At 39.5% G+C, this 72,089-nt stretch overlaps 1 protein-coding gene and 2 pseudogenes across 2 annotated transcripts; all 3 read right to left on the bottom strand.

Annotated features, from left to right (window-relative positions):
• Positions 1-2,226: 2,226 nt before the first annotated feature.
• LOC101013093 lies at positions 2,227-5,131 on the bottom strand (annotated as a pseudogene).
• Positions 5,132-9,153: 4,022 nt separating this feature from the next.
• LOC108586855 lies at positions 9,154-10,028 on the bottom strand (annotated as a pseudogene). Its single transcript, XR_001904753.2, has one exon. The product of XR_001904753.2 is annotated as a 60S ribosomal protein L21 pseudogene (transcript).
• Positions 10,029-15,580: 5,552 nt separating this feature from the next.
• On the bottom strand, positions 15,581-48,688 carry FBXO33 (F-box protein 33). The gene is made up of 4 exons (XM_003901739.5): positions 47,758-48,688; positions 20,639-20,749; positions 19,412-20,097; positions 15,581-17,994 (listed from the first exon to the last, which is right to left on the bottom strand). The coding sequence occupies exons 1-4, from the start codon at positions 48,354-48,356 to the stop codon at positions 17,723-17,725; spliced, it is 1,668 nt and encodes a 555-aa protein (XP_003901788.1). The 5' UTR covers positions 48,357-48,688; the 3' UTR covers positions 15,581-17,722.
• Between the last annotated feature and the right edge of the window lie 23,401 nt (positions 48,689-72,089).

Raw genomic sequence — 72,089 nt, 5'->3', positions numbered from 1 at the left:
ACCACATCTATAGAAAATAGCTAACTGAATTGATAGATGTATGTGTTCTGACTACTCTACTTTCCCCATCTCTCTCCCTCTCCTTGAGCCTCCCTATTTCCTGAGATACAATCATTAAAATTAGGCCTATGGGTAACCCTACAACGACCTCTAAGTGTTCAGGTGATAGGAAAAGTCCCATGTCTCTCACTTCAAATCAAAAGCTAGAAATGATTAAGTTTCATGAGGAAGGCATGTTGAAACTAGGCCTCTTGTGCCAGACAGCCAAGTTGTGAATGCAAAGGAAAAGTCCTTGAAGGAGAGTATAGGTGCTACTTGATTGAACACATGAATGATAAGAAAGTGAAATGGCCTTAATGTTGATATGGAGAAAATTTTAGTGGTCTGGATAGAAGATGAAACCAGCTACAGCATTCTCTTAAGCCAAAGCCCTCACTCCAAGTCTATGAAGGATGAGAGAGGTGAGGAAGCTGCAGGAGAAAAGTTTGAAGCTAGCAGAGAATGGTTCATGAGGTTTAGATAAAGAAGTCATCTCCCTAAAAATGCAAGATGAATAAGCAGGTGCTGATGTAGAAGTTGCAGCAAGTTATCCAGAACGTCTAGCTAAGCTCATTGATGAAGGTGGCCACACTAAACAGCAGATTTTCAGTGTAGACAAAAACAGCCTTCTGTTGTAAGAAGAAGCCATCTAGGACTTTGATAGCTAGAGAGAAGTCAATGCCTGACTTCAAAGCTTCAAAGGACAGACTGACTCTCTTGTTAGAACTGGTCACTTTAAGCTGAAGCCATTTGCAATTCCAAAAATCCTAGAGTCCTTAAGAATTATGTTAAATCGGCCGGGCGCGGTGGCTCAAGCCTGTAATCCCAGCACTTTGGGAGGCCAAGACGGGTGGATCACGAGGGCAGGAGATCGAGACCATCCTGGCTAACACGGTGAAACCCCATCTCTACTAAAAAATACAAAAAACTAGCTGGGCGAGGTGGCGGGCGCCTGTAGTCCCAGCTACTCGGGAGGCTGAGACAGGAGAATGGCGTGAACCCGGGAGGCGGAGCTTGCAGTGAGCCGAGATCTGGCCACTGCACTCCAGCCTGGGTGACAGAGCAAGACTCTGTCTCAAATTAAAAAAAAAAAAAAAAAAAAAAAAAAATGATGTTAAATCTACCCTGCCTGTGCTCCATAAATGGAACAACAAAGTGTAGATGTCAGCAGATCTGTAGACAGCATAGTTTACTGAATATTTTAAGCCCACGACCTACGGCTCAGAAAAAGTTTCCTTTTAAAATTACTTCTGATTGACAATGCACCTGGTTATTAAAGAGCTCTGATGGAGCTGTGCAAGGAAATTCGTGTTTTCATGCCTGTGAACACAACACCCATTCTGCAGCCCATGGATCAAAGGGTAATTTTGACTTTCAAGTCTTGTATTTTAAATTTATTTTTTAGTTCAATATGGTTTTATTTAAACATGTGTACAGCTGAAGGGGGGATGTGATCTTTGGTTAGGTGAAACCAATTTTCACAGTTCATATTTGGCCATTTTAGCTTTGTAGTGAATAATAACAGAAGAGGAAGTTTCTGTTCAAGATCCTCACTCCAGCACACTCAGCCAGGTGCCTGGCAAGATGACACATTTCCTGGTCTAAAGTTCACAGCCAATCCTCTCACCCAAATGGAACACCAATTCTCCTCCCAGCATACACACACACATACACATCTTATTTTCACTGCTCTACACAGGGCCCTGAGAATCCTTAATTTTAAAGTTGGGAAAAACGTGAAAGGATTCCTTAACTCATTGTCTGTGACAAATTCAACTACCTTTTAACTCTTAACAATTGCAAGTATAAAATATTTGAAATTTATGAGATGCTCCACTTTATGGAACAACTCAAATGCTAAAAAATTAGGTCAAGTGACATGCTTTAATATTTTAAAATGTTACTTAAAACTTATTGAGACAAGATAGCAGCACATTCTTGGTATTATAAACTCCTACTGACGACTGCTACTTGATAGCCAAAAACATTGAAAAAAGAGAAGAAACCATACTGGTATACAACAATGTCTGCAGGGAATGTCATGTTTTACGTTTTGTTAACTGAAATTAAACCTGACAAACCCAAAGATCTACAAAACTGACACTCATGTTATTTTAAATGATGAGGTAGGTTGTTTCCTATGCAGTAAAGTGAAGATAACAAAAAAATCCACACAACTTCCAAATTCTCTTAAAAAAAAAAATTTCGGATTATAGTCACTTTCACAAACAAGACATTCATTCTTAAAGTAGAGAGGTTATACTCAGGCAGGTTCTGTACTTGATGTGTTACTTGGAGATTCAATAATCAGTCTTGGGTCAATCAACTCTCTCCAAAATACAGTGATTTTGCTCTCCTATGTCACAGCATACTCCACTACCTCGGTTCTATTTTCATTGTGATAAACCAAATCAAATTTCCCAGGTTCTCTCAAGGCAGGTAAGGATGGAAGAATTTGTGTATCTACTTGCTGGGTCTCTGGATTAGGGCTTAATATTCTTCTGGATGTTAGTTCTAAAAGCTTAAATGCAGTCTTTTCTCCAACTTGAGGGGCAGTTGCTTACAGTGGTAACAGACTATAGTCCTTGTGTGTCTTTACTGGATTCTGGATAATAGATGAATTTGTTACCATGTCACTTAATTGCTGTTGCCTCTGGTTGTCAGTGCTTCTATTTACAATACAGGAAACAGGATGCCATCATCCTCCACCTCTCCCCCGCATGCCCCGTCCCCTAGCTCCCTTCCAAGAAAAAAGGTTCTCTCCTCTACCCCATCCTCTTCCTAAACTAGTGGGGAGAGACACACTAGGAGAAGGACCAGGAGCCTGTCTGCCACCATTTGAGCCAGAATACCTCCATCCAGCAGCACCTGCAGTATGTGATGACAACTCTGGTCCTGGACAACCTCTTCCTGCAAAAAGGCCTACTGTCTTTAAGAAACCAGCAGCACACTCCAGGGTGCTTGATGACATCAAGCATTGGTCATCTGACTCTGAACGACAGTCTGAAATAGAAGATGTTGTTCCAGAAGTCTTGTCCTTGCTGGGGGTAAGGCTAAAGCCAGATTTTATACCCAGTTTGTCCGCAGTTGTATTTTTGGTAGAGGGTCCTTCCTTTGATAGCTCAGTTGATAATTTCTCTGAGGAATTTCTGGCCTCCAAAGTGACTTTGCTGGGACCATCACTAATAGATTCATCACAAGACTCAGGAGACTCCGAGAAGGAACTGGGACTCTCTTTTGAGCAAATGCTTACACTACCTTTCCTTTTGGCTTTAACAGGCTGTTTCTAGCAGAACCTTTTGGAGAACTACATCTCTGATTGGCCCAGTCTTTTACTGCCTGTACTTCTAGAGACTTGGGATTCTTGGCCTTTTTTTTAATATTCACTTTTCTCTTTTTTCTTTGCTGATTTTCTTTTGGTCTCTTTGTTATCACCCGCTGTGCCACAGGTTGCTTTATTTTTTTCTCTTTTTTTTTTTTTTTTTGGCTGACAGTCTGATTCGTAACAGCTTTTGGTTCCAGATCCAAGACCTTCTCATTATTGTTATTGTTCTCTTGCCTCTTCCGATGCTCCTTTGAATATTTGTAATCTGGTTCGGTTTCTTCATCCTCTAACTGAAATGCCTGCTTCTTGCTTTTCTAAGTGATAAATTAGTGTCACCATTACTGATGATTACAGAATTCTCAGCAACTCCTCTCTCTTCTAATTTAACTCTGAGGCAGCAGTTGTCTCTCACCAGGCGCACGCTCTCCCCCCGGGGCAGGAGCCCCCGCTCCAGGTAGGAGGTCCCCAGAACTGCAGCTGAAGCGCTGGTGGATGAGACTAGTGAGATCTGTGACGACTCGTCAGCTGTTCAAATCGACCAGAAGCCAGAAGGCCGTACAGTGCGGGGTAGCTGGCGGTGGGTAATCAAATTGAAGCCTTAGCCTGTTTCCGAGGCTGCCATCTTGCTCCGTGCTCAACGGAAGCTGACTTTCAAGTCTTATTGTTTAAGGAATACATTTTATAAGACCATACCTACCATAGATAGCGTTTCATCTGATGGATTTGGGAAAAGTAAAGTGGAAACCTGAAAAGGATTCACCATTCTAGATGCCATTCAGAGTATTTGTGATTCACAGGAGATCAAGGTCTCAGCTTTGTAAGTACTTTGTAAGGAGTGGATTCCATGGATGGAATCCATGGAATGATTTTGAGGGGTCTAAGACATCAGGGGAAGAGGTCACTGCATATGTGGTAGAAATAGCAGGAAAACTAGAATTAGAAGTGGAGCCTGACAATGTTGACTAAAGTGCTGCTGCAATCTCATGATAAAACTTGAACAAATGAGGAACTGCTTCTATGGATCGGTAGAAAAGTGCGTTTTTGAGGTGGAATTTACTCCTGGTGAAGATGCTGTGAACACTGTTGAAATAACAAAATACTTCAAATATTCCATACACTTAAGTCAATAAAGCTGCCGCAGAGTACAAGAGGATTGAGTCCAATTTTGAAAGAAGTTCTGTGGGTAAAAAGCTATAAAACATCATGGCATACTACAGGGAAAATGTCCACAAAAAGAAGGAATGGATGCGGCAAATTTCATTGTTGTCTCATTTAAGAAATTGCCAGATCCACTCCAGCCTTCATCAACCCGTACCTCCATCAGTCAGCAGCTATCAACATGGAGGTGATATCCTCCACCAGGAAAAAGACTGGCTGAAGGCTCAGATTGTTAGCATTTTTTAGCAATATTTTAAAAGTTAAGGTCTGTACATGTTTTAGACATAATGCTATTGCACACCTAATACATTTCAGTATAAACATAACTTCTATATGAATTGTGAAAAAAATGTGTGTGTGACCTGCTATATTGTATTATTCTCTTCATTGCAGTGGTCTGGAACTGAACCTGCAGTATCTCTAAGGTACAGCTGTACCCTAATGCCAAGTTCCCCCATCTGCTAATCATTTAGTGCCTTATGGAGAAACAACTGTTTTTATCACAAATTAGAATTTAACTTTGGTCAATATACAAAGCTGTTGATAAAGTAAGGCATACCCATGTATTTATTGACAGCTATGCAAACAATCTTACCTTTTTTTCTTCATGTTTCTTTTTAGAGAGGCAGTTTGTTTTATTTTGCTGCATTGTTACTGTAATTTCGAACTTTATAATTTAAACCTTTTTTTCACATCTTTCCACATCCCTTTAAATCTATAAATTTTATGTCCTTACCCAATTTCTCTCTGAAAAATGTTTTCCAGATGTAGCGATACTGTAATATTAATGCCAACCTAAATGTTAATATGCCATTCATTTGAGAAACATATTTGAGAGTCTTCTGTGTGCTAGTGTGTCCAGAATCGGTGGGTTCTTGGTCTCACTGACTTCAAGAATGAAGCCGCGGACCCTTGCAGTGAGTGTTACAGTTCTTAAAGACTGTCTGGAGTTTTTTCCTTCTGATGTTCGGACGTGTCCAGAGTTTCTTCCTTCTGGTGGGTTCATGGTCTCCGTGGCTTCAGGAGTAAAACTGCAGACCTTTGCGGTGAGTATTACAGCTCTTAAAGGCGGAGCGTCTGCAAGTTATTCCTTCCTTAAATCCGGAGTTGTTCCTTCCTCCCGTTGAGCTCACAGTCTGGCTGGCTTCAGGAGTGAAGCTGCAGGCCTTCGCAGGGAGTGTTACAGCTCATAAAGACCACGCAGACCCAACGTCTGAGCAGCAATAAGATTTATTGCAAACAGGAAAAGAACAATGCTTCCCCACCATGGAAGGTGAGGCTAGAGGGTTTCCGCTGCTGGCTCTCCCATCCTGCTTTTATTCCCTTATCTGACCCCACCCACAGCCTGCTCCTTTTACAGAGAGCTGATTGGTCCGTTTTACAGAAAGCTGATTGGTCCGTTTTGACATGCTGCTGATTGGTGCGTTTACAAAACTTTAGCTAGACCCAGAGTGCTGATTGGTGCGTTTACAATCCTTTAGCTAGACAGAAGATTTCTCCATGTCCCCACTAGATTAGCTAGACACAGAGCGCTGATTGGTGCTTTTACAAACCTTTAGTTAGACCCAGAGTGCTGATTGGTGCGTTTACAACCCTTTAACTAGACACAAAAGTTCTCCAAGTCCCCCCACCCATCCCAGAAACCCAGCCATCTTCATCTCTCACCCTCTGGGGCACCCAGCCCAGGCACGGTCCCCTCATCAAGCTCTGCAGGCGCCCGCTGGCCGCGGGGCCCACTGAGCCTGCGCCCACCCGGAACCGGGGCCGGTCCGAGAGCACCGCGCGCAGCCCTGGCTCCCGCCCGTGCTTCTCCCTCCACACCTCCCTGGGAGCGGAGGGAGCCAGCTCCGGCCTCGGCCAGCTCCAGAGAGGGGCCCCACAGCGCAGCGTCAGGCTTAAGGGCTCCTCAAACGCAGCCAGAGCCGGGAGAGATCGAGGGCTGCTGGCACGTTGTCACCTCTCACTAGGCATGTTCTAAGTGCACAGGAGACAATCAAGAACAAGACGGACAAGGTCTGCTCTTGTGGGACCTTACATTCTGTTAATAGCGGGAAGACAGATTTTAACAATGGATATGTTAAAAAGGCACTTGCAAATAGTGCATGCCAAAGAAAATGAAAACACTAATAATAGAATGTGCTCCAAAAAGCTGCTTTGAGGTGGTGAATTTTTTTAGCTGAGTTGTGAATAATAAAAAAGAATGTGAATATGGATAGGATAGCATTCCACAAATAGAAAACAAGTATAAATATGGCGCTGTGCAGAAAGAAATGGGCTTTCATTTTCAGGGAAAGAAAGATGGCTGGTATGATATGGAGTGGAGTGAGCACAGGAGAGCCTGAGAGATCAGGTCAAGAAGTAGACAGGGCCAGGTCGTGCCTATCTTTTTTTTTTTCTTTTTTCCAGTATCTGTATGAGAGATAGGTTATGCCTGTCTTGAAGACCATGTTAGGAAGTTAGTATTTTATTTTAAGAACAAGATGCCAGTGGAATATTTTTATATGACCTAACAACATGTAAAATGAAAAGCACTTTTATTTGTGTGTGGAGAATGAACTTTAAGGGGAGAAAGATGGAAAGTAAAGAAATAAACTAAAAGACTATTGAAATAGTACAGCTGAGAGACAATGGCGGCAAGAAGAGATGGAGAAGGAAGAGAAGTGGATGACCTTAGGATGTATTTTAAAGTTATAGCCAAGGAGTTGCTGGTGGATTAGATGTAGAGAGTGAGAGAAAAAAGGGATCAGGAGTTACTCTTGGGTTTTGATTTGGGCAATTGGGTGAACAATAATGCCATTTATGGAAATGGGAAAAACGGGGGAGAAAAGTTCTGGAGGGGGTGAAAATCAAGAATAGAGAATTCTTTTGAAGAATACAGACTAGAGATTGCCCTATTAAGTTGGAGAGGCCCATTTAGACATCCAAGTGGAGATTACTAAGAAGGAAGTAAACTCTGTGAGTCTGGAGCTTGTGGAGGAAGGCACTTTAGGGCTGGGGAAAATAATCTGGGAGTCATCAGCTTACAGGTAACCATGCCAGTGGATGAAATTATGTGGAGAGTGAATGTAGACAGAGTTGTGGAAATTTTCACAGTTTACATCAAGTATGTATGGAAGTCGCTTAACACTTTCAATTTAGAAACCTTTGCGATACATTTGGAAAGGCTAAAAAAAAAAAAAAAGTGTCCATGAAATGCCGAAAACCATGTCATCCCTTTCTGATAAATTTAAGCCTTGCAGTGCTTCTTCGAAGCCAAACATCCTCTGGCATGGTTTCCTCCTCCATGGGTCTAAAAGTTTTATGACAAAATAGAGAAATATATTTTTATTTAAGGGGATTAACCTCAGAGTGAGTGAGAACCTTCCTGCTTAGATTTGATGAATCTTTCTGGCATTGTTCTAGTAAGAGAAATTTTATCAAAAGGGAATGAGTATCAGTCTGTCTCAGACTATGTTTTACTTTTTTTCCTGTCACTTAGCTTTCTTGACTGATATGCTGCCGCTAAGTTTTAGGAGACCTTTGCATTAATCTGTTTCTCAGTAGGCTGTGCTGTGGGTATGTCTTACAAACAAGCAGCATAATTTGGCTACATACAAAGAGAATCCTTCTCTCAGGTTACTTTTCTGGATTTGAGTGTGACTTAGGAATCCTTGCATGAAATGCTATTTATCTTCCTTCAAAGGTGAGGATTTACTGGGAATGGGATTTTTCTTGTGCTAGAAAACACCCATCCTAGATTATCTTCAGTTCAAACTATTTAAAACAGCATTTCAGAAGATTTAAAATATTTTAATATTTGAAAATATTTAAAATTCTGTCTAGAATGCTCTAGTAAGCCAGAAAAATTCTAGTGACAATGTTGAAAAATTCTAGTGACAATGTTAACATTTATCCTATGAGGCTAAATGTGACCTGTATGTTCCAGAATATTCAGGCGCAGCAGAGCTTGGAAATACGTAAATTAAGATGATTTCTTCCTGTATGTTTCAACTCCAAAGCTAGTTTTGATGCTTTAATTTCATGTATATTCTAACAGATTACATGGTATTTAGTCATGTGTTGAATTTGTACAATGCATTATGCATTAGCTTTTAAAAAGTTTTCATACCTATTTGTAGTGGCTTTGTATCCAGTGATTAGGTAGGACAGCTGTTAAAATTCCTGCCACAGACAAAACTAGTAATGTGACTGGGCTGGAATCCAGAGTATATTTCTATAAGATAAGGACCCTTAAGCAAACAGCAAACATAAGTACAATACCAGTGTCCACCCTTTAAAATCCCAATAATTTCCTAATATCATCAAATACCATCTAACATCCAGGAACTTAATATCATAAAGATCCATTCATATTTTTGCAATTGTGCAATTGTCTTTAAATTTTTTTTTTGTTTGTTTGAATCAGTATCTAAATAAGGTCCAAATAGTATCCTCAGAGTGTCTGTTTTACTTTTGTCTTTAAATCCATGCAAAAAAAATCTTAAAGTCTAGCTTACATAGTGTTTTAGTAAGATTATAGTATACCTATATTATCAAAGAATCTACTATGTCAAAAGAGTATTTTGGAGGAAAAAAATAAGGTAATTATGTAGATCTGAAAAAGTTTGATCAGTCAACTTTTTTTTTTCCCCCCAGCCCAGAGGTCTTTTATTTATTTATTTATTTTTAACACCTATTATGCCATGAATTCATAAGGAATAGGTTCCAGCAGCTCAGGCTCCTTCCCATTGGTTCTCACAAAGCGTGCTTCTCTGGGTGGAACAGGCTGGCGCTTCAGTTGAACCCAGGTACCTTTCTCTTTGGCTTCTTTCTTTTTCTGATCATTTTCCTTCACGCGTTTCAGGAAGCTATCCTTGGCTCTTAGAGTGCTTAATGTGCTCAATACATACATTAATTCTCTTGGCAAGAATCTTGCCCTTAACTTGTTTGTTTACAACAATGCCAACAGCATGCTGGGTAACATTGTAGACTCTTCCAGTTTTGCCATGGTAACACTTGTGAGGCATTCCTTTTTGAACAGTACCCATTCCCTTGATGTCTACGATATCACCTTTCTTATAGATTCGCATATACGTGACCAAAGGAACAACTCCATGTTTTCTAAAAGGCCTAGAGAACATATATCGGGTGCCTCTCCTCTTTCCCTTTGTGTTAGTCATTTTGGCGAATTACTGGAAGATGGCGGTTCCGGCGGAAAGGCGATCTGTGAACTTTATGATACGATGCCAAAATAGTCTGTTGATTTTATTAATTTAGTGGAAAACATGATCAATTCAGTCAGCTCAGGTATTAACAAAACTGCAAATTAATTAGCCTTTAAAAAGTATCTTCTATTTGTTGGGTCCACATATACAGCCAAGATAATATTTATATAGGATCACAATTATATATTGACCACAATTATGTATAAGACCACTTCAGGTCAGGTGTGGTGGCTCACGCCTGTAACCTCAGCACTTTGGGAGGCCGAAGTGGGTGGATCATGAGGTTAGGAGATCGATACCATCCTGCCAACATGTTGAAACCCCGTCTCTACTAAAAATACAAAAATTAGCTGAGTGTGGTGGTGTGTGCCTGTAGTCCCAGCTACTCTGGAGGCTGAGGAATGAGAATCGCTTGAACCTGGGAGGCCCAGGTTGCAGTGAGCTGAGATCGCGCCACTGTAGTCCAGCCTGGTGACAGAGTGAGACTCCGTCTCAAAAACAAAACAAAACAAAACAAAACAAAAAACGCTTGAAAATCTTTAATAATGTCACCTCAGTTGAGTAGTTCTTAGCTTTCAGAAATAATTACAACTATAGTGCAGTGCCTATTCTAATTTTAGAGCTGTCTTGTCTAACAGTTGGCTAATCACATACCAACTATGTATTCTTTTTTTTTTTTTTTTGAGACGGAGTCTCACTGTCACCAGGCTGAAGTGCAGTGCTGTGATCTTGGCTCACTGCAACTTCTGCCTCCAGGGTTCAAGCGATTCTCCTGCCTCAGCCTCCAGAGTAGTTGGGACTATAGGCTTGCGCCACCATGCCCAGCTAATTTTTGTAGTTTTAGTAGAGATGGGGGTTTCACCATGTTGACCAGGATGGTCTCGATCTCTTGACCTTGTGATCTGCCTGCCTCAGCCTCCCAAAGTGCTGAGATTACAGGCGTGAGCCACTGCACCTGGCCAATTATGTATTTCTTATTAAAAATTAGAATAAAATTATAGGCATAGATTAGGTTATATAGTACACACACACTCTTTGTATGTGTTAGATGTGTTAGGCATAAATTCATACACTTATATGATGATCATTCTGTTGCTTTGTTATTCCATAGATTTGGTGATACTGATAAATATACCAAGGGCAGTTTCATATAATGAAGGCGTTCTATCATCTGGGTTTAAATTCTACCCAAACTCTTACTGGCTTTATGACCTTAGACACAATTGTTAATTTTTCTATGCCTGTTACCTTATACGTGAAATGAAATGATATCTACTCCAAGGTTGCTGTGAGAATTAAATGACAAAATACTTGTTTGTGAAATGCTCAAAATGGTGCTTTGCACATAGTAAATATTTAATACATATAAGTTATGGCATTTCTTAGCCAATTTATTAACATTGTTTCTTAGAGAATTAAGTGATTTTTTTTTTTTTTTTTTTTTGAGATGGAGTCTGGCTTTTGTCACCCAGGCTGGAGTGTAGTGGCGCGATCTCGGCTCACTGCAACCTCCGCCTCCCGGGTTCAAGCTTCTCCTGCCTCAGCCTCCTGAGTAGCTTGGATTACAGTTGTCTGCCACCATGCCCAACTAATTTTTGTACTTTTAGTAGCAGTGGGGTTTCGCCATGTTGGCCAGGCTGGTCTCCAACTCCTGACCTCAGGTGATCCGCCTGCCTCGGCCTCCCAAAGTGCTGGGATTACAGGCATGAGCCACCATGCCCGGCCTTAAGTGTGTATTTTGTAGCTAAAAGCTAGTCTTTTAAATACATACTTTTTATTTTAGCCATCTTCAGTAGAAGTATTTCTAAAATGTATTAAATGCTCCATTAATTTATCCCAATATTCTGAACACAGTGTAATATTTTTATATGGATTCAAGTTCATTACAAATACTTGCCATTGCCCTGTATTTTAGGCTTGTTATAGGGGTGTTGACGTCTGTTTCAAACACCAAAATGGCCTAAGACTGATTATGTTCTCGCTTTCATGAATGTGTAAGCTTCCATACCTTTCACAGTCACCTCCTTCTCTTCCCTTTCTAATCCACTGTAGACTGAGAAACCTGATGAACAGGTTTATTAGAATTATGCTGAAAAGAAGACAAAGTGAGCTAGAAGGAATTGGAAATGGCTCTTCTGAGTGTGACACCTTTACCCATTAGTCAGGGACTAATCCAGCGCCACGAGTCTTTTATACTTATTTCTGGATCCTTGGCTACACTTCAAATAGCTGAGGTTGTTGGATATAATGTCCGTATTAAATAAGTATTAATCTAATGACAATAGTGCTTTAAACTGAAATATGGTAGAGTCAGTTACAGTGCCATTTTGCAGCTTTATTGAGGTGTAATTGGCAAAACTTGCATATATTTAAGGTACACAATGTGTTTTGATATATGTATATACTGTGAAATGATTACAATACTCAAGCTAATTAAAATATCTATCACCTCATATAGTTACCATTTTTGGTGTGGTGATAACACCTGAAATCTACTCTTAGCAAATTTCAAATATACATTATTAACATGTCACCCTACTGTAAATTAAATCTCCAGAATTTATTTTTATAATTGAAAGTTTGTACCCTTTGACCAGTATCTCCCCTTTTCCCCCCCACAGTGACATATTTTGAAAAATCTATTTAGAACTTTCCTACAAACAACTAGGCCTTAAACTCTCAGTAGATCTTTGAGTCTCTTTCAAGTTACCGTGATTCAGTAATGCATGAAAGGATAGAAAGCAATACTCTGTCCTCCTGCCTTGGTCTCTGCTATGGTTTGAATGTGTCCCTCTCCAAAATTCATAATTTAATCCCCAATACAAGACTTGGAAAGTGGGGTCTTATAGGACAAGTTTAGGTCATGAGGGCTTCACCCTCAATAATGGATTATTGATTGCCCCTATAAAAAGTGCTTACAAAAGTAGATTAGCGCTCTCTCCTCTGCCATGTCATACAATGCTGCTTTGGAGGATGTTGCATTCAAGGTGCCATCTTGGAGGTGGAGATAGGGCCCTCACCTGACACCAAACATGCTGGTGTCTTGATCTTGGGCCTCCCAGCCTCCAGAACTGTGAGAAATCAATTAGTATTCTTTATAAATTACCCAGTTTCAGATCTTCTGTAATAGCACAAAATGGACTAAAACAGTTGACTTTAGACTCAGGATTATGAAACAAGTCAGTCCATGAACATTCATTTGTTGGCAACTTGGATCAGTAAATTACAAATTATTTTTAAAAATAGGAAATAACAAAATATAACGAATGCCCATGCCCAGTTACAGATAAAATGACCTTCATGCCCATCCATACTGATCCTTGTCCTCATGCCTGCCTCATAGGTAAGCACTCTTGTGAAGAGGGTGTGAATGTTTTTTGTTTTTCATTATGAGAGAGTATATATTGAAGGATGCATTCAGAGCTAAAAGGCAAATAAACTGATAACTGACAGAATATATAAGCTTAAGGAAGAAAATGAATGACAAAATTTCTAGTGATCAAGAGTGAATTGCTTTTTAAAAACAGATGGTAAGTAGGCTGGGTGCAGTAGCTCATGCCTGTAATTCCAACACTTTGGGAGGCAAAGGTGGGAGGATCGCTTGAGGTCAGGAGTTCAAGACCAGCCTGGCCAACATGATAAAACTCCAACTCTACTAAATACAAAAATTAGCTAGGCTTGGTGGCATATGCCTGTAGTCCCAGCTACTTGGTAGGCCCAGGAGGTGGAGGATGCAGTGAGCTGAGATTGCACCACTGCACTCCAGCCTGGGTGACAGAGTGACACTCTGTCCCAAAAAAAAAAAAAAAAAGATTGTAAACACTAAATTCCTATAGCATTTAGATTCCATTATACATATTTTAAGAAGTCATGTATATAATTTAAACTGCTAATGTTTATAGCTGCTAAGATTATGACTGTTATGTTTAACTTAAAAATATGCAAAGGGGTACATTTTTAGGGGCTAGGAAAACAAGTTAGAAAACATGGGATTACAGAATACATCTAAAAGTGAAAATTCTGGGTTACAGGGCACAGGCAACTTCAACTTTACAAGATACTGCAAGTTTGCTTTCCAAAATGGATATATCAAGTTCCAGCTGTGTTTCCTCTTCCTTGCCAACACATGGTGTATCTTGCCCTTTTAAAAAATCTTTCAGAAAGGATGATTCAAGTATCCTGAAAACTTACTTATGATACATCATCCATTTCTTTCCACAACCAGCAAACCAAATTTATTAGTATACTGTAATACCCCGCAAAGACACCTAATGAGTCCAGGGGTGGCTGGAGCCTGGGTTGGTTGCCTTCTGATGCTTTTAGGCTCTTCTGAGCAGCGGGAGTGGAGCTGAGTCTGAAAGTAGGCCCCAGACAGAGAGAAAACTCACTTACTCACTACTGCTGGCCAGATGAGAATCACTGTCCATCACAGAAAAGGAGGGGCGGTCTACAAAGCTGTGAAAGCAATACATTCCAGGTGTTCAAAGAGCAGGAAGGAACCCTAAGTGTGAGGCCCCCAGGTGTGGCTAGTTGGATTTGAAAGGGCTGGGAGGTGGAGGTGGAAGGAGGGCTCCCTGCAGCCTCTAATCGCCTTCACATATATATAAAGTTGGTGGCTGTTAACTCTTCAGTGGTGTCTCACCTAACAGTAGGATTATGTAAGGGAGATCACAAATTAGAGCATCATGATTTTAAAATAATTCTAACAAACATCAATTTGAATTTAAAATTAACTCACAACATTATTTCCCAAAGAAAGAAAAAGAAGCGCTAAATTTCTTAGTTTCAACTGCATAAATTATGGGTTATTTTTAAAAAAGACCTAAAAATTACCTGTTTGTGGGGTGTTTCTCATTGGTGACAGTATTAAAACATTTTAATCAAATGTTAATTAAATCAATTAAAACATCTGGCAAGATTTTACTTGAAAGTTCCAAATTCAGTATTTTTTCCTCAAATCTTCTACATTTTTCATCATTTAATTTAAAAAAAGTAATTTTTTTCTAATTCTTTCTGGTTTATACCAGTATGCTGTACAATATTTTCTATGTGTGCTACAACATGACAAGGTTGGGAAACATTGATACAATGTGGTATGTTCCCTGGGTATCATTCACATGTGCTATGTTACTCCATTAGCACTGTGTTATGTTACTGGCTTCATAAGAATCCAATCTGATTCATGCTCTAAGTCCCAAGCAAGTTCCTGCATCTTTGTGTTCAATTTCTGCATCTTTGTGGTGGGGAAATGGAAAGTAATTTTAGATAGATATGTATATTTCATATAGTTTAATAAGCTATGTCTTGAAAATATTTAATACCTTTGTTTAAAGATGATCTCGTGTATCTGTGAGCTACTGAGCTAACAGCAATGGAAAATTTCAATGAAGAATTGGAATTTTAGCTAGACAAGTCCAATCCTTCATTTTAGAGATAAGGAAACCAAAACTGAAAGAGGTGTTTGTGCTCAAGTAGAGCCAGAGCTTAGACTGGAAAACAGATGTCAAGCCTCCAAAATTTAGAGCTTCACTACAATGACCTTAACTTGCATGCTATTCACATTAGATTTTCCTTTTTCATACATTTTGGGTATGTCTTAAATATATACTTAAACATGTTGATTCATTCAAAGGAGTTAGATGTGGCCAGGAAGTAATGAAGTGGTAAGTATAAGGACAATTATTTGTGAACACCAGATTATTCCAAGATAAAGCAGTACCTGGAAGAGTCAATGTCTGGAATGATAAGGAAGGGAAGATGGAAGGAAGAAAAGAAGTCCTTTTGTTTCCTATAAATAAGAGCTGTGAGTCCCAACAACCAAGAACAGAGATTAGAATACCAAAATAAAGGAATATAGGGGTTTATGAAGAATTTAATATTACCATATCTAAGTATTTCTGCATTTGGTATCTTTTAAAAAACAGCCCCTCTAGTCTATAAATTTTTACCATATTGATAATGTATTCTAGGTGCATAATATATTGAGATTTTGGGCTAAGAAATCCAGTGTTTGCTTTTAAGCTTGTATTTTGTCAAAGTGAATTTTTGTAAAAAAATTCTCCAAACTATTCAGCTAAGACTTTTTATAATGTATTCTCAAATTTAAGCTTTGCTGCACCAGAATACAACCAGAATACTAACACATTATTATACACAATGTAAGGATTATTGCAGTTTATTTAACACTAAAAGTAGTCATGCTTCATATACAATAAAATATATTACAATGATCATTTTTAATGCTTTATTCATTGATTAAAAGAATATACATTTAACATAAACCATACAACATCAGTCATCAGGTCAAACATTCAGCTGGTTTCCTTACAGTTTCTGTCAGGAGTTATTTTATCTGATCACATTTATAAGATAAAATCTCACCACATCTGGCATTTACACACACTGTGCCAGTGGATTCACACTACTGATGTACATATAAAATCCGCATGGTATGTGCTCACTGGAGACAAAACAGTGCACACCTGTCAAAAGGTCATTTTAATATAAGATGGTAAAACCATTTGTAAAACACATATAAACTTTTTTCCATAAATAGAATCATATCTGGACATCTGTTGCATAAATTGTGTTTCCAAAGCTTACAATAGAGCAGCCAGGTCTCAGCACTGCTGGGCACCCAGGTTGGCTACTTACTTTATTATTGCAGACTGTCCTTTAACATTAAATGCACAACATTCGTACCACTTAAAACTGGGGTCAGGTGGAAGTCTCACAGAGACCACGTCTGTACCGCGGTTGCCCTGAAACAGTTAATAGGCTTTTAAAGCCTCTCAGATATAACAAGGTTTTAAAACATACTTCATGGAATGTTCTTCATGTATCATAGCAGCTCATACCTGTGATAGAACAAGCTTTCAGTTTTTCCTTTCTTTCCTTTACATTCACTATTCACAGTGAAACAGGTGCATGTTTTTTTTTTTTTTCTTTTTTTTTTGTTTTGTTTTTTCAGAGTTCTGAGGTTGCTGACTGAGCCACAGCACAGCTGTGTACCACAGGTCGAAATTCGACCTTAAATATTACAATCTAGCAGTATCTGGCTGGCCAGAGTGGGCCGGCCCCTGCCAGCATGTGGGCACTTCTTCATTAAGTCTATTCTTTGGCAGCTGACACGCGTGCTGACAGAGAAAAATCCAGTGACTTGTTGTTAGGGATTTCACGACTAATGTTTTTGCAAGCATGTGTATTTACAACTCTGTATTTTTATTTCCTTTAGGAGGTTTTACTCTGAAATACAGTTTCTTTCTTCCCCCACTATTTGAAATCTGGGCTAAATGAATGTGTAATGTAATTGATGAATAAAATTATGTCAGATATAGTTAAAAAAAATCCAACGATTTCAGTATTCATGTTTATGTAAATGCATTTTTTTTTTTTAAAAAACAATTAAGCAATGTTCTAGTACTATACAAAATTCAAAATGGTAACTGGTGATACCGACTATTAGATATGTAATGAAAGTTAAAGTCTTGGCTTTTGTGTTACAGATAATTCATTTGGGATATTATTTATCTTCCATTTGAAATCAAAATTAATGAAATGCTATCAGAATGCATGGATGCAGTGCATTGCATATAAATCTACCAGGCTATGGATATATATCTATGTATGTATAAAAATATTTTGGCTCCTGAGCTCTGAACTCTGACACACAAAGAATAAAAACGTCGAAAAGGCAGAGTAACTCAGTGAAAAATAAAGTTAGCCAGCAACCTCAGACAATCTTCGGCTGTATATCCTTAAGGTTTGGTAACAAGTCCATTAACCGTGAAAGCCCTATACATTGTCACTTTGAACTTCTAAACCAATACCCGACTACGTTCTTTGATCAAGAAGTAGAATATACATATATAATTCTATAAAGCTAATACTGATTAAACACAGCACAAAAGGATTAATTCACACTACTGAAAAAAAAAAAACATAATAGGACCCTACTTGCATATGTAACCACAGGAATTCTACATTTAAAAAAAAGCTAAATGTCTTCACTGAAGCTTTGCATCTCTCTGTAAAAATGACGATTTGGTTCAGTGAAGACACTGAGTGATTCGATGTCCATGACTGCGTGCCAAGGTTGACCCAGGCCCAGGGATACCTGCTCAATAAGGTTATGCACTGGATCTACATCCTGGTCGGCCAGTTCACCTTGGTCAAAATCAATGCTTTCTTCGGTGACTTCAAGCACTTTCAGATCAGAGCCCCGAAGACGAGCAATGGCAATGAGGTTATGTGCCCACACCGTGTAACCTGAAAAATAAACAAAAGACAACACTGTCATTTCCTTTTCTCTTTGATAAGTTTGTCTTTTCCTCATTCAAAGCTTCTAGGGAAGCTTCAAATTTGTATCTCACTTACCATTTTGGTCTTTTTCCTTTAGAAATACATTGAAATTGGAATAGGAAACATGGTTGTATAGCCCAGAAAAAAAAAAGGCTACAAGTTGTGTTCAAGAGTACCAATCTATGATTAGATCCTTTATGATACTACTTCATTCAGTAAAATAGACATTTAAAGTATATACAAATAAATTTTACAGCTTTGGGTAACAATGTACCATAAGGATGAAATTTTTAGTTCATATATACACGTATCTGTTAACCACATATGGTAAATGTATTTTTCATTTGTGAAAATACACATATCTGTTAACCACATGTGGTAAATGTATTTTTCATTTGCGAAAAATCATCTCTTATAATGCTTCACAAAGTTACAAAGTGACACTTTAAAGGTAAACTGTTAATTGTCAGTAGCAAATATGTAAATTATAAAACAATCATGGGAATGATATACACCAACTTCAGAATAATAACTACTACTGGGAAGGAATAAAGGGAGATGAATGTGGGGAGCTTTAGCTTAAAGAAGAAAAAGGCTTTAAAAAGACTGGCTTAAATTAACTTTTAAATAACCTGATATGTCTTTACCCCACTGTGTTTACCACTTTCAGTATTGATCTAGTCTTTTCTACCACCTCTGACGACTGGCATAAAGCAAGACTTGAAAAGCAAGACATACATTCCCAAATACAAAGGGACGCTAAAAAAAAATAATGAAACAGTGCTGGTAAGATAGCTAATAAGAGAGTTTAAGACATTCTTATATACTACTTTGTAATTATATTACAAGTATCCAAAAAGGAAGTAAATTTATTTGTCAGAATACCAACTCTCCATCCAAATGAGAACAGGTCACATTAAAATGAAAGAAGCATATCAATGGAACCATCGTTAAAAAAAATTACACACATTAATACTTTGATACCAAGAACCTAAAAGATGAGGTAGTGAGCATGAAAGAAATAATACGTTCTCTTCCCCCGTGCTATGTTTTAAGGGGTTGGGTGATTAGAGGAAATGTATCTACCACAGGTATGTGTGCTTTCTCAGACAGTTAATTTCACTGATTTTTTTTTTTTTTTAAATACCGCCATTCAAATGATGGACAAAAAAGTAACAGGGAAGCTGGAGCAGAACACTTAGGGTTAAATATGATTTTCCTTTTGTAAGTGATATATCTTGCAAGCTTTAGAAAGCATAAAAATCTGCATATCAAGTTGATACAAGATTTCTTGATACTATAAAGGTCAGTGCTATCTCTTTACTGGCATAAAATGTTTTCGGTGTAATTCCAGTATTAGATTATAATGAACAAAATCACCTACCATGAATTGCCAGAAGAGAGAGCTTTGTGCACCTCCATGCTAATAAAACCAACGGATCTTCATTTCGGTTGTCACTAAGATCTGGAAAACCAGACGTGTCAATCACATCATTCATTAAAATAAAATGAGTGAGGAACTTGTCATATTGCCTGGATATAAGATCAACAATAGCCCCTGAAACACAAGTGATATAGCTATCAAAATGAATCCTCTCTAGTGGTATACTGGGTTTCAGAATCTTTAACATATCTTCACTCTTGATATCAAAAGCCATTATATAGACCCGAAGGTTGGTGCTCTTTCGTGACAGGGCTTTCCAATGCTCATCATTTGGCATGTTGTCCAGAGACTTGTGCATTATGGAAACACTGTGAACCAGAAGAGACAGTCGCTGCAAAGGCACATGGTTGCTATCAGTTAAGACTCTTGCCATCTCAGCTGTAAAGTCACAAAAATCCAAGGCAAGTGAGTGCAGATTCACGAATCGCTCCAGTTCAACTGCAGTAATAAGAGTGCTGTTACCAGGAATATTATTGTCAAGTAAACTCAGGTGCTCCATGGTGCTGGCAACAGCATTAGAGAGAGATGACAGTGATGTTGGCGTTACTATTTCCAGCATAAACCCACAGGACAGCCATTTCAGTTGCCTACTATTACTCAGGATTTCTTCAAACAGTTGCTGAATTCTATAAGGAAAACACATGCCACGGTGATCCCATTAACATTCAGTTCTAATCTTTTAACACTGACTTTTGAAAATAGGCAATGAAAAGCATGCAATTTTGAGATCTATTTTTCCTCATTAGGTAATTTCTATTCAACCCACAGTAAATACCATTAAAATTCACATTAAAATGTAATGAAAAGGTATATTAAACACACAGATCTATTAAACACACAGAAATATGCTCCTCATCCACGAAAAGCACCACTTATACCCGTTTAGTAGAAAAGTATGATGACATACAATTTATGTTATAGCAAAGGCAAGTAGGGAAATAATTTTAAATAGCAATAATTATTCACTAAGTTATTTGATTTGTCTTAAAGATTTACGAGATGGAATGGCAGATGCTGATCACTGTATTTCATCATTAAAACATTTCCAGGACTTATGTTCCTTTCAGGAAAAAAATCATTACTCTTCTGTTGGTATCTCATAATTTATTAGAAAAACACATTATTAATAAATAGTACAACCTCCTTTCTATTAACCATGTAACTTACTGTTTAATTTTTTTGCCATCAGGGTCCACCTTGCTGAGGTATGTATTTGACAAACTTCCTTGCTGTTGTAGAACACTTATGTCTCCAAAAAGACTAAACTTCTGAAGGTTCCTACAAGAAAAATCATTTGAAATGATTTTCTACATAATTTATACTTAAAAAAATGTAAATATAAAAAATAAGAATATGCAAAGGGGATATTCTAGCAAGGTTTCTACTTTATAACTCACTTAGAATCCAGTTAAGTACTTTCAGATATCTTTATACATACATTCAGATTTCTTTATACATACAAAGCAACATGATACAGGAGAAGTGACAAAAGCTTTAAAGAACAAGGACTACGGTATAAAGATTAGTTCAGGAACTGAATATTATAATGACCATGGAAAAGTCTCTTAATGTGCCTGAGACTCAATTCTTCATCAGTAGTAACAATACCTACCTTATAGGGTTTAGGGATAAATAACACAATGACATACGACAAACTATATAAACTCTAAATTTTATAGAGATGATAATTACAATATAAACATTTCCTCAAACCAGTTAATTTAGTTAACATGTTAAATGCTCCAGGGTAAATCACTGCCCTGAAGATACCTACTCAGTAAGAAATATTCCTTAACTAAAATCTAAAGAGAACCTTCTCCAGTTTTATGATCAAACCATACAGCTTATGAACAGGGAAGTAGAAAACTCTGTAAGGCTAGATGCGGTGGCTCACACCTGTAGTCCTGGCTGGCACTTTGGGAGACCAACGCCAGGGAATCGCTTGAGGCCAGGAGTTCAAGACCAGCCTGGCGAACATGGCGAGACCTTGTCTCTACTGAAAATACAAAAATTGGCTGGGCATGGTGGCATACGCCTGTAATCCCAGCTGAACCGGGAGGCAGAGGTTGCAGTGAGCCGAGATCGTGCCACTGCACTCCAGCCTGGGGGGGACAGACTCTACCTAAAAAAGAAAATGATGTAAAAATCTTTTGGTTTTAGATAATTTTAGTTACAAAACATATAGTTTTCTAATAGTAAAATTGTAAATAAAATAGGAGAAAAACAAATAGGTAAAGATAAAACTCCTGAGTCCAATAATAACCAACTAGAGATTCCGTTTATAACATAAAATGGGATAATTTTAATTAAAAAAATATATCATCTACAACAGTGATACAAGATTTAAATAAATGAAAAATACCTTTTTTTTTTTTTTTTTTTTTTTGGAGACAGTGTCTTGCTCTGTTGTTCAGGTTGGAGTGTAGTGGTATGATCATGGCTCACTGCAGCCTCAACCTCTTGGGCTTAAGTGATCCTTCCAGTTCAGCCTCCTGAGTAGCTGGGACCACAGGCATGTGCCACAATATGTGGATAATTTGTAATATTTTGTAGAGATAAGGTCTTGCTATGTTCCTCAGGCTGGTCTTGAACTTGTGGGCTCAAGTAATCCTCCCATAATGGACTCTCAAAGGGCTGAGATTATAGGTATGAGATACCATGTCTGGCCCGAAAAATACCATTTCTTGACGGTATGTCACATTTTCTCAAGTAAATCACCTTAATTGCACTGAAAAGCCCAATGATTCTAAAATTTAGCTTGAGGAATTATCATTAATTCGTTTATTCATTTAACCAACAATTCCCTGAGGGCCTACGAAGTACCAGGAACTGTGCTATATATTAGAGACACAATAGTGATTCAGTGCTGTGAAGGACAAGTATCCATAAAAGTGGGTATTTGGCTTTGGAGAATATAAGGTTTTATATAAAGTAGAAAAAACATATCACACTCAATTCCTAATATAATACTCAGGCGAGTCATACAATCTCAGTTCTTTCCTCCTTTCAACTCAACTTTCATTTATTTGGTGGTATTAAAATACATATGGAAGAGACTTTTGTTTCTTTTACAAAGAATTAAACAAGGACAACTGCCTTCCCTCTGTAAACCACTATAAAACTAGACAAAACATAAAATAATTGTTTTCAGACACTGGACAATAAGCAATATAGGACTCTGATCCTGGAAGATGGGGAAAAAATGAAGTGTGTACTATAATTGCCTGAGATTATGGCCTGGAGAGAGTTTTCAGGTTACAACATAGCCTGGTAGTCTGAGTGGAGGAGACAGAGATTTTAGGGAGTTTGCAGTCTAGAATTTTAGGGCAGAGTACCAGAGACAAAGGAAATGTACAGAGAGAGCTTCACAGATTTGCAAAGACTTCATATTACCCAGGTTTTTGGCTGAGTAATGATTTGTACACATGTGGGGCAAAACTACAAGGCTGAAGAAGAGAGTACCGCTGGAAAGCAGTAGAGTCCACACAGTGGTAAGGAAACATGGCTCACAACTAGGAGAAAAATCCATCAACAGAAATATACTCAGAAATGGCAGATGAAGGATTTAGGGAACGAATTTAAATCAGCTATTAAAACTATACTCCATAAAACTATTTATCAATAAAAAGAACATGGATTAGAAAGGAAGAAGCAGAAGTGTCCTAATTTGCCAATTACATGATCATTTACACAAAAATTCTACGGAATCTAAAAAAAGCTACTATGAGTTTAGTAAGGTTAATGAGTTGAGTAAGGTCACATGATACAAGGTCAATATATAAAAATCAATTGTATTTCTACACGCTAGCAATGAACATTTGGAAATTAAAATTTAAAAAAGCACTATTTACAGTAGTATCAAAAATACAAAATATTTAGGAATCAACTGAACAGAAGTATCAATCCTATACACTGAAAACCACAAAACATTGTTGAAGCAAATCAAACAAGATCTAAGTAAATGGAATTCCACATCTGTTGGCTGGAAGTTTCAATACTGTAAACATGTCAATTCTCCCCAAATTGATCAACAGACTCAACACAATCCTAATAGGTACTATGCTTTACAACAGATCTCTAGAAATTTTTCATCTTGCAGAACAGAAATTTTATATTCATTAACAATTTTCCATTCTTCTCTCCTTACAGCCCTAGCAATCACCATTTTATTCTCTGCTTCTGGGAGTTTGACTATTTTAGATACCTCACGTAAGTGGAGTCATGCAGTATGTATCCTTCTGTGACTGACTTATTTCACGTAGCATAATGTCCTGTGGGTTCATCCAGGTTGTTGCATACAGTAGGATTTCTCTCTATTTTTAAGGCTTAATATTTTTCCATTGCATGTATATATCACATTTTCTTTATTCATCTTTTGATGGACATTTGGATTGTTTTCTTATATTGGCTAATGTGAATAATGGTGCACTGAACATGGGTGTGCAGATATCTTTGAGATCCTGATTACAACCTTTTTGTATTCATATCCAGAAATATTCCATTACTGGATCATACAGCAGTACTATTTTTAATGAATCTCCATATTGCTTCCCACAATGGCTGCACCATTTTACACTCCCATAAACAGTTGTATAAAAGCTCCAACTTTTCTACATCCTCACAAATGTCTATTTATTTAGAGACAGGGTCTCCGGTTGCCAAGGCTGGAGTGCAGGGCGCCATCTTGTCTAACTGCAGCCTCAACTTCCCAGGCTCAGGCGATTCTCTCACCTCAGCCTCCTGAGCAGCTGGGACTACAGGTGTGCGCCACCATGCCTAGCTAACTTTTTTTTGTATTTTTTAGTAGAGACAGGGTTTCACCATGTTGGCCAGGCTGGTCTTGAACTCCTAGACTCAATCAATCTGCCTGTTTCAGCCTCCCAAAGTGTTGGGATTACAGGCGTGAGCCACCAAGCCTGGCTTTAAATTTATTTTTGATAACAGATATGCTAAGATGTGAGTTGATATCTCACTGTGGTTTTGATCTGCATTTCCATGATTAATGATACTCAGCATCTTTCCATATACCTGGAGGCCATTTGTATGTTGTCTTTGGAGAAATATCTATTTGTTTTTTGCTTGTTTTAAGATTAGGTTAAATTTGTTTTTTTTGCTATTGAGTTATATGAGTTACTTATATGTTTTGGATATTAACCTCTTACCTTGATAGATGTTTTGCTAATATTTAACTTCTATTTCTCTTTGTTTTCTGGACATGGAGTCTCACTCTGTGGTCCAGGCTGGAGTGCAGTGTGCCATCTTGGCTCACTGTAACCTCTGGCTCCCAGATTGAAGCAATTCTCCTGCCTCAGCCTCTCAAGTAGCTGGGATCACAGGTATGCACCACCACACCTGTTTTTTTTTTCTTTTGTATTTTTTTTTTTAGTAGATACAGGTTTCACTATGTTGGCCAGTCTGGTCTTGAACTCCTGACCTCAGGTGATCTACGCCTCAACCTCCTTACTTTTATCTCACCTTTTTTTTTCTTTTAGACAGGGTCCTGCTGTTTCCCAGGATGGAATGCAGTGGCGTAATCATGGCTCACTGTAGCCTCGATCTCCTGGGCTCAATGGATCCTCCCACCTCGGCCTCCCAAGCAGCTGGGACTACACATGCATGTTACCACACCCAGCTACTTTTGTATTTTTTTGTAGAGATGGGGTTTTATCATGTTGTCCAGGCTGGTCTCGAGCTCCTGGGCTCAAGCAATCTGCCTGCCTCAGTCTCTTCAGCTTGCTTTTTAATTTTGTTGATTGTTTTCTTTTCTGTACAGAGCTTTTATTATGATACAGTCCCACTTGCCTATTTTTGGTTCTTTTGCCTTTGTTTTTGGTGTCAAACCACAAAGTCATTGCCAAGACCAATGCCAAGAAGCTTTCCCCCTATGTTTTCTGTGAGAAGTTTTACAGTTTCAGAATTTATATTTAAGTCTTTGATCCATTTTGCTTTGATTTCTGGCCATGGTCTACGATAGGATCCAATTTCCTTCTTTTGCCTGTGGATTTCCAGTTTACACAACACCATTTGTTGAAGAGCCTATCCTTTCCCCATTTTATGTTCTTGGTCCCCTTGTCAAAGATCAGTTAATCATAAATGAGTGGGTTTATTTACGGGGTCTCTCTTCTGCTCCATTGGTCTATACATCCATCTTTATGCTACCATGATACTGTTTTGATTACTGTAGCTTTGTAATGTATTTTGAAATTAGGAAGTATGATGCCTCCAGTTTTGTTCTTTTTCAAGACTGCTCTGGCTATTTGGGGTCTTATGTAATTCCATATTAATTTTAGGGTTGTTTTTCTATTTCTGTAAAAAATGTCACTGAGGTTTTAATAGAGATTGCATTGAATCTGTAGACTGCTTTGGGTAGTATGGAGATTTTAACAATATTATTTCTTCCAATCATGAACATGAGATATTTTTCCATTTATTTGTATCTGCTTTAATTTCTTTCATCAGTAAAACTGAAGACTTTCACCTCTTTGGCTAAGTTTATTCCTAAATATTTTATTCTTTTTGATGTTACTGTCAATGGGATTTTCTTAATTTCCAGTGGGATGTATAGAACTGCAACTGATTTCTGTATGTTGGTTTTACATCCACCAACCTTGCTGAATTTGTTTATTAAGAGTTTTTTTTCGGTGGTGTCTTTAGTGTTTTCTATATATAATGCCATGTCATCTGCAGACAATTTTAGTTTTTCTTTTCAGATTTGGATGCTTTTATTTTTCTTCCCTAATTGCTCTGGCTAGGACTTCCAATACTGTGTTGAATAGAAGTGGCAAGAGCAGGCATCCACATCTTGTTCTTGATCTTAGAGGAAAAGGTTCCAGTTTTTCACTGATGAGTATGATGTTAAGCTAAGGGCTTGTCATACATGGCCATATATGGACTTTATTATAATGTTGAAGTACATTCCTTCTATGGTTAATTTTTTGAGTGCTATATCATGAAAGAATGTTGAATTTCATCAAATGCTTTTTCTGCATCTATTGACATGGTCATGATTTTTATCCATTGTTACAATGTGGCATATTATATTTATTGATGTGCATATGGTGAACCACGCCTGCACTCCAGGGATAAATCCCATTTAGGATGTACGATCCTTTTAATGTGCTGTTGAATTTGGTTTGCTAGTATTTGTTGAGGATTTTGGTATCTATGTTCATCAGAGACACTGACCTATAGTTTTATTGTTAGTGTCCTTATCTGGCTTTGGTATCACAGCAGTGCTAGGCACATAAAATGAGTTTAGAAGCATTCCCTCTTCCTCAACTTTTTGGAAGAGTTCAAGAAGGACTGACATTAATTCTTCTTCAAATATTTGGTAGAATTCACCTGTGAAGCCATCCAGTCCTGGGTTTTTCTTTTTTGGGGGGAGGTTTTTAAAAATTATGGATTCACTCTCATTTGTTATTCGTCTGATGATATTTTATATTTCCTTCATGATTCAGTTTTGGAAGGTTTATATTTCTAGGAATTTATTTATTCTTCTAGATTATCCAATTTATTGGAAATGAAGGCTCATAGGAGTCTCTTATAGTCTTACTGTATTTCTGTGGCATCAGTTGTAATGTCTCCTCTTTCACTTCTTTGAGACTTTTGTCTTACTCTAAAGGTTTGTCAATTTTGTTTATCTTTTCAAAAAGCAACACCCGGCTTTGTTAGTCTTTACTACTGCTTTTTGTAGTCTGTATTTACTTCTGCTCTAATATTTATTATTTCCTTTCTTCTGCTAACTTTGGGCTTTGAATGTTGTTTTTCTAATTCCTTAGGGTTTAAAGTTAAGTTGTATGAATTTTTTTTTTCTTTTTTTGTTTTCTTGAGATGGAGTCTTGCACTGTCACCTGGGCTGGAGTGCAGTGGTGTGATCTCGGCTCACTGCAACCTCCGCCTCCCAGGTTCAAGCAATTCTCCTGCCTCAGCCTCCCAAGTAGCTGGGGTTACAGGCAACCACCACCACACCCAGCTAATTTTTTGTAGTTTTAGTAGAGACAGGGTTTCACTATGTTGGCCAGGCTGGTCTCAAACTCCTGACCTTGTGATCCGTGTGCCTCTGCCTCCCAAAGTGCTGGGCTTACAGGCGTGAGCCACTGCACCTGGCCTTTTCTTCTTTCTTAACATTTTTTTGCTATAAATTTTCCTTTTAGTATTACTTTTGCCACTTGCTATACGTTTTGGTAAGTTTTTATTTTTATTTGTATCAAAATATTATTTGACTTCCCCCCTTTTTTTTTTTTAGACAGTCTCACACTGTCGCCCAGGCTGGAGTGCAGTGGCGGGATCGTGGCTCGCTGCAACCTCCGCCTCCCAGGTTCAAGCAATTCTCCTGCCTCAGCCTCCCAAGTAGCTGGGGTTACAGGCAACCACCACCACACCCAGCTAATTTTTTGTAGTTTTAGTAGAGACAGGGTTTCACTATGTTGGCCAGGCTGGTCTCAAACTCCTGACCTTGTGATCCGTGTGCCTCTGCCTCCCAAAGTGCTGGGCTTACAGGCGTGAGCCACTGCACCTGGCCTTTTCTTCTTTCTTAACATTTTTTTGCTATAAATTTTCCTTTTAGTATTACTTTTGCCACTTGCTATACGTTTTGGTAAGTTTTTATTTTTATTTGTATCAAAATATTATTTGACTTCCCCCCCCCTTTTTTTTTTTGAGACAGTCTCGCACTGTCGCCCAGGCTGGAGTGCAGTGGTGGGATCGTGGCTCGCTGCAACCTCCGCCTCCCAGGTTCAAGTCATTCTCCTGCCTCAGCCTCCCGAGTAGCTGGGACTACAGGTGTACGCCACCACGTACAGATAATTTTTGCATTTTTAGTAGAGACGGGGTTTCACAATGTTTGGCCAGGATGGTCTCGATCTCTTGACCTTCACCTTTCAAAGTGCTGAGATTACAGGCATGAGCCACTGGCATCTGGCCTTGACTTCCATTTTAATATTATATTAATTGATATTAATATATCAATTATTAATAGATCGATTATATATTAATTAGTATATTGATATTAACATATCAATTATATATTAATTAGATATTAATATATCTATATGACTTCCCTTTTAATATTTATTGACTTCCATTTCCACATATTTGTAAATTTTCCTCCTTTTACTGATTTCTAGTTTTATATTATTGTGGTCAGAAAAGATATCTGACATGATTTCAATCTTAAATTTATTAAGACTTGTTTTGTAGCCTAACATGTGATTTATCCTGGAGAATGTTCCATGTGTGCTTGAGAAGAACGTGTATTCTGCTGTTGTTGGATGGAATGTTCTGTATGTATCTGTTAGGTCCATTTGGCCCATAGTTTGGTTAAAATCCAGTGTTTCCTCACTGATTTTCTGTCTAAATGATTTATCCATTGTTGAGAGTGGTGTCTTGATGTCTTCTTTTATTATTATATTGTTGTTTGTTTTTCCCTTCAGGTATGTTAATATTTGCTTTATGTATTTAGGTGCCCTGATACTGGATGCATATATATTTATAATTGTTATGTCTTCCTGACTGACCCTATCATTCTATAATGACCTTGTCTCTTGTGTCAGTTTTTGACTTAAAGTCTATTTTCTAAGATATAAGTATATAACTTATATACCCAGCACATGGTGGGTTCCTGTTTTTTAATTCATTCAGCCACTCAATGACTTTTGATGATGGAATTTAATCCATTTATATTTAAAGTAATAATAGGTAAAGACTTACTATTGTCAATTTGTTTGTAGTTCTTTCATTCCTTTCTTCTCTTGCTATCTTCCTTTGTGATTTGATGATTTTTTTGTAGTGCTATGTATTTATCTTTTGTGTATCTACTACAGGCATAACTTGGAGATATTGCAGGTTCACTTCCAGACCACTGCGATAAAGTGAATATTGAAATAAAGAAAGTCAAATAATTTTTTGTTTTTCAAGTTAAAAAGCAATATACATACCTTAACTAAAAAATACTTTAATGCTAAAAGATGCTAACAATCACCTGAGTCTTCAGCTAGTTGTAATCTTTGGCTGGTAGAATGTCTTGCCCCAATATCGGATGGCTACTCACTGATCAGGGTGATAGTTGAAGGTTGGAGTGACTGGCAATTTCTTAAAATAAGACAATGAAGTTTGTTGCATCTGCTGACTCTTCTTTTCATGAAAGATCCTCTGTAGCATGCTATGCTGCTTAATAGCTTTTTATCCACAGTAGAGATTGTTTTTACAATTGGACTCTATCCCCTTAAACTTTGCTGCTTCTGTATCAGCTCAGTTTATGGAATATTCTTAAAGCCTTTGTTGTTATAATTTCAACAACATTCACAGCATCTTCATTAGAAGTAGATTCTAATCTCAAAAACCACTTTCTTTGTTCATACACAAAAAGCAACTTCTCATGCATTCCAGTTTTATGATGAGATTGCAGCAATTTAGTCAAACCTTCAGGCTCCACTTCCAATTCTAGTTCTCTTGCAGTTTTTACCACATCTACAGTGACTTCCTCCACTGAAGTCTTGAACCCCTCAAATGATCCATGAGTGCTGGAATTCAACCTCTTACAAAGTCCTGTTAATGTTCATATTTTGATCTCCTCCCATGAATCATGAATGTTCTGAATGGCATCTAGAATGGGTGAATCCTCAGTTTACTTTTCCCAAATCTACCAGAGAAATCACTATCTATGGCAGTTATAATCTTATAAAATGTATTCCTTAAATAATAAGACTTGAAAGTCAAAATTACTCTTGGATCCACGGACTGAAGAACAGATGTTGTGTTCACAAGCATGAAAACAACATGAATCTCCTGGTTCATCTGCATCAGAGCTCTTGAGTGACCATGTACATTGTCAATGAGATGTAATTTCAAAAGGAACCTTTTTGTAAGCAGTACCTCTCCACAATGGGCTTAAAATAGTCAGTAAATTATGCTGTATACAGATGTGCTATCATCCATGCTTTGTTGTTCCACTTATGGAGCACAGGCAGAGTAGATTTAGCATAATTCTTAAGGGCCCTAGGATTTTTAGAATAGCAAATGAGCATTGGCCTCAACTTAAAGTGACCAGATGCATTAACCTCTAACGAGAGTCAGCCTGTCTTTTGACGCTTTAAAGTCAGGTATTGGCTTGTCTCTAGCTATCAAAGTCCTAGATGGTATCTTCTTGCAATAGAAGGCTGTTTTATCTACACTGAAAAATCTGTTGTTTACTGTAACCACATTCATCAATGACCTTAGCTAGATCTTCTGCAGCTTCCATGACAGCACCTGCTGACTCAGCTTACATTTTTGTGGAGATAACTTTTTTCTTTAAACCTCATGAACCAACCTCTACTAGTTTCAAGCTTTTTCTCCTGCAGCTTCCTTACCTCTCTCAGCCTTCATAGACTTGAACAGCATTAGAGGCTTGCTCTGGATTAGACTTTGGATTAAGGGAATGTTGTGGCTAGTTTCATCTTCCATCCAGACCACCAACACTTTATTAGCAATAAGGCCATTTTCCTTTCTTATCACTCATGTGATAGATGGAGTAGCACTTAGACTATCTTTCAAAAACTTTTTCTTTGCATTCACAACTTGCCTGTTTGGTACAAGAGGCCTAGTTTTTGGCCTATCTGGGCTCTTGAAATGCCTTCCTTATGAAGCTTAATCATTTCTAGCTTTTGACTTGGAGTGAGAGATGTGGGACTCTTCCTTTCACTTAGCAATTAGAGGTCATTGTAGAGTTACTAATAGGCCTAATTTTTTCTTTCTTTTCTGAGACAGGGTCTTGCTCTGTTGCCCAGGCTGCAGTGCAGTGGTGTAATCACAGCTCACTGCAGCCCTGATTTCCCAGGTTCAAGTGATCTTCCCACCTCAGCCTCCCAAGTAGATGGGAACACAGGTGCACACCACTATGCCCAGCTAATTTTAAAATATTATGTAGGAATGGGGGTCTATGTTCCCCAGGCTGGTCTTGAACTCCTGTGTTCAAGTGATCTTCCTGCTGCTGAGATTACAGGTGTGGGCAACTGTGAATGGCCAACTGGCCTAATTTCAATATTATTGTCTTACGGATTTGGGCGGCTCAATGTGAGGGCAAGAAATGGGGGAAGGGCCGGTCAGTAGTCAGAACACACACAAAATTTATAATTAAATTAGATATTTTCTATAGGTGTGGTTCGTGGGTTGCCAAAATGATTACAATAGTAACATCAAAGATTACTGACAACAGATCACATCAGATATAACAAGAGTGGGCTCAGTGTGGTGGCTTACACCTGTAATCCAAGCACTCTGGGAAGCCAAGGTGAGGATCTCTTTAGCCCAGGAGTTGAGGTTGCCATTAGCCATGATCATGCCACTGCACTCCAGCCTGGGTGTCAGAGCAAGACACTGTTTCTAAAAAATGACGACGATGACGACGACGACAACAACAACAACAACAAAGGTATAATAAGAAATACAATGTGAGCACATGATACTGGACAAATGGTGCCAATATAGTTGCTTGATGCAGGGTTGCCACAACCTTAATTTGTAAAAAACAAAAAACACAATACCTGTGAAGTGCAATAAAGTGAAGCATAATAAAACAAGGTATGCCTGTACATGTTTTTGCTTTATGATTACCATGCAGCTTACATAAACGATCTTATATATATAATAGTGCATTTTAAGATAACAATATAATTGTATGCAAAAACTGTACATATTTACTCCTGCATACTTTGCTATTGATGTTCTTATTTACATATTTTAATATTACATATCCACCAATTAATTATTGGAGTTATTCTTCATACTGTTGGCTTTTTCTTTTTTTGAGACAGAGTGTTGCTCTGTTGCCCAGGCTGGAGTGCAGTGGCATGATCTCGGCTCACTGCAACCTCTGCCTCCCAGGTTCAAGTGATTCTCCTGCCTCAGTCTCCCAAGTAGCTGGGTTTACAGGTACCCGCTACCATGCCCGACTAGTTTTTGTATTTAATAGTAGAGACAAGGTTTCACTATGTTGGCCAGGCTGGTCTTGAACTCCTGACCTTAGGTGATTCGCCTGCTTTGGCCTCCCAAAGTGCTGGGATTACAGGTGTGAGCCATGGTGTCCGGCCTAATCCTGTTGGATTTTAACATTTATACCAGAGTTACAGTGATTTATTAATCAGTAGTACAATGTTAGAGTATTTTCTATTTGTTTATATATTCACTAGTGAGTTTTTTACTGTCATGTGCTTTGTGTTATTTATTGTTCCTTTATTTCATATTGAAGAACTCCCATTGGTATTTCTTGTAAGGCAGTTCTAGTAATGATAAACTCCTTTAGCTTTTGTTTATCTGGTGAAATCTTTCTCTCCATTTTTGGGGGATAGCTTTGCTAGGCATACTATTTTTGGTTGACAGTTTTTTTTTTCTTTTCTTTCAGCACTTATCTCACTTACTTTTTGTCTTTGATTTTTGACAATTTGATTATAATATGTGTTGGTTTCATCCTGTTTGGTATTCTTTGACCTTCACATTTCCCTCACCAGATTCGGGAAATTTTCACTCATTGTTTCTTGAAACAGCTGTCTGCTCCTTTTCTACTTCTGCGACGTCCATTGCTTATCTTTGCTTGATTGAGTTCCATAGCTTCACTCCTTTTCATTCTTTTTATTTTGCTCCGCTAACTTGATAATTTCAAATGACCTGTTTTCAAGTTCACTGATTCTTTCTTCTGCTTGATCAAGTCAGCTGCTTGTTGAACTCCTGTAGTGAATTTTTCAGTTCAGTTACTGTATTCTTTCTTTTTTTTGTTTCTTTTTAATTGTTTCTTTGTTAACATCCTTACTTTGCTCATGTATTCTTTTCCTGATTTCATTTAGTTTCCTACCAGTGTTTTCATGTAACTCAGTGAGCTTCTATTAACAGGATTAATGTAAATTCTTTGTAGGTAATTAATACATCCACTTTTTTTAATTGGTTACTAAAGAATTATTTTCTTCCTTAGATTGTGTCATGTTTTCTTGATTTTCCATGTTTATTGTATGGCTGCATTGTTGTCTGTGACTTTGAAGAAACAGTACTTTTTCCAGTCTCACAGAGTACTGTTTGCTGTAGGGGGCACCCACCCATTTCCCTTTATTCCTAGCTGTCACAGGCATCCAGGCTCTGCCAGTCCTTTAGTACGTGGCATGAACTGAGATGGAAATCAGCCCTTTGCGTACCATACTGAAAGGCTAGAGACAAGGCTCCCTTCATTTCCCTCCTAAAGGGAAAGACTCTGTTCTGAGCCTTTTCCCAAACTTGCAGAACAGTGCCAGCTGTAGGAGGCCATTCACCCTTCTTTCATTCTCAGTTGTTCCAGGCATCTGGGCGCTATCAGTTTTTCAGCACCGGATATGAGGTGAGACAGAAATTGGCAAGAATGCACTAAGATGCCAGGAGGCCAGATGGCCAAGTGCACGCTCCATTCTTTCCTTTCCCAATGTGGGAGAAGTCATGGGTGATCCTCTTGGCTCTGAACTAAGCTAGTCTGGGGGAGAAGCTGATGTGGGCAAAGTGAATTTGCTCTCCTTACCTATCATGGTGTGGATTTTCTCAGTTATGTATGTGGCTGGGGTGCTACAACTTATTAAATGGATTCTGCATTTCTTATAAAGATATTTTAGTAGGAGTGTTGTCATTTATTTTTTTGAAACGGAGTCTTGCTCTGTTGCCCAGGCTGGAGTACAATGGCACGACCCTGGCTCACTGTAACCTCCACATCCCGGGTTCAAGTAATTCTGCCTCAGCCTCCCAAGTAGCTGGGACTACAGGCATGCACCACTATGCCCAGCTAATTTTTGTACTTTTAGTAGAAATGGGGTTTCACCAAGTTGGCCAGGCTGGTCTTGAACTCCTGACCTCGTGATCCACCTGCCTTGGCCTCCCAAAGTGCTGGGATTACAGGTGTGAGCCACCATGCCTGGCCCAAGTATTATTATCTTGATGTTTCTATGGGAGAGCAAAGGCTAGGACTTCCTACCCTCTGTCATCTTGCCCTCATGACAGGATTTTTAATTATGTGAAAAAATGCATGATCTAATCAATGAAAAAAGGAATAAAACCATACACAGACTGTTATTCCAATTTTGCAGAAGGATGCATCACATTTTACCAGTGATCATATCTGGTGGACTTTTTTTTTCTTTGTAATTTTCAAGCTCTCTATTATTATAAGCACACATTACTTAAGAATTCAGAAAAAAATGTTAAATTTGATTTACAGAGCCTCTAAGTTCATAAGAACTTAATTTACTTTAAAATCATTAAAAAAATTAACAAACTGCATTACAGTAAAACTTAACAAGTTAATGTAAAGATTCTCTCTGGAATAGTTCCAGCAATACAATAATTCAAAAATGTTCTAGCAGTGTTAGAAATATGCCATTCAGGCCGGGCGCGGTGGCTCAAGCCTGTAATCCCAGCACTTTGGGAGGCCGAGACGGGCGGATCACGAGGTCAGGAGATAGAGACCATCCTGGTTGACACGGTGAAACCCCGTCTCTACTACAAAATACAAAAAACTAGCCGGGCGAGGTGGCGGGCGCCTGTAGTCCCAGCTACTCGGGAGGCTGAGGCAGGAGAATGGCGTAAACCTGGGAGGCGGAGCTTGCAGTGAGCGGAGAGCCGGCAACCAAACCCCAGCCGGGGAAAAAAGGCAAGCTCGATAAAAAAAAAAAAAAAAAAAAAAAAAAAAAAAGAAATATGCCATTCAAAGGAAACTGAAAACAATTCTAATTGCAGCAACAAAATGGTAATAATCCCTTTACAGTATGGTACACAACACATGCACAAACTTTTCCTACATATGTAATGAGAGATATACTTTTAAAGCCAGAAGATTTGTGGGATTATCAAATTAATTCCTCTCCTGTTGTAGACAAAGAAATGGAAGTGACCTGTTTCAGACTACAACACTAGTTAAAGTACAGCAAGGTAGAGAACTGAGGTTTTAATTTCCACTTAGTGATGCTTCTTATAATTAAACCAGGTGCTTGAATACAAAGGTTTTATTCAAGTGATAGGAAAAATTACAACTCACATATTTTAGAGCAGTATAGGATGAACATTTGCAAAAAACACTTTTAAGTACTTATTTTTCAATTCAAAATGAAAATTTATTAAGTGCTATGGAAAACAATAATTTAAAAGTTAGAAAAAACAAAAAAAAAATGACAACTCAAGGGCAGCTTTCAAACGTATGGTGTTGAAACTAGATTACAGACCACATGGTAAAGCCACGAAAACTGCATGTAGCCTCCAAGTGGCACACTGTTTCAGATGGTAAAAAAAGAGACTGAAAAGAACATCTAGGCAGCAATACTGGAACAGAACCTACTGGGCTGTGGTAATAAATAGATGCCTCATTTTGAGGCCAGGAGACTATACCAGTAATAAATAAGGGAATTGTGCTACATAATCCTTTTAATTAAGGTGAACTCAGTAACCTGGGTTTAATTTGTTTACTCATTCATTTATTTATTGTTGAATAGCAAGTGAACTAAAGAAATCAACAGGGTTATTTCCTGCAGAATGTCACAAATAACACTTGCTTAAAAAGACATGTAACAAAAAACACTGGAAAAATATTACAGTTGGCTAGAAAGTTTCTTCAATGTACTTTGATTCCCATGGTAATACTGATAGGATATAACCTATTTACTAGTCCCTATGTAAATCCTAAAATGTGTTGTGAAATATCACAAAGTCATAAACAGTGCTTGATAATCTTTCTAAAGCATGCAAAAGGCCATATACTATCATCAAAAGAGAATGAATTTCTTCTACTTAATTTTGTCCTTAACAGTATTTTAAAGTAATGAGTTCCAGATCTAGAGCTAAAGCACATCCTTAAGCACTTACAACTTAGAAACAGCCTACACACCGCTCTCCTACAATTTGCTTATTTAATTACTAAAATATGCATATTGTGCGGCAATGACATGAAAAGTTATGGTGGTTAAGTTCTAAATATCTGTGGGCTTATTAGATTCTTAGAATAGAAACAAAGGTTTTAAAAACAAGTTTGTTTTTAAAAATTAGATGATACCAAGGAATTACTGATAACTCCTGTTAAGGTATCAATGGTATTGTAGAAATGTCCATTACATAGAATGGACATAATTTTCAGACCTGCATACTTTAGTAAGGTAAAATGGCAATGATATCTGAGATTTGCTTTAAAATACTTCAGTAAACAAGAAAGCGGCTGGGCGCCGTGGCTCACGCCTGTAATCCCAGCACTTTGGGAGGCCGAGGCGGGCGGATCACGAGGTCAGGAGATCGAGACCAACCTGGCTAACACAGTGAAACTCTGTCTCTAATGAAAATACAAAAAATTAGCTGGGCATGGTGGCAGGCGCCTGTAGTCCCAGCTACCCAGGAGGCTGAGGCAGGAGAATGGTGTGAACCCAGGAGGTAGAGCTTGCAGTGAGCCGAGACTGCACCACTGTACTCCAGCCTGGGGAACAGAGCGAAATTCCGTCTAAAAAAAGAAAAAGGCAAGCAAGCAAACGTGGTAAAATCTTCAAATTACTGAATCTGGGTGATGGTATTAATGGGTGTTCATGTGTCTAGTTTTTGTGTGTCTTAAAAATTTCACAAGTAAAATTAGAAAACAAGGCAGTCACTTCTCTAATTGTGTAACCCTAATAATTTCACTTAATTACTCTGTGCTTCAGTTTCACCATCTGTAAAATAGAAATAATAAAGAAGCCTAACTCCTAGAGTTGGTGAATACTGCTGTTAATATAGGAAAGCTAGCTTAGGATTTTAGGGGATGTCAAGAACACATCCACTCAGCCCTCTGAAGCATGGCACTATGAATGGGCATTACCCAGCCCTGTGACCCTGGTGGTGACTCCTGTGGTCTAGGTGTGGATTCTAATAGGACATTGGTATGAAGGTGGGTGGCTTGAGAAGGTGGGGTTAAGATCAAAGACTCTTGCCTCAGGTTACTATGTTTCCTCTTCTTTTCCTTGAACAAAAATTATCCTTTTGAGGTTTTGAAAAGTAGGTTTCATTTCTGAAGTTACCAGCAACAGTTGAGTAACAAACCAGATTAAAAGGTAGCCCAACTCTGGCCCTTATTTCCTCCCTTTTTTTGGTTTAACTTAAGGAGTACACGTGATGAGCATCTTCATGGAAAAACATAATTACCTTGGTCTAGTGTCACAGGTGATTAGACCACTGATTTGGATGCAAAGAGAGGAAAAAATCCACATAGGGAATACTATTGGCTTCTTCCTTTCTGCTCAGCCCTACCACATATGGACTTCATATGAGTCCACAGCTAATATGAAGGTTAGACCTAGGCAAATTTCAGGGAGTCATGAGTTTATATGAAGCAGAAAAGTGAAAGAGAAAAAAGAAGAAAAATGAAAATTTCAGGTGAACACAGTAACGAAGACCAGGAAGTTTCTGGGGGCAATTACACAGACTAAGCCAAATTTATATAACATGATATGAACAGAGCACTGCTGCACAAGTGCTTGGTGGTAAAGGAGTTAAACACCAAAGTAAGTTATGTTTTCAGATAATAAACTGTATCTAAGCCCTAGCTTTTTTTTGAGTACAAATCACACACACACACACACACACACACACACAAACACGCACGAGTAAGAACAACCAAAAAGCAGAAAAATATTTTTAGATGTATTTAGGGAAAAGCAACTAGAAGGGCATTGTAATGTTAGAACATCATATCTAACTTTTTGTACTTTATTCCACTTCTAGAAAACCTCCAGCTAAAAATAAATACAGACCAGGCACAGTGGCTCACGCCTGTAATCTCCGCACTTTGCGAGGCTGAGGCAGGTGGACTGCCTGAGGTCAGGAGTTCGAGATCGCCCTCGGCAACATGGTGAAACTCTGTCTTTACTAAAAACACAAAAATTAGTCGGCCTTGGTGACATGCGCCTGTAGTCTCAGCTACTCAGGAGACTGAGGCAGGAGAATTGCTTGAACCCGGGAGGCGGAGGTTGCAGTGAGCCAATATTGCGCCACTGTGTTCCAGCCTGGGCGACAGAGCTAGACTCTATCTCCAATAAAACAATAAAACAAAAAACAAAGTACAGAATCAGACTACTCATGATTTCTGTTGCTCACACCCTGGTCTAAGCCACCATTACTTCTTGCCTGGATTACTGCAACAATCTCCTAACTCTGCTTATTGCTTCCACCCTTGCCCTACTACAAGCTATTCCTAACACATTATAGACAGACTGATCCTTTTGAAACGTCAGATCACATCACTGTCTTGGCTCAAAACCCTCTGATGGCACCTCATCTAAGAGTATAAGTCAAAGTCCTTACAAGAGTCTCACAAATACCTACAGATTTCCATATCACCTTCCCCCTTACCTGGCTGACCTCTTCGATATTTCATTGCTTTCCGTGCTGTGTCTTTTTCTTTTTTCACCCTTCATAAGAATTTATTACCAGGTAGAGTGTAAAACAATAAAGCTTCTAAATGGTGACATAAGAGAATATCTTTTTGACTTTGCAGATATTTTTCTAACAAAGTTTTTGTTTCAATAGAACACAAAAATCTCTACCAATAAAGGAACAAAATGATAAACTGGAATTTTTAAAATTAAGAACTTCTAAATATTAAAAAATGCTTAAGGCTTGCGTGGTGGCTCACGCTTGTAATCCTAGCACTTTGGGAAGCTGAGGCGGGTGGACCACAAGGTCAGGAGTTTGAGACCAGCCTGGCCAACATAGTGAAACCCCGTCTTCACTAAAAATACAAAAATTAGCTGGGTGTGGTGGCACGTGCCTACAGTCCCAGTTACTTGGGAGGATGAGGCAGGACAATTGCTTAAACCTGGGAAGCGGAGGTTGCAGTGAGCCGAGACCACACCATTGCACTCCAGCCTGGGTGACAGAGTGAGACCCCATCTCAAAAAAAAAAAAAAAAAAAAGAGCTTAATATAATCATAGAGAGAATTTTGTAATAACTACAACTATCAAAGGACTCATTTAGGACATATAAAAAGTTACCGGAAAAATACAAATTAAAAGTACAATGTAATACACTTGAAATTAAAAACACTGACACTTGCTAACACGTTAGCAAGACTGGAAAAACTGGAACTCATATATATTACTGATGAGAGTATCAAATAGACAACTCATTTTGAAAAGTTTTTCGGTTATTTCTACTAAAGCTGAGCATATGTATATGTTATGATCCAGAAATTTCATTCCTAGTTATAAGTCCAATATGAATGACTACATTAATGCACTAAAAAGAAGTGCACAAGTATGTATATAGATAGCAGCAATGATCTACAAAAACTGGGAACAATTCATATGTCCATCAGCAATACAATAAATTACGGTCTACTCATCAATAAAAATTAATGAACAACTATTATTTTGAGGTCTCAGACATACAACATTGAGCAAAAGAGGTCAGACTCTAAAGATAACATACTGTATAATCTCACTTATATGAAGTCCAAAAAGAGGTAAAACTAACCCACAGTGTTAGAAGTCAGGATAATGGCTACCTTTGAAGTAAGGGAGTGGTAACTGGTAGGGGGCACAAAGGGAACTTCTAGGGCTCTAGCAATGTTCTATTTCTCTTTAAAAAATTACAACAACTTTTATTTTAGAATCAGGGGGTACATGTACAGGTTTGTTACAAAGGTATATTGTGTAATGCTGAGGTCTGAGGTAAAAATGAATCCATCACCCAGGTAGTGAGCATAGTATCCAACTGTTACCCTGCTGCCTCCCTCTCCACTCCTGTATTCCCCAGTGTCTACCGTTCCTATTTTTATAACTATGTGTACTCAGTGTTTAGCTCCTACTTGTAAGTGAGAACGTGTGGTATTTGGTTTTCTGTTTCTGTGTTAGCTTAGGATAATGGTTTTCACCATGCTGTCTTTAAAACATGGCAGTCGTACTTGCACTACAGAGCTACTCCACTTAGTGCTACTTCTGTCTGGAATCACTTGCTCCAAAGAGACACACGGCTTGCTCCCTCCCTACCTTCAAATACCACTTCAGCAGTTGAGACCCTCTTTAACTTCCCTATTTTAAATAGCAACACTCCTAAGTCCACCATTCCCATCTCCCTTCACTGCTTTATATTTCTTCGTAGCATATATTACCAACTGACATACTATAATTTCACTTAATGTGTTTTCTGTCTTCTTTTCCATAAGAAAAAGCTCTATGATGGCAGGGCCTTTTGATTATTGCTATATCTCCAAATACTAAAACAGGGTCTGGCATTCAAAAATATTTGTTGAATAGTATATTTACCTTTGTTCACAACAAAAATTAGTCTATTTAGCTACATCTCACACATCACAAATTTAGGGGGCAGACCAGTTTTCAGTTACATTATACATTAGGAATCTCTCTAAAACAATATATTTTCCCAGAAAACTAAAAATCCCCTTCTCAATTATTTCTTTGATGTAGTATATAGTACCAGTGGAAAACCGAAAAATGCAGCTACCTTATATTAGAGTTAATATAGCTAAGTCAAATTAGCTGTAGAAACAGAAAATAGAAACAAACAACTTAAGTCTGTATGTTAAGGCTGGGTGTGGTGACTCAGGTCTGTAATCCCAGCACTTTGGGAGGCCAAGGCAGGCGGATCATGAGTTTGGGAGATAGAGACCATCCTGGCCAATATGGTGAAACCCCATCTCTACTAAAAATACAAAAATTAGCTGGGCGTGGTGGCGCGTGCCTGTAATCCCCGCCACTTGGGAGGCTGAGGCAGGAGAATCACTTCAACCTGGGAGTGGGAGGTGGACGTGAGCCGAGATCGTGCCACCGCACTCTAGCCTGGTGACAGTGAGACTCCATCTCAAAAAAAATGTTTATTAAAATTCCACTGAAACGAGATATCTTATTTTCTGTGCTGCACAAGAATTTCCTTATGAATTAAACAACCATCACAATTTTTTATTGTCTTATTCTTCGTCTCGGACTCCTGTTGGGACTGTTTAGCACAATTGTGACCCAATGCTTGAGATTTCAGACCTGATGACCTTGTTCTCTCTTCTGTGGGTCAGAATTGGGGAACTTCATCTACGGTAGTAAATGTTGGTAAGTTTCTTTTCATTCCAGAGGATCCAAAATTATTTCTTTAATACATAGGAACAATAGAAAAATGCAAACTGCAGCCACCTTAGAGTTATTACAGCTAAGAAGAATTAAGTTATGGAAACATAAAAGAACATGGTTCTTTAAAAAGATGCTCTTAAAAACATTAAAATCTTTTCCAATGCCATAAAAGAGAACATGACATATTTTTTTTTTCCTTTTTTAAAGTAATAAAAGCTAAAATAATCCCCCATTATTGCATGAAATTATCTCAGGCTGGTTCTATTCTTCTTAGTCCACTTTCAGTATCATGTTTTAACATCCACATTGTACTCTTTTAATAACATTATTTCCTTTCCTCACAAATGCTAATGCTCATAGCCAAATCAAATGAACACAAATAATTTAGAGATGTGTTGTCCAGTAGAGTTTTCTATGGATGGAAGTGTTCTATTCTATGTTGTACAATATACTAGTCACTAGCCACATGTGACTATTGAGCACTCGAAATGTGGCTAGTGCAACTAATGGGATCTTTAATTTTATTTATTTAAAATTTAAATAGCTATCTGTAGCTACTGGCTGCCATATCTGACAGTATAACATTAGAATCTAGAAATAAGTCACTGGCCTACAACAGTATTCCTTATTAGCTTTATTAGGACCCGTTAACCAGAAGTTATTTCTCAGAACTTACAATTCCATCTAAGAATTGCCATCCCCCAATCTAAGAATAACTACCATCCCCAAATCCCAAAGGTTACACACAAAAGGTATATTTAAATAAAACGAACACTTAAGGTTGTTATTTAACATGCTATTAAAAGATAATTTTAACAGTAATAAGGACAAGAAAATCGAGTGAGAAAGAAATGATGAAAAAATATTGTTTTTTCCTTTTCTCTTACTACTCATATCCAACTGTTAAGTACTCTGGGCTATACTTCCAAAATCCATCCGCTTTTTTTCATCTCTCCTGTCTCCATTGTAGTTCAAGCTACCATCATCTCTTGCTTAGATTACAGCAAAAGCTTCCCAACCTGTCTCCCTACTTTCTCTCTTGGTCCTTAAGTCGCTCATAAAATGGCCAGGGTGATTGTCTTAAAATACAAATGATATCACATTATTCTTGTCCTTAAAAGTTTTTTCAGTGACTTCTTCTATGCTTAGAATATATTCCAAACTTCATTAAATAAGCCTACCTAAACCTAATCCTTCCTTCCTTCTGCTTCTCAGAACTCATCATGGCACCATTTTCATCCTCACTTGCCACAGCCCTCTCACACTTTCTTTTCTACTGCTCAAACAGACCAAAGATTTGTCTGGCTAAAGACCTTCGTGCTTACTGTTTCTTGTGTGTGGAATGCTATTTGCTCAGATCTTCAGATGGGCAACTCTTGTCATTCATGTCGCAGCTCAAATATCCTTCTCAAAAAAGGTTTCCCCTGACACTTTACCTAATGTTGCCACCTAGTCACTATTACATCCTTCTGTTTTATTTTCAGATTTTATTTTCACAACCTGAAATAATCTTTCTTTCTTTTGTCTACTTGTTTCTTTCTTTCTTCCTCCTTTAGAATGACTCCATGAGAACAGGAAGCATGTCTTCCCTGCTTGGCACACAGTACGCTCTCAATAATTGGAGGAAAAAAACCATAGATTTTCTACAACTATCATTTTAGCTCCTAAATAAACTGATCGAGTTTGGTGAACTCTCCCAAGGCTGCCTCAGAACTAACAAATTAAAATGGAGATGTTTAATCATTCCACTCAAAAGTTGCTTAACAGCCTCATTTAACACAGTCAAAAAATTTTAACTTTTTTTTCCCTTGAGTTTTAACCTATTCCATCTATCAGTTGCCAATACAGCTGTGGAATAAAAAGTCCTAAAACCTCTCAAAACAGCCTTCCAGGAGGTTAGTTTCTTTAGCCTTCCTTCTCAATAACTTTGAGGCTATCCCTAAGGAAACTTTTTGTCAGTTTTTAGGTAAGGAGTCTGCTGGGAATGCAGTGCTACAGGAAACTAATTCTTGAACAGGGCAGACTGGTCACAGGGCCAGTATATTTTAATATATTTATTCTGTAAATCGGCTTTTTAAAGTAAATAATGAAACAAAGTAAGCTCTCAGAAATGAAACATTGTTATACATATTTATTATGCTACCACAGGAGAAATATTTCAAGAAAAATAAGGCTAAAAATTGTTGGAGATAACACCTTCAAGGCATTTTCTACCATCTTAGGTAGTAATCTGAAATGTCCAAAGAATTTTTAACTCATTTTAAAACGCATTTTTAGGCAGGGCACAGGGGATCACACCTGTAATCTGGGAGGCAGAAGTGGGTTGATCATATGAGGTCAGGCATTACAGACCAGCCTGGGCAACACAGTGAGACCCTGTCTTTACACAAAATTAAAAAAATATATACCAGCCAGGCATAGTGGTGCATGCCTGTAGTCCTAGCTACTAAGGAGGCTGGGGTGGGTGGATCATTTGAGCCCAGGCATTTGAGGCTGCAGTGAGCTATGATCATGATTGCTCCATCCTGAGTCACAGGGCAAGATTCTGTCTCAGAATATTTTTAAATGGTTTTATTATTGTTTCCTGGTAGGAAACAACACAAAGGTAAGATTCTCCTTCACTGTGCCTGCCAAATCAACAAGACCCAAATCTAAGCATTATTAATAGATCCTGTTTTACTTACAGGGTATATAAGCAGACAGAGTCGTGAAATGGTCAATTTACATACAAGCAGTTAGAGCTATACCCAGAATATTAAAAAGAAAATCAATCTTATACAAAATTTCTCTGGTCTGTTACAATATGCATTCTTTTTTTAAAATTTTTTGAGATGGAGTCTGGCTCTGTCACCCAGGATGGGGTGTACTAGCATGATCTCCACTCACTGCAACTTCCGCCTCCCGAGTTCAAGCGATTCTACTGCCTCAGCTTCCTGAGTAGCTGGGATTACAGGTGTGCACTGCCACACCCGGTTAATTTTTGTATTTTTAATAGAGATGGGGTTTTGCCACGTTGACTAGGCTGGTCTCGAACTCCTGACCTCAAGTGATCCACCCGCCTCGGCCTCCCAAAGTGCTGGCATTACAGGTGTGAGCCACCACCCCTGGCCAACAACACGAATTCTTTAAAAAAAAAAAAAAAAAAAAAAAAGTAGTGCCCCCTAATAGCATTTCACCCAAGAAGAGTTTATGTAAAACATTTATACAGTCCATAAAAGCACAAACCAGATGAAGACAATGTGCCTGTGGCTATTGTTCAGGTATTTTTAGTGACTGAGTCCATTACCTATTATCATAAATCTCACCATGAACTCGTTTTTCCTAAGGAGTCTGAAATACAGCATTTCAATGGGCAGTACTCAACCTGACAACTGGTTTAAATGCTAAAAATGCATTTATAGATTTGTTGTTTTGCACTTCTAGGTACGATTTCTTATAGAATGACTGCAGAAGAAATTCAGCCTATGTGACCTAAAATACAGTTGAATGAGTACTTACTACCTTTCTGTTCTTACTTTTCATGAAGAAGACAGGTATCCTAGTGCCCTGTAGAGAAGCAATTTCCGAAACGTGAAGGACTGTGTTTTACCCTCGAAGAGGCACTTCTGCACCTTCTTTATCCTTATTAGTTGTTCCTAAAACCTAAGATACAGGTATGGCAACTATAATCACTGTGAGAATACATGTACATATATAACCCGGGAATCAAGCAAAACAAAACACCAATTGTCCTCTCTGAAGATCAGTACCCTTGAAAAGTTCCCACAATTCAAGTTTATACTTTCAGTTATTTTCCTGAGGGACATGAAAATAACTGGAACAAAACAAAATAACAGTCTGAATTGTATGAACTGTATAAAGGAATTCAGCACAAAGCCTGGAAGCAGAATGCTTATGATCTGGTATGATTCACACCCCCTCTTTTCTACTTATAGAATGGCAGAGATCATAAAGCAAAACCATTGTAAATTTAACTCGGAATATAAAGAGCAATGTCAAATGTCCCAAGTCTATAGTTTAAGGATTATAGAAAGAAATAATAGGCTTTACCAGTCACTGAATAAACAACCTGGTTTAAAACATTTTCGGATTTGTTAAAATTTAAAGGAAACTAGTCGTATTTATGGATTTAATATTCATATTAACTTTTCCAATATCACTGGAGTATCTCAAAACACTTTCAACAATAAAGATGAGATTAACTTATTTCCAAACATATGAATAGAATTTTTAAAAACTCTTTGATGTATCACTAGTACAAACAACATGCAATTACACTACACTTTGAGACACACAGAATGAATATGCTACCAAAGCAGCACAACATACAGCACCATGCTAATAGTAGATGACAAGCAAACCTTAAAATTAGGGATGACAGGTGTGATGTTTTTGCATAGGAGCGATAGCTGACCCAGAAAGGCAGGCATGGGTGGCCTTAGAGAGAAGCAGATTGGGATGCTAATAAAAATTGTAGGGGTAAGGAAGAGAAGGACAGGAGAATTAAGCTACAAAGATGTGAAATACCTCCATTTTGCCTATGTGTTATCCACCCATCCAACCAACCAGTTACTAAAATACTAAAAAGGAACTAGACACTGCTCAAGGCTTGTTCTTACTTGGGTCAAAGGCACATACATTGTTTGGATGGTTGCATAAAAATGCAATTTGATCTCAGTACAGAAAAATCTAATTGGTACTCACTCACTGAATTCACCCTCAACCTTGGTCTCATTAGTAAGTGCTCACTGACTGCAACTTCGCAACTTTTAGGTCAGTTGGTCCTCTAGCCATACATTCAACTCTGAGAAAGTCTCTAACCTAATCAAGACCTGTTTTTAGCTTCAATGGCCTCTCCTGCCAGATAAAACCAAAGTAACGAAATGGAATGTCTTGTGAAAAGCTGGGGAAACACACACAGGCAACTGGAATAATGGAGTCATATCCCAGATACAACTTGGAGCTATATGCTTATCTCTTGACTTCTGGATTAAGACACAGAATAATGGTGCATATATATATATACATAACCTTATATCTATATATCTCTATATATATCTCCTAGCATTAAACCAGGGACTGCTTTTAACCTTGTTCAACATAATGTTCAGTATATTTACTGCAAAAGGACACACTTTTGGAGAAAACCAATGTCATACAGCAATGTGCAAATCACTTGATCCTACAAAGGGTCAGTTTCCTTTCTATAAAACAGGGATATTAATCATTGCCCTGCCTTACAGTGTCACTGAGAGGCTCAAATAACACAGTGAATGTGAAACTGCTGAAGTGTTTTTACTATGTAAGGTGCTCCTTTTGTGAACTTCTAAACTTTCTTCTAATAAGAGTTTTACTGTAAGGTTCTTTAGAATATCCATATACAGAAGATCTAAATTAATAGGGTTTTGGAGGTGGCGATGGAGAAAAATGACGATTGGAAGGGATACTGGGTCAGAACATAAGGTGTTGGTTCCAGAATTACAGGGAAGTCCTGATGCAAAACCAGAAGAGTTATGTGCTTACCCTTTGCAGACCCTGGCCAACTCCCTCGCTGCCCGCCCCCCTCCTCCGCCCGACTGTTACTTTTAAGTGAACTACTGGGGACAAGTTGAGTGTGGGGGTGTATGGGGAGGGTCTTTCAACCCTGAAGATCAACTTCTTCCCCAATCCCTTTAACAAACACTCCTCCTTCTCTTACGGCCTTGTTCAGTTAGCCGAAACTATTTCTGGTAAGAAAACGGCTGTTACAAAATTTCTTTTAGGCAGCGTCCTATGAGTACTCCTTCCCCCACAATGAACTATTTCTAACAGACAGATTCAGAGTCAGAAAATCGTGTTATGTGTATGTTTTGTTTCTTCCAAGGCTCACCCACAGGCCTCACCCTCCCAGCCTTAACTCTCCCATCTATAAAATGAAAAATGACGGCGCCTGTCAGCTCCATCCCACGGCCACCGAGAGGATGAATGACTGCCTAGAAGGCGCCAGAAGTGGTGTCTGTTAAACACCTAGTCCACCACTGTTTATAAAGTATCATGATGAGTCCCGTTATGCCCTTCCGCTCAAGGAAACCGCCTGGTTAAAACCAACACACTCCGTCACTGAAGAAGGCAACGCAGAAGTTGGCCGGGTGCGTATTACGCACAGAATCTGTGTCGGGGTGCGGGAACGGAGCCACCCCCGTTACAGGGCGGGGCGGGGCTCACGACATGCCTACCTGTTGTTCCGGATGCTGACCAGGACGCAAAGCACCAGCTCCAAGTAGGTGCGCAGCACTTCCAGCCAACGAGCAGAGAGCTGCAGGGCCTCGACTTCCTCCCCTCCAGTCCCGGTGTCCGCGCCACCTCCGTCTCCTGGGCCGCCGCCGCTCAGGTAGTTCTCCGCGGCGAATTCAACACGCAGCTCCCGCACGAACCAGCCGCACTTGCGCATGAGGAATTCCAGCCGAGGCTGCTCCGCGGGCGAGACGCGGAGGCAGATGCGGAGCTGGGGCCAGAGGGCCGGATAGAAGAGGCACTCACGCCAGTGCGAGCAGGAGGCCGAGGCCCGCAGCCGGTCGGGCGCCGGCAGAAAGGAGAAGATGTGCACGATCAGCTCGCTGGGCAGCGACGCAGCGCCCGCCGCCTGCCCGCACAGAGCCATCCGGCCCCGTCGCCGGGTGCCGGCTTCCGGCCGCCCCCGCAGTACCCGGAGCAGCCCCCGCAGCCGTCGCAGCTGCTGCAGCCGCAGCCGCCGCCACCGCGCCACCCGGGCGGCCCCGGCTCGGGTTCGAGCTCCCGGCGGTCGGGGCTGCGGCACTGACAAGAACAACAACATCAATGACAAGGAAGAAGGGGGCGGAACCGTCGTGGGTCTCGGCGGAACCAACTAGAGCACAAGTTGTGGAGAGGGGGAAAGGCCTCTGCGGGCGTGGCCTGCCGGAGCCAGCCTCTGTCCTCTCAAACTCTACTCACGTGCTTCCGAGGCTGGCACACTGAATAACTGCAATGCCCTCCCTCCTAAAGTTCAGTGGCCCGGAAGCCTCAAGACATACTGTAAGGGAAAGGCAGCCATCCCTGCGCCAGTCGGGGGAGACAGAGAAGTGGTAGGAGCTGAGCTTGACGTCGCCTCAGGTGGGAGGAGTCCGGCGCGCACCGGCGCGACTTCCGGAAGAGGGGAGCGCCCGATTGCCTGTAGGGACGGGAGACGTGGCACGTGATCTGTGACGCACGCAGGCCGCGGGGCGGGGCGGCACTGTGCGGGGTGGAACCAGCACTTGGCGCCCCTTACGCCTTAGGGCGGCCGCTGCGCCCAGTCACATACGTAAGTCGGTGAATTTTGGCGCTCCGTGGATGGAGGTGGCGGTACTCTGGCTTATTGCGAGAGGTCGTCACGCTTCTCTGTAAAACGTTTCTCAGTTTGGGCTGAGGACCCTGAGCCAAAGTGGCGGCATGCAGGGTCTTTTTCGGCCATCCCACCTGCCCAAAGTAGGGTTAAGAATTCCTGAGATTGCGCTGCTGAGAGGGAGCAGGCGGACAGGCTGGGTAACCCCGGCGGGCTGTGCGGGGAGGGGAGGCGTGGGGCGTGGCAGAGGCCGCGAGTGGACCTGCCCCGTCGGTCCGACCACGAAGGTGGACTTTCGCGCACTCGCTAGTGTGTGGGGAAGCAGTGAGGACAGCGTCACCCTTTGGATTCAAAGGGAGAGAAAAAAAATTGGCAAATGGTTCTGAGATCCGCAGGTTGTTACCAGCCTCTTCTCCAGGGCATGAGGAAGGGTCTCTGTTCCCAGGGCTGAGATTTAAGGCTCTTATTGAAGAGAAGTTCACAGTGATGACAGAGCTTTGATTTTCTTTTTCTTCTTTGTTTTTTTTTGCCTGTTACCCCTAACTTAGGTTGTCTAAATCATGTCCCTAACTTCACCACAGCCTACCTGCGAAGTAAACTCTGGTTGCAAAGAGTGGTGAAGTCAGAAAGGATTAAGTGACTTTATGTAATAATCGAGGGTTGCTGCTTTAGGGAGGCTGCCTCTTTATGTAATAATTGAGGGTTGCTTTAGGGAGGCTGTGATTTTGGAACAGCCTGGTTCTTTTGTGGTAAACACCAAGACTTTTTTTTTGTTGTTGTTTTAAGGGGCGGATAATTTAATAGGCAAGAAAGAAGGAAGAAGTAGGAAGGAAGAAGCTCCCCTCTACAGAGACAGACGGAGGGGGGGCTCCAAAGCCGGAAGACGAGACCCCCCCCCCGCCGCGTTCTAGATGTTCTTAACCCTTTGAGGGCAAAGCTCTCCGTTAATGTTTCTTAATGCCTTGCACATACGAGTTTGCCAACAACATGATGTTGTTTATCAGTTGTGATAGGTTACTTCTCCGAGCCCCTGTTTGCAAGAGTTTTAGGTAATTATACCTTATTAATTTTAATGAACACTTAGAGGGCGACCCCAGCCGTGGGTTCGGCAGGATGAAACACTACCCATTTACCAGTTTAGAGACATTTAGGTCGTTTCCAGTTATGAATACTGTGAACATTCATATGCAAGTCTTTGTGTGGACGTATGTTTTAATTTGTCTTGGTTAGATAGGAATGAAAGTGATGGGTGGTAGAGTAGTTCTGTGTATAACTTTTTGAGAAACTGGGAAACTTTTCCAAGTGGCTACATCATTTTTCATTCCCACCAGCAATGTATGAGGGTTTCCAGCTCTGACTTTTTTTTTTTGATATTCTAGAAATACACTCTAATTTGAGATTGATATTTGTTTCTTAGCATTTTGCTAGGAACAAGCTACCTTCTTGGATATCGTTAATAATTAGTCTTTAATTATTAAGAATGGTTCTTGAGTAAAATGAAAATATGTCAGTCTGCCATAAATGAAATTCGTTAGTTTAGAATTTAAAACTTTCTCATTAAATGAAGTGTGATAGGAATCCTGTTTTAATAACTATAAGCTAAATAATTAGCTGTGAATCTTGCCCAGTTTCAATAATAAATCAGTGAATTCCAATGGTTGCCCAAAATTTATCTCATCAGGCCAATACATTTAGTATTAATTAAATGTATATGTGGTATGTATATTTAGCATGTTGAGTTAGATTCTTTTGACATGTATTCTATACTGCTAGAATAAAATTGACTCATATAGGGCAGAATGGAATTACATTTTGTGAAGTTATAAAATCTGAGCTATGATTCAGAGTGTGGGAGGAAGTACTGACGTTATGAAGCTCATAAGTACCTAGTAGTACTAAGCTCCAGGTTCTAAAAGTGGCATATTGTCACTATAGCAACCACCATGCTTATTTGGATTTGAAACCCAGGCAACGAGTGGTGGATAGGACTATAACACTAAGGTAGATATGTGCTCTGGTAGATTGATATGCCTGCCTGTTGGTAGTCAATGGCCTGTTCTGTTTTTCTTGTTACACTTATTATGATTAATTCTTTTAGAGAGAAATTAAGCATTTAATACTTTTATATTTCTTCTTTTCTAACATATTAAGTTTAGTGTTTTTCCTAGTTAGGTAATTGGGATATTAAATATGTCTTTACTATAGCTTTTTTTCCATTTTTGCTTAAGTTTGGCAACTTTCTTTGGGTTAAATATAACTTTTATTGTACGGAATCACTTGCAATTTTATAATAGAAAAAAGTAACTATGACATTTTATTTTAGCTGCATCATGAAATGCTGTTCAAGGCTACCAATAAACATGAACATTGCCTAAATTCTAATATTTCTTGAAAAAATATTGTTTTCTGAGTGATTTCTGGGTTTCAGACATTGTTGACAGGTAGAGGTGACATAATACCTTTCCAGTTTTCTCTTAGCATGCACCCATAAATTTACCTAGAGGCACAGGAGCCTCCTGGGACAATAGATCTGGGGACCTGGTTCCCGTCACCCTTGTCTGGTGGATTGAAGTGCTTCCTAGTGGGATCATATTACAGTAAAAAGAAATGAGGGATTGAAGGGAGTTCATCTTTAGAGGGGGAAGTCTGCGATGGTGAGTTAGATGACAGAGGACCAGGTCATTGGTTTGTCAGTCTGGATGCAGCTTGTTGCTGATATCACAACTTTTTCTAACCAAGCCACTCATGAGTTGATTGTGCAAGACCTCTCTCCATAAACAGGGATTGATAATTCATATCTCAGAGGAATCAGACAGGTGTAGTGAGAGAAGAATTGGGTCCTGTGCAACATAGGGAGATGGAAAGATTGTGTCTTACAGGAGGATGCTTTTTGCAAGTGGGAAAGTGGGCTCTGTGTTTCCAGATTTCCTAGTTTTTCAAAAGTAACTAAAATCCTCATTTTTAAAAAGGCTAAACCTTCAGGTTGCCAATTTATTTACATTAAAAATATTCTGTGGGCATAACAAAACCAGATTTAGTCTTCAGGGCACCAGATTTCAAATTCTTTACCAAAGCTCTCAAAACTGTGGGCCAAAGCCATTTTTTTGTGTCTGTAGCTAGGCCTGCTAGCTAATCCCTGCATTTTAAGTCCACTTCCAGAGCTGTTTTTTTTCCCCATCCATCCCGTTTAGTTAAAAAATGAATTAAAAAGGTTTAACTTGAATGCCTCTTTTATTGCATTACTGATTTCTTCCATTTTATTTAAGAGGATGGGTGTTTTCAGAGGTACCCTTTATTGCTTAAGTACATATTAAAAACTGAGTGTTACGTTTAACACAGGTGATTCAACCAATAAAATTCCTTGACTTCTAGTTAAAATGAGTGATTGACTAATGATCTTCACTGGAGTTGTGCAGCTTAGATTATAGGCAGGATCCCACAATGCGACTCACAGGACTGTTACTTAAAAGGCACAGTTTCCAAGTAGTCATTTTAATTGGGTTCCTTTGGTTGTTTAACCTAACTAGCTTAAGCACTGAGAGGATTTTCTTCCCTCCTTCCCTCTGGCCCTCTTCCTCCTCTTCCTGGAGTTTTGAGGACATCCACAGGTATCCTTTGATGCATAGGGACCAGAATGGAAAACTAAAAGCAGGAGCTAACGTTACTGTCTTCATCTCTGAGTACCAGAGTTATTTGAAATCTTCATCAAGCTTTTCCAGGTCATACTGGCTGAGTAATTGTAAGACTTTGTCATGAAGAAATATATTATTCATGGCTAATTACTGCAATATTCTCATTGCAAAACTTAATATTTAATCCTTTGGAAAATCTTTTTAGCCCATTAGGTGCTGAAAAGGAGAAATGATGTGAATATTTTCATATAGTAGCATTAATTGGAATGTTGTCTTGCTCTAGGCCAAAGGGGTTTCACTTGATGTGCCAACTGTAATTAGTTTTTGAGGCTGAGAAGTACTATGTTAAGAAAGATTTTGAGGTTGTCCTCATTCTACTGGAAGGGGTATCATTTGATTTGTGATGTCTGCCATAGTTGGAAAGAATTGGTGACCTGTTTAGTTAATTATTGTCTAATGTGACTATATGTTAGTATTTGTTTTCTACATTTGTTGCACAGTACATATACAATCTTCAGTGGATTGTATTCATGCTAATTCTTTATTTTGTGAATAGCAACAGATCACTTAAATAAATTTTATAAATTATTTCAAATTAGGAATTTTTATAAACTACAACGTATTAAGTAAATTTTGACATCTATAAGTGAATCAGCCCTTAACTGAATTCTCTGTGAATTGGTAATCAGTCCTTCATTTATATTGAATATTAAAAGGGGAGTCATACTTTCATACCACAAGGGAAATAAAGCAAATTTTTCATTCACTTGAAGGTTATGGAATTTCTTCCATAGTATTCAGTTTATGTAGGAAGATTCTCACATCTCTAAAATCTAACCCTTTAGCAAGAAATTTCTAGTAGAAATTCATTACTTTTTTTTCTTAAGAGTAATACATGACCATGGTAACAAAAAAATCTAATACAAAAGTACTGTTGATGAAAAGCAACAAATTTTTGTCTCTTGCCTCTCATTGTCAGTCCTACTCCCAGCAACGTTTTTAACCATTTTGGTGTTAGATTCATTAGGTAATTTTATTTCATTTAATTTATTTTTCTTTTTTTTCCCCCAAACCTTGCTCCCTTCCTTCTGCCTTCCCACCAGTAGTCCCCAGTGTCTGTTGTTGCTGTGTTTATATCCATGTGTACCCAGTGTTTAGCTCTCACTTATACGTGAGAACATTCGGTATTTGGTTTTCTGTTCCTGCATTAATTAACTTAGGATAATGGCCTCTAGCTCCATCCATGTTGCTGCAAAGGACATGATTTTTGTTATTTTTAATGGCTGTGTAGTATACCATGGTGTATATGTACCACCATTTCTTTATCCAGTTCACATGATGGGCATCTAGGTTGATTCCATGTCTTTGCTGTTATGAATAGTATTGTGGTGAACATGTGAGCATGTATGTCTTTTTGGTAGAATGATTTGTTTTCTTTTGGATATATACCCAGCAACGGGGTTGCTGGATCGAATAGTGCTTCTAAGTTCTTTGGGAAATCTCCAAACTGCTTTCCACAGTGGCTGAACTAATTTACATTTCCACCAAAGTGTGTAAGTGTTCCCTTTTCTCTGCAACCCTGCCAACATCTGTTATTTTTTGACTTTTTAAATAACAGCCATTCTGACTGATGTCAGATGGTATCTCATGGTGGTTCAGATTTGCATTTCTCTGACAGTTAGTGATGTGGAATATTTTTTCATATGTTTGTTGGATGCTTATATGTCTTATTTAGGGAAGTGTCTATCCCTGTCTTTTGCCCATTTTTTAATGGGGTTATTTGTTTTTCGCTTGTTCAGTTGTTTAAGCTCTTTATACATTCTGGATATTAGACCTTTGTTGGTGGTGTAGTTTGCAATTATTTTCTCCCGTTTTGTAGGTTGCCTGTTTACTCTGTTGATAGTTTCTTTTGCTGGGCAGAAGGTCTTTAGTTTAATTAGGTCCCACTTGTCAAATTTTGTTTTTGTTGCAATTGCTTTTGAGGACTTAGGCATAAATTATTTCCCAAGGCTGATGTCCAGAATGGTGTTTCCTAGGTTTTCTTCTAGGATTCTTACAGTTTGAGGTCTTACATTTAAATCTTTCATCCATCTTAAGTTCATTTTTTTATATGGTGAAAGGTAGGGGTCCAGTTTAATTCTTTTGCATATGGCTAGCTAGCTACCCCAGAACCATTTATTGAATAAGGAGCCATTTCTCCATTGCTTATTTTTGTCAACTTTATCAAGGATTACAAGGCTATAGGAGTGTGGCTTTATTTCTGGGTTCTCTATTCTGTTCATTTGTCTGTGCTGTCTGTTTTTATATCACTACTATGTTGTTTTGGTTACTGTAGCCTTATAGTACAGTTTGAAGTCAGGTAATGCAATGCCTCTGGCTCTGTTCTTTTTGCTTAGGATTGCTTTCACTATTCAGACTCTTTTTTTGGTTCCATATGAATTTTAGAATAGTTTTTTCCAATTCTGTGAAAAATGACATTGGTAGTTTGTTAAGAATAGTGTTTAATCTGTACGTTGCTTTGGGAAATTTGGTTTTCTGTTCCTGCATTAATTCACTTAGGATGATGGCCTAAGTGATTTATGGCCTAAGTGTTAAAATGGCCATTTTAATAATATTTATTTTTCCAGTCCATGTGCATTGAATGTTTTTCCATTTGTTTGTGTCATTTATAATTTTTTTTCAGCAGTGTTTTGTAGTCCTTTTTGTAGAGATCTTTCACCTCCTTAGTTATATATATCCCTAGGCTTTGTGTGTGTGTGGTGTGGTTATTGTAAATGGGATCATGTTCTTGATTTGGTTCTCAGCTTGAACATTATCGGTGTGTAGAAATGCTACTGATTTTTGTACATGGATTTTGTATCCTGAAACTTTACCAAAGTCATTTATCAGTTTCAGGAGCCTTTTGGTGGAGTCTTTACAGTTTTCCAGATACACAATTATATTGACAGCAAAGAGATAGTTTGACATCTTTTCGTATTTGGATGCCTCTTTCGGTAATTTCAAATTACATGCCTTTACTTATACTTTTTTCTCTTCTGTTTTTTTTGAGAAGGGGTCTCACTCTGTTGCCCTGGCTGCAGTGCATCAGCAGGATCATGGCTCACTGCAGCCTCAACCTCCCAGCTCAAGCAATCCTCCTGCGTCAGCCTCCCAAGTAGCTAGGACTATAGGCAGGCACCACCACACCTGGTTAATTTTTAAATTTTTTGTAGAGATGGGGTCTTCAGCTCCTGGCCTCAAGCAATCCTCCCACCTTGGCCTTCCATAGTACAAGGATTAGATGTATGGGCCAGTACGCCCAGCCACTACCTATGTTTTTTAACTGATTGACTTTAGACATCATCTGTTTACTCCCTTTTTGCAAAATATGTAGTTCAATTTCATTACTCTCTTTCCCTCTTCCATATTCCTACCAATATTTGATAATTGTAATATTTTGTTTTTCTCTTGGGTTTTTTTTTTTTTTTTTTTTTGGAGATTCAGTCTTGCTCTGTTGCCAAGGCTGGAGTATAGTGACATGATTTTGGCTCACTGCAGCCTCCACTTTCTGGGTTCTACTGCCTCAGCAATTCTACTGCCTCAGCCTCCTGAGTAGCTGGGACTCCAGGCGTGCATCATCACGCCTGGCTAATTTTTGTATTTTTAGTGGAGATGGGGTTTTACCATGTTGGTCAGGCTAGTTTTGGACTCCTGGCCTCAAGTAATCTTCCCGTCTCAGCCTTCCAAAGTGCTGGGATTACAGGCATGAGCCACCATGCCTAGCCTCTTGGTTGTTCTTACATTAATCAGCTTTTGCTACATAGCAGTCACAGTCTTTTGTCTATAATTGGCTAGATTATAGTAGATTAGATAACTATTCTGCAAATATTCACTTTTTCTCCCTTTATCCACCTTTATGGAAAAAGCATACTTTCTCACATGATTATTAATGTTGAACTTGGGTCTTATGATTTGTGTAAAGTTAATTTTTCCTTTCTTCCTTTTATAAGAAGGGCTCTAATGAATAAGGATGCTAGTTGCTATAAAAGGGAAACCTGAAGATCTTAATGACAACAAAATAGCCCTGTATTTTTTTACTCCTTTAACCATCCACTGAAGATGTTCTTAGCAGGCAGCTTTCCTTCATGTGATGATTCAGTGACCCTAATTCCTTCTGTTTTATGGTTATACCATCCTTAAAATGTTCTGTGATTCTCTGTCTCTTGTAATGGAAGAGGAGAGACAATGGAGAAGGCACTTCTTAATTGCCTTAGCAAGGAAATGACAGATTACTTCCTACATTCCATTGGCTAAAACTAGACACATGGTCCTGCCTAGATGTAAAGGGCCTGAGAGATGAAGTTTTGCTACAAAGGAGGCCCATCCTTTTATTACTATTTTTAGCTGGAGGTAAATACTAGGGCCCTTGTATTTGCTGTGGACAGAGATGGAAGAAAACGGATTTGTTTGATATGGTTTTCTTATATTCAGATCTTTAGTTAGTCTCTGTTCCTAGCTAACCTTCTCACTCTTTCCTTAATGTTCCTTAGAGATAGTTCCTCAGGTGCTCTGAACCCAGAATCTCTTAAGATTTCAGTGCACAGGCCAACTTTTATCTCGATTGCAGCTTCCTCCTAGTGATGGTGGTGGCTCATCTGGAACAGCTGCTGCGGTTGAGCCAGCTGCAGTAGGGGAGGTGCATCTGGGGCTGTGCCCTCCGTGGAGCCAGCAGAGGGTGGGAACAGGTGATCCCAGTGGAAGCCTCACACTCTACCAAGTCGGTGGGGCAGGAGCCTGCGCTCCTAGGTGCAGCTGCAGCCACCCAGCCATGCCTCCGGACCTGGGCATCCCTGTGCTCTCTGGGGCCCAGGAAGCCTCTTTTCCCTGCAGGTTCGGAAGTGCCTGCTCCCACTCTCCCTACTCTCAGTGCTCACTCTGGTGTGGAGCAAAGTTGTAGCTTAGCCCAGGCACTGTCGTGACCCAGCCAGGTGTTTGCATTCTTGGGGCAACACTGACACACCAACCCCCACCGCCCCCGCTGCTACCTTGGGCACTGACGAGCTCAGAGGGAACTGAAACTCTGAAACTTTGGGCACTGATGAGCTCAGAGGGTGGCCGGGGGTGCTGAGGGCAGCTTGGTGTGGGCCTGTGGGCTCCCCTCTGCACAGACAGCCTGGGCACAAATGGCATGTTGATGGCAACGGGAGGCAGACATATTCCTAGGTGGGAAGGGGCAGGTACCTGGTGAAACCCCGTCTTGAAGCCAGAGATGGCCTGAAGCCTGGGGGCCAGGCTGTCAATTACAGGTGGAGTTCGCGACCCAGAGTGAGAACTTATGGTGTTTTTTCCATGCCTGCCCCTGGCTACCCATGGATCAATCAGCATGTACTTCCTCCCTTCTGAGCCCATAAAAACCCTAGACTCATCCAGACTCAGATACTCTTCAGGATGACCTGCTGGTGGAAGGGAGCTACCCACTAAGCATCTTCTTTTACTGAGAGCTGTTCTGCTGCTCAATAAAGCTTCTCTCTGCCTTGTTCACCCTCCAGTTGTCCATGTAACCTCATTCTTCCTGGATATGGGAGAAGAACTACGGACTCACCGAATGGTGGGTGTGAAAGCTGTGATGCTTTCCTGGCCTGCTTGCCAAGCTGCAGGCAGTGACACACTCCTGGACTGTGAGAGTGAAGAGTGACAACCCTTCTGGGGGCCCAGACCTTGGGATTTCCTGAGGCAGAACTGCTATAACACTATAGCACTCCCACCCTTTGTTGGCGCCGGGCGGCCGCCCCATGCAGTGGAAAGCAGCAGGTGGGGCTGGGCCAGCCACGGGCTGCAGTGGGGCGGTGCGACTGAAAGAGCTGTACCACAAACGAGCTTAAACACTCCCCACTGAAACGTGTTGCCATCCCCTGCTCTCTGCACTGCAGGCAATGAGAAGGAGAGAAGAGCTGCAGCCCTTCTGAAGCCCAGACCTTGGGAGTTCCTGCGCCAGAGCTGTGATGTGATGTAACACCGGTGCTCTGTGGTTCCTGGCATCTCCAGGCTTTTGGGTGCCACCTTGTTCCCCTTATCCAGACATTGGTCTTTGCAGCAGAAGCTGCTTGCGATACATCTGGTCCAGCCAGAGCCTCACATGGAGCCAGTGCCTGTGCTGGTGCTTGGAGCTGCCCACTCTGCAGCAGCAGCTGGTATGCCTGGCTGTGTGCAGTGGCTGGATTCCACACTTGATTGCTCATACATCCCTGTCACTGAGTGCCTGGCTCACCCTTAGCAGCCGTGGGATCCAGGCCAATAGTGAGAGCCAAGTGCAGCAGGCTGGGTCGAGTGGGTGGAACAGTCCAGTGGGCGTGAGCGAAACTCAAGCAGAGGCACCGCCAGCCACGGAAGTTTCCGGCTGGCAAAGTGACACCCAAAGGAGCATGGATCACTAGTATGTTATATTCTGCTTCAGTTGTCAGTACATTCCTGTCCACTTTTTGCCTTTGAGGAAATATTTGGAATCTCTTAGTGGCCAATGGTTGTCTCTTTCCTAGCTGAGTTCTCTTCATTATTATACAGAGTCAAGTATCTGTACATTGTTTTTTAAATTTTAAGTTTCAGGAGTTCAGATGAAGTAAATCTGGAATACCTTCAATTAGTACCCTTAACAGAATTTTAATTTTTGAAAAAATATATGTTGCTTGAACAAGATGCATTTTCTATCTATGATGGGCTGAGGATCAATAAATAGGGGGTTCTGGAGGATATGTAAAAAGGTATAATATACAATCCTTGCAACCTGAAGAATTTCTACTCTACTCCAACTTTGATGTCACTACTGGCTTATCTTTCTAGAACATAGATTGTGTCACAGTTCTTTTTTTTTTTTTTTTGAGATAGAGTCTTGCTCTGTTGCCCAGGCTACAGTGCAGTGGCGTGATCTCGGCTCACTGCAACCTCCACCTCCCAGGTTCAAGTGATTCTCCTGCTTCAGCCTCCCTACTAGCTGGGATTACAAGTATGTGCCACCATGCCCAGCTAATTTTTGTGTTTTTAGTAGAGATGGGTTTTTGCCACGTTGGTCAGGCTGGTCTCGAGCTCCTGCCCTCAAGTGATCTACCTACCTCTGCCTCCCAAAGTGCTGGGATTGCAGGCATGAGTCACTGCACCTGGCTATAATAGTACTTCTTTAGAAATGTTCAGTAATTTTTTTCCTTGCTCATATTTTGTGTGAACTCTGATTGGCTTTCAATACTCGCCTGTCAGTACTTGTCCTTCTACTGAGAGCTACCCAGTTTATTGTGTTATCTACATGCCATGTTCATTCTTTTACTTTTGTATATGTGGTCTCTACTCTCTAGAGTAATTATCTTTTCCATATCTGAGTCCTATTGAAACATAAATGTTGAATTCAGATTTCACTTTTTTCAAGTCTTCTGTCCTGACTACTGCAAATTTAGTAATGTTTTTCCTCTACTCAGCAACAAAGCTTATTTATCCATATTATTTGTAATTGTTTTACACTTCTTCGTGTTCTTCTTTACAAAGTATAGAAGTATACACTCTCTAAAGGAAAAGCCTTTGCTTTATACCTTTGTCATTGTCTTTCAGTGTCTAGCATGGTAAAGATTTCATGCTGAGTATATCATAAATATTTATTGACTGAAGCCCTGATTGTTTATTTCTACTCAAAGTATATTCTGTAGACGGATGTCAGTCCATGAACTGTTTATTACTGCTTTGCTGGAATATAAGTAAAGAAATTGAGAATAAGCTTTAGAAACTTTTATAGTCATTTGACAGGGTAGTTTTATATTGGTTGAAATTTATAATAAAAAATTTGACTTCTAATTTTCTTTTTTTTTTTTTCCTGAGACAGAGTCTCGCTCTGTCGTCTAGGCTGTAGTGCAGTGGCGCAATCTCGGCTCAGTGCAAGCTCTGCCTTCTGGGTTTACGCCATTCTCCTGCCTTAGCCTCCTGAGTAGCTGGGACTACAGGCGCACACCACAACGGCTGGCTAATTTTTTGTATTTTTAGTAGAGACAGGGTTTCACTGTGTTAGCCAGGATTATCTCAATCTCCTCACCTCATGATCTGCCCACCTCGGCCTTCCAAAGTGCTGGGATTACAGGCGTGAGCCACCGCGCCCGGCCTAGTTTGCATGTTTATAAAAATTTCTGGTAATCATCTTAATTTCATTTTATAAAAATATCAGTCCACAATGGCATAGAAAAATTAAAAAATGGCACCTCACTGTCGATTGCTTGAGAAGCACTGATTAGACTACAAGAGATATGAGAATTTAGCAATGAAGCAATCAGTATGTTTTGGCCTGGTAGAAGATGATTTTATGTTGGAGGTGAGATCTTTACTTGAAGGTTAAATAGCATTTGGATGGTTGTAGTGCACTGGGTTGTTTCAGGTAGGAATGATAAGGTTTTGGACCACAAATGGAGTAGAGGTGTGGTGATATGTTTTGTGGTGACCAGGGAGGAACGAGTTCTGGCAGAATTAAAAATCAAATTTATGGAAAGCTGAAGACACCAGATAAAAGGAGCATTTCCTATTCATTTGGTTACTGCTTGAGCTATGGCATGATGAAAACCTTTCATTCCCCATATGTTTATGGCTGACTTGCCAGGGGACTAGTAGTACTAAATATGTTTTAAATTTTATGTATTTGAAACATTGCTTTTTAATTTAACCTTTAAAACATTAGATGGTTGACTTATTAATGTAATTGCTAAATGTATTGTAGCTTTAATATGAAGTGACGTAAGTAAAATGTAAAGAAAAATAGTTGTTAAAAATTGTTTTAGGCCAGGCATGGTGGCTGTCTCCTGTAATCCCAGCACTTTGGGAGGCTGAGGTGGGTGGATCACCTGAGGTCAGGAGTTTGAGACCAGCCTGGGCAACATGGTGTAACCCTGTCTCTACTAAAAATACAAAATTAGCAAGGCATGGTGCTGTGTGACTGTAGTCCCAGCTACTCGGAAGGCTGAGGCAAGAAAAATCACTTGAACCCAGAAGGCGGAGGTTGCAGTGAGCGGAGATCGCACCACTACACTCCAGCCTGGGCAACAAGATTGAAAATCTGTCTCAAGAAAAAAAAGAAAAAAAGAAAAAAATTATTTTAAATAGAAAAACCCTGTTTTTATCTTGTTCTCTATTTTCCTTTGTCAGTTTCATCTTGGACCAAAGCTTTTCCTCATTATTGAATTGCAATCATGAATTCAGAGACTTGGGATTAAAAAGAATATTGATATAACCATTGTTCTTGGAGAATTAACATTTAGCTTATAGCATAAAATGTGAGCTGAACTAGTTATATTTTTTTATTGTGGTAAAATATACATAACATAGAATTTACCATTTTAACTATTTTAAGTGCACAATTCAGTGGCATTAAGTACATTCACATCATTATACAACAGTTACCACCACCCTTTTTCATCTTCTCAAACCAAAACATTGTGTCCATTAGACAATAGCTCTCCATTTCCCATTTCTCCACAGAATTAGTTACTTGAAATCTACCCATTTTGGTATTTTCTTACTTGTCTTATTTGCTACTTTTATAAATGAATATATATTAAGTACTCTTTATATATATGGAATGGGGCCAGATGCTGAGCAGGGTTGAATTACAATTATAAAGAAGGCTGCACAATTTTCCATGATATTATGTGGATTCCTGGGTGACAGAGTCTTGTTGCATCACATTCTTTATCTTACATCCAAACTACAATCCAATTAAATGTGCAAAAGTATACAAGCTGATTTTTGTTTCAGAGGTTACCAGGAAAATAATAATACCAGTCTGACAATTTTAAATGAAGACTGAAGTATTGCTTTGGTTTCATCTGAGATTTTGAGTACCTAAATGAACATATTTGCAAAATTATTAAATATGAAAGTGGTGGTAGTTTGGTTATTTTTAAAATCCTGAATAAATTTTTATATTTATATGGATTTTGAGGTGTCCTGGTTTTTTTCCTCTTTAACTTCCTTTAGTCTGTCATGTTCATTTGCACCCCTTGTTTCCCCTGATCTGTAAGTTCACCTATTTCCCATGGTGTTCTTTAGTCTTTTGGTTAGAAATCTCACCTTTTTCAGTTTCAATTCTCTCTCTGTAGTGGGGAAAACTCTCCTAATTCTGTATTTCTTAAAATTGTGAGTCACAGTTCTCGGTCTAGAACTGTGACTTGAAATTTCCACTTGTATGGTCTGCTGTCACCTCAAACAAAGCATGTTTAATGTTGGACTAGTCATTTTTTCCCTTAATTTTGTACACACTCCCCCCTTTTAAAAGTGGCACTATGTTCGTGTCATTTTCTTTTTTTTTTTTTTTTTTGAGACAGAGTCTCGCTCTGTCGCCCAGGCTGGAGTGCAGTGGCCAGATCTCAGCTCACTGCAAGCTCCGCCTCCCGGGTTCACGCCATTCTCTTGCCTCAGCCTCCCGAGTAGCTGGGACTACAGGCGCCCGCCACCTCGCCTGGCTAGTTTTTTGTATTTTTTTAGTAGAGACGGGGTTTCACCGTGTTAGCCAGGATGGTCTCGATCTCCTGACCTCGTGATCCACCCGTCTCGGCCTCCCAAAGTGCTGGGATTACAGGCTTGAGCCACCGCGCCCGGCCTCATTTTCTAAGCTTGAAAATTTATGATATTTCTTTCCCTGTTCAAGTAATAGCCAATCTCTACCAACTGTTTCTGTCTATTCTGATAATCACACCTGTCCTTTCCTTTCCATTTTTTTTCATTATGTTCAATTTAGGGCCTGATCCCCTGATGCCTAGGCTGCTGCAGTAGTTCCCCACCAGTGGAATTTTCCCTCAAGTCCTTATAGCATTTTCTTTGTGAAAGTTGTGAATATTTAGATTACAGTTAATTGTGTCTCTCTCTCACATGGTCCTTTTATCTTTTCATTCCCCAGAAACCTTGCAGCATTGTTGCTACTAAACACTTATTTTTGAGAATTTGAGAATATGGTATTCTAGTTATAATATTTTCTCCTTCTAATGTAGTTTGTATAGCATTGCCAGGTTCTTCATTAATTAAACAAATATTGGGTGCCTATTATGTGCTAAGGACTCTTTTAGGAACTAAGGTTATAGTAAACAGCAAACAAAAACTTACGACCTTGGATGGCTTATCTTCTAGAGAAGTAAAGGACTGATAAATTAGCAAAGTACATAGCATGTTAGGCAGTGATAACTGCAAAGGAGAAAAAAAATGAATGAAGGAGGAAGACAGGGAGTATGGAGTATGAGACATTGACATTTTGTCAGAACAGGGCTTTCTGAGGGAAAAAATATTAAAAAGATTGACATTTCGGATTAAAGTGGCTAGGAAAGCCCTTCTATAAAGATAGCGTTTGAGTAAAAACTTGAAGGAATTGAGTGAGGAAGGCAATACATATGGAGGAAGAAGGTTCGAGGCAAAGAGAAAAGCAGGTGTAAAGGACCTCAGATGCAAGTGTGCCTGTCATGTTTGAATATCGACAGGGAGCAGAGTGAGCTGGAAAATGACTATGAATATCGACGGGGAGCAGAGTGAGCTGGAAGATGACTAGTAGGAGGCAAGGGTGTGTGTTGGGGGAGAGATGATGTGGAAAAGTACAGATTGAATGGGGCCACATAGATCACAATTAGAGGTGTGGTTTTTACTCTGAGCTGGCTAGCCTTTGTAGGAATTTGAACATGCAAGTGACATCTGACATACAGGATAAAAGAATCATTCTGGCAATGATATTGAGGTAAGAGAGGAAGCAGAGAGGCCAGCTAGGAGCTTTGGCACAAATCCAGTGAGAGGAAGAGTCTGGTTTGGGATATACTTAAAGTAGAACTAACAGAATTTCTGATTGATTGGATGTGGGGTGTGAAGGGAAAAGAAAAGTCAAGGATTATTTGAAAATCTTTGGCCTGAGTAGCTGGAAGAATAGAGTTGCCATTAACTAAGATGGGAGTAGCCCTGAGAGGAGCAGATTTGGCAGGGGGTTTTCAGAAAGTTCAGCTTTGAATGTGCTAAATTTGTGATGCTTGCTTGATGTCCAAGTTGAATGAGATGGCCTGGCTTCATGTGAGTGTAATAGATTAGACTGAAGTTCAAGAAGGAGGTCTGGGAGTTGGCATCACAGAGATAATATTTAAAACTATGAGACTCGTTGAGTCATCTAGAGAAAAAGTGTAAAGAGAAAAGAGATTACACTTTTTGAAATACTTTACTTTCATCTTTCAACTTAGTACATACCCTCAAAGGTTGTAGGTTTTCCATGACGTTTCATAGTGGAATTAGTCAAACTGTAACACTTATGTTGCCTAAGCTCTCCTTTTGCATTGCTGCTTTCCTATACTTATTTATTCTTTGTACATGGAATGCTTTCTTACCTGCTTTCTACCTAACTTAAATGCAGTTTTCTCCAAGCAGCATTATCTTATTACCACAGAGTGTTACATTTCATTTTGCAAAATTTTGCATCTTTATTTCACCCCTCCTAATCTTGTCTATAAAGTTCATCATATTTTTATATATGTCTTTTTTTTTTTTCCTGATGAGCTAATTAGATCTATGGCTGGTACCATAATTTTGGATATTTCATCTCCACAGTGATCAGAACCCCAGTTCTACTTCACAGAGGCAATCTGTGGGGAATCAGTCTTTCCAAACACTATCAAGCTGGAGGAAGTGAGGCTGTTCAGGAATATCTGTACATTGATCCTGCTTCATCTTCTTAGGTAAAGTTTGTGGCCTTATTGGCACTGGGTTTGGCTCAAGAACCAGCAAGAACCCAGATATTTGTAATTTTCCATTAAAGGGCGTAGCTTGTTAGAGTTTGTTATTCCCCAAATGGTGATGTAAGCCCTGAGCATCAAAGAGAAGTGTCACCCTAATAACTGAACTTGTTAAATATGGCAAAATGTCACCTTGTTATCTTATTGGTAGTGCATGACTCTGGAGGCCAGTGACAACTGTGTTGAGCCATGCTACATCTGTTCTTGCTCTGAGTGGCAGTCTGACTGCTAATAAGATTTTGGATCCTTAGCTAAGTAAGTCAGGAACTAAACGTAAACCTATTTTCTGTGTGTGTGTGTGCGTGTGCGCTCTTTCCTGTAGTTCATAGCTGATAGCTAATATTTGTTTAAGGTTTACTTATTATGGGCCAGACATAGTTCTAATGCACTACTTGCATTAACTCTTTTAATCTTCATAAGATTCATATGAATTAGTCATCTCCATATTTATAGCTATTTTCTTTTTCTTTTCTTTTTTTTTTTTTTTTGAGAAGGAGTCTCACTTTGTCGCCCAGGCTGGAGTGCGGTGGCTCGCGATCTCGACTCACTGCAAGCTCTGCCTCTCGGGTTCACGCCATTCTCCTGCCTCAGCCTCCCAGTAGCTGGGACTACAGGTGCCCGCCACCACGCCCAGCTAATTTTTTGTATTTTTAGTAGAGACGGGGTTTCACCGTGTTAACCAGGATGGTCTCGATCTCCTGACCTTGTGATCTGCCCGCCTCGGCCTCCCAAAGTGCTGGGATTACAGGCGTGAGCCACCGCGCCCGGCCTTTGTAGCCATTTTCTAATAAAATTGAGGAGAAGAGAAGCTGAATAACTTTCTTTAACAGACTGTAATGTTAAGTGGAGGAATGGGGTTTGATCCCAAGAAGGTTTGATTCGGAGTTTATATTTTTAATTGCTGTGCTATACTAGCGATATGGTTAGCCTTTGTGTCCCCACCCAAATCTCTTCTTGAATTATAATCCCCAGGTGTTTAGGGAGAGACCTGGTGGGAAGTGATTGCATTATGGGGTTGCTTTCCTCCATGCTGTTCTCGTGATAGTGAGTGAATTCTCATGAGATCTGATGGTTTTATAAATGGTAGTTTTTCCTGTGCTGATACACTTACTTCTCTCTCCTGCCACCATGTGAAGAGGGTCCTTGCTTCCCCTTCACCTTCCATCATGATTATAAGTTTCCTGAGGAAATAAAGCCATGTAGAGCTGTGAGTCAATTAAACCTCTTTCCTTTATAAATTACCCAGTCTCGGGGAATTCTTTATAGCAATGTGAAAACGGACAGATACAACTAGTTTATTTGAAATGCTGCAAGCCAATTTTGATTATTTCATTTTGTCTTGTGGGGTGTTTCTATAATTTTAAATAATATGCTTATACTACTATTTCTTGATTTATCAACTAAGGCGATAACTATTGATGACTTGATATTTAGGATGATTTACTCTTCTGCTACTCTATTGCCCTTCTTCAAACTTCATATAGTTATATATTATTGTTGTTATTTCCTGTGTTGGTTATCTTTGTGACTTCAATATGCCTGAACCTCTATTTCATGTTCCATTAACTTTTGGCAGTACTATATCCTTTATTCCCCTTTTTATAAAGTGAAAGTTTATCACCCATACCCTCTGCTTTCATTTTTACCTCCCTTCTGTCTTTTAACTTCTGTCAAATATCCGTTTACTTTAAAATTATCAAAGTTTATAATATTTATATTTTATTTAAGGAAGGCAGTATAAATTTGTGGTTAAGAATGTAGACATTGGAATTACATTGCCTGGGTTTAACTCCAAGCACTACCACATCCTAGCTGTGTCACCTTGGCAAATTATTTAATTTCTCTGTACCTCAGTTTTCTCAGTTATAAAATGAGGATAGCGTACTCTTATTTCACAGGATTATTGTGAGGATTTATGTAAAACATTTGAAACAGGGCCTGATACATATTAAGAACTATATAAATGATTGTTATTAATGTTATAATTATTCTGTAATCATAATGAACTCTTCCATGGTTTCAATTTATTCTAAAAGTTAAAAACCAATACATGATATTTAACTAATTAATTTGTTATGATTATACAATGGAGAAGAAAATAGTACACTGTGGTTACATTTCTTTTTCTCTGTGTTCAAAGTCGTGACCCTAAAAATAATGTTTCTAGTAAAAAGGTCAAATGGGTTATTTTTTCTTCCACTCCCTAAAATTTAAAACATATGATATAGTTGGGAGCAAGATGGCTGAATAGGAACAGCTCCAGTCTCCAGCGCCCAGTGCGAGCGACACAGAAGATGGGTGATTTCTGCATTTTCAATTGAGGTACCAGGTTCATCTCACTGGGGAGTGCTGGACAATCAGTGCTGGTCAGCTGGTGCAGCCCGACCAGCGAGAGCTGAAGCAGGGCGAGGCATCGCCTCACCTAGGAAGCGCAAGGGGGAAGGGAATCCCTTTTCCTAGCCAAGGGAAACTGAGACACACAACATCTGGAAAATTGGGTAACTCCCACCCTAATACTGTGCTTTACCAAGGGTCTTAGCAAATGGCACACCAGGAGATTATATCCCACACCTGGCCCGGAGGGTCCCACGCCCACGGAGCTTACCTCATTGCTAGCACAGCAGTCTGAGATCTAACTGCAAGGCGGCAGTGAGGCTGGGGCAGGGGCGCCTGCCATTGCTGAGGCTTAAGTAGGTAAACAAAGCCACGGGGAGGCTTGAACTGGGTGGAGCCCATCACAGCTCAAGGAGGCCTGCCTGTCTCTGTAGACTCCACCTCTGGGGACAGGGCATAGTTAACAAAAAGCAGCAGAAACTTCTGCAGATGTTAATGACCCTGTCTGACAGCTTTGAAGAGAGCAGTGGATCTCCCAGCATGGAGGCTGAGATCTGAGAACGGACAGACTGCCTGCTCAAGTGGGTCCCTGACCCCCGAGTAGCCTAACTGGGAGACATCTCCCACTAGGTGCAGACCGACACACCTCACACGGCAGGGTATACCCCTGAGATGAAGCTTCCAGAGCAAGATTCAGACAGCAGCACTCGCTGTTCAGCGATATTCTATCTTCTGCAGCCTCTGCTGCTGATACACAGGCAAACAGGGTCTGGAGTGGACCTCAAGCAATCTCCAACAGACCTACAGCTGAGGGCCCTGACTGTTAGAAGGAAAACTAACAGGAAGGACACCCACACCAAAACCCCATCAGTACGTCACCAGCATCAAAGACCAAAGGCAGATAAAACCACAGAGATGGGGAAAAAGCGGATAGAAAAGCTGGAAATTCAAAAAATCAGAGCGCATCTCCACCTCCAAAGGAACGCAGCTCATCGCCAGCAACGGATCAAAGCTGGACAGAGAATGACTTTGACGAGTTGAGAGGAGAAGGCTTCAGTTGATCAAACTTCTCAGAGCTAAAGGAGGAACTATGTACCCAGTGCAAAAAAACTAAAAAATGCTGCAAAAAGAATGGAAGAATGGATAACTGAATAATCCAATGCGGAGAAGGCCATAAATCCAACTGACAGGGATAAAACCGTGATTACCCAGAACACGTGGACAAAATGCAATGCTTCAGTAACCGACGGATCAACTGGAAGAAAGAGTATCACCGATTGGAAGATCAAATGAATGAAATGAAGTGAGAGGGAAGTCTAGAGAAAAAAGGAAAAAGAAATGAACAAAGCCTGCAAGAAATATGGGATTATGTGAAAGACCAAATCTACGGGGCCTGATTGGTGTGCCTGGAAAGTGAGGGGGAAAATGGAACCAAGTTGAAAAACACTCTCAGGATATCATCCAGGAGAACTTCCTCAACCTAGTAGGGCAGGCCAACATTCAAATTCAGGAAATACAGAAATGCCACAAAGATACCTCGAGAAGAGCAACTCAAGACACATAATTGCTGTGATCTACCAAAGTTGAAAATGAAGGAAAATCTTAAGGGCAGCCAGAGAGAAAGGTTAAGCTACCTGCACAAAGGGAAGCCTATCAGACTAACAGCAGAGATCTCTGGCAGAAACTCCAAGCCAGAAGAGAGTGGGGGCCACATTCAACATTCTTAAAGAAAAAGAATTTCAACCCAGAATTTCATATCCAGCCAAACTAAGTTTCATAAGTGAAGGAGAAATAAAATCCTTTACAGATAAGCAAATGCTTAGAGATTTCCATCACCACCAGCCTGCCCTACAAAAGATCCTGAAGGAAGCACTCAACATGGAAAGGAACAACCGGGTGTACCAGCTACTGCAAAACATGCCAAAATGTAAAGACCATCGTAGGCTAGGAAGAAACTGCATCAACTAATGAGCAAAATAACCAGCTAATATCACAATGACAGGATCAAGTTCACACATAACAATCTTAACCTTAAATGTAATGGACTAAATGTCTAAATTAAAAGACACAGAGTGGCAAATTGATAAAGAGTCAAGACCCACTGAAGGTTTGCTGTATCTAGAGACCCATCTCACATGCAGAGGCACACATAGGCTCAAAATAAAGGGATGGAGGAAGATCACCAAGCAAATGAAAAACAAAAAAGCAGGGGTTGCAATCCTAGTCTCTGATAAAACAGACTTTAAAACCATCAAAGATTAAAAAGAGACAAAAGAAGGCCATTACATAATGGTAGTGTGGGATCAATTCAACAGGAAGAGCTAACTATCCTGAATATATATGCACCCAATACAGGAGCATCCAGATTCATGAAAGCAAGTCCTTAGAGACTTAAAGAGACTTAGACTCCCCATACAATAATGGGAGACTTCAGCACCCCACTGTCAACATTAGACAGATCAACGAGACAGAAAAGTTAACAAGGATATCCAGGAATTGAACTCATCTCTGCAACTGCCAACCTAATAGACATCTGGCTACAGAACTCTCCACCCCAAATCAGCAGACTATACATTCTTCAGCACCACATCACACTTATTCCAGAATTGACCACATAGTTGGAAGTAAAGCACTCCCTCAGCAAATGTACAAGAACAGAAATTATAACAAACTGTCTCTCAGACCACAGTGCAATCAAACTAGAACTCAGGACTAAGAAACTCAATCAAAAACCGCCAACTACATGGAAACTGAACAACCTGCTCTTGGAATGACTACTGGGTACACAACAAAATGAAGGCAGAAATAAAGATGTTCTTTGAAACCAATGAGAACAAAGATACAACATACCAGAATCTCTGGGACACATTTAAAGCAGTGTGTAGAGGGAAATTTATAGCTTAAATGCCCACAAGAGAAAGCTGGAAAGATCTAAAATTGACACTCTTAACATCACAAATTAAAAGAACTAGAGAAGTGCGAGCAAACACATTCAAAAGCTAGCAGAAGGCAAGAAATAACTAAGATCAGAGCAGGAACTGAAGGATAGAGACACACAAAACCCCTCCAAAAAATCAATGAATCCAGGAGTTGGTTTTTGAAAGATCAACAAAAATCGATAGCCCGCTAGCAAGACTAATAAGAAAAGAGAGAAGAATCAAATAGATGCAATAAAAACTGATGAAGGGGATATCACCACCGACCCCATAGAAATACAAACTACCATCAGAAAATACTATAAACACCTCTATGCAAACAAACTAGAAAACCTAGAAGAAATGGATAATTCCTGGACACTTACACTCTCCCAAGACTAAACCAGGAAGAAGTTGAATCCCTGAATAGACCAATAGCAGGCTCTGAAATTGAGGCAATAATAGCCTACCAACCAAAAAAAGTCCAGAACCAGACGAATTCACAGCCGAACCAGACGAATTCACAGCCGAATTCTACCGGAGGTACAAGGAGGAGCTGGTACCATTTCTTCTGAAACTATTCCAATCAACAGAAAAAGAGGGAATCCTCCCTAACTCATTTTATGAGGCCAACATCATCCTGATACCAAAGCCTGGCAGAGACACAACAAAAAAAGAGAATTTTAGACCAGTATCCCTGATGAACATCTATGCAAAAATTCTCAATAAAATACTGGCAAACTGAATCCAGCAGCACATCAAAAAGCTTATCCACCATGATCAAGTGGGCTTCATCCCTGGCATGCAAGGCTGCTTCAATATATGCAAATCAATAAACATAATCCAGCATATAAACAGAACCAAAGACAAAAACCACATGATTATCTCAATAGATGCAGAAAAGGCCTTTGACAAAATTCAACAGCCCTTCATGCTAAAAACGCTCAATAAATTGGGTATTGATGGAACGTATCTCAAAATAATAAGAGCTATTTATGACAAACCCACAGCCAATATCATACTGAAAGGGCAAAAACTGGAAAAATTCCCGTTGAAAACTGGCACAAGACTGGGATGCCCTCTCTCACCAGTTCTATTCAACATAGTGTTGGAAGTTCTGGCTAGGGCAATCAGGCAAGAGAAAGAAATCAAGGGTATTCAGTTAGGAAAAGAAGAAGTCAAATTGTCCCTGTTTGCAGAGGACATGATTGTGTATTTAGAAAATCCCATAATCTCAGCCCAAAATCTTCTTAAGCTGGTAAAAAACTTCAGCAGTTTCAGGATACATAATCAATGTGCAAAAATCACAAGCATTCTTATACACCAGTAACAGACAAACAGAGAGCCAAATTATGAATGAACTCCCATTCACAATTGCTTCAAAGGGAATAAAATACCTAGAAATCCAACTTACAAGGGATGTAAAGGACCTCTTCAAGGAGAACTACAAACCACTGCTCAGTGAAATAAAAGAGGACACAAACAAATGGAAGAACATACCATGCTCATGGATAGGAAGAATCAATATCGTGAAAATGGCCTTACTGCCCAAGGTAATTTATAGATTCAATGCCATCCCCATCAAGCTACCAA

The sequence above is a fragment of the Papio anubis genome, chromosome 7, assembly GCF_008728515.1.
Source record: "Papio anubis isolate 15944 chromosome 7, Panubis1.0, whole genome shotgun sequence".
NCBI lineage: Eukaryota > Metazoa > Chordata > Mammalia > Primates > Cercopithecidae > Papio > Papio anubis.
The sequence above is the reverse complement of the archived record's forward strand: the minus strand, read 5'-3'. Positions and strand labels throughout refer to the sequence as shown.

Coding starts and splice junctions, on each gene's coding strand:
- FBXO33 (XM_003901739.5), bottom strand. CDS start 48,356: ATGTTGTTGTTCTTGTCAGTGCCGCAGCCCCGACCGCCGGGAGCTCGA. Junction 20,098..20,638: donor GATGGCAAAAAAATTAAACA/GTAAGTTACATG, acceptor TTTTCCTTATAG/AATTCAGCAACTGTTTGAAG. Junction 17,995..19,411: donor CTCTCTTCTGGCAATTCATG/GTAGGTGATTTT, acceptor TTTATTTTTCAG/GTTACACGGTGTGGGCACAT.